We start from the raw sequence: 71,840 nt of genomic DNA, 5'->3' as shown, positions 1-71,840 counted from the left end.
CACTGCCTGATCATCTAGACCACACTTCCCCAGTTTAGCTGTGAGGATGCTGTGGGAGACTGTCGATGCTTTACTGAAATCAAGATAAACCACATCCACTGCACTACCATCATCTATCCACCTGGTTATATCTTCATAAAAGGCTATCAGTCTGGTCAAACATGACTTCCCCTTGGTGAAGCCGTGTTGACTGCTCTTAATGACCTTCTTATTCTTGATAGGCCTAGAGACAGCACCAAGATAGGTTGGTCCATCACCTTTCCGGGGATGAAGGTGAGTCTGACAATGGCTTTCCAGGGATAGAGGTGATGTAGCTCCTTGAGGATTCCATGCAGTAACCAATGAACAAGACAGTTTTGTACACTACCCAAGTGTATTGCTATTTGTGGAGAGTGTGTGAAGAGCACAAGGCTCATAGTTATCAATCTGCATCCTTCACACCTTTCCCTACAATTACAGTTCATGCATATTCATACCACCAGTACTGTGCAGCAAAGACTAAGACCTGATCAAGCGCAGTGATGTTAGTTCATATATTTAAATAGTCATGCAAATGCAGAAGCTACTGACAGATAAGGCTGAACGCTGCTGAAAACCAGCTGTTTAAACCGTCCCAGAGACTTTACTGTCTGTGTTAGTGGTCTCTCCACAGCATACACACATTCTTCTTACCCAGTACACGATTTCTCCTGAGCCAAATGGATCACAGACCCGGCATGGCTGAGGCTTGCCATACCATGCAACCTACAACACAAAGGAAAATCTTGTGCCAGCAGCCCACTGACAATTTAGGGTTGCTAGCTGGTGGCCATGAGGGTTTGGCCTTCACAAGGAGCCTAGAAAAGCATCCTTATCTGTCCCTGGTTTTCCATGTAAAAATGCTTTTATCACTTTGCCATTATACCCCTCCGACATCTCCTCATTAAAAAAAAACAAGCAGAAGTAATTAAATTATTTCTTTGTCCCTCAGACATACACATACCAAATCAAATGCACTTATAACCTGTTACAATTACAAGACATCTGAGCCTGAGGCTATTATGTACAGTTGTGAATTCTGCATATGCCCAGGTGCTAGACTCTTAGCAGTATCGTTTTCCTTAGAAGACAGATATAAGCTGACAGTGGCTATATACACAAGTGCTCACAAAGGAAGGGGAACAAAGTATCCTACCATTCTAAAGTAGTCATATCATTTGTACTTTTACTTGATAAGCAGTACAGGAATTTTTAAAGTGTCAATGATTCCTGCCAGCATCTAACACAAGTCAACAACGATTTCGTTGTGGCATTTTTTTTTTTAAAGGTAGAAGTTACAGTACATTCATTGGTGCATACAAGTTTGTTTGTTTTTAAGAACTTTTGAATTAAACCCACAGCAATATATTAATTTCTTCACTGTACACAGTACGGTAGCAAATTCAAGTCATTTATTCACGTTAAATATACAATTCAATTATCATTCATCAAGAAGAAAAGCTTCATGAGTTCATTCATGCTGCTGCTTCTTTCTTTTTCCTAAACCAGCTTTAGGGGGTTTTTTTATAATAGAAGTCCCCTAGACAACTAGGGAAAGTGTAAAGAAGGCTAGATCTTTCTGTGATAAAAGAAACTAGGACCTGGGGAATATCACGAACAGCAGCAGCTATGGCTCTGTCTAGCATGTCATTCTATGACCCAGCGTGTAAAATAAAACCACCTTTCAACCCTCCAGTGGGTATGAATAGAAGCAGCTCTAGCTTGAGAAAAGTGCTAAAAACAAAGCTGGCCTCCCCTCCCCTTCGCTAATAGTTTGGTACCAAAGCTTATTGTTTTGTGCAGTCCATTTGGAAAAGATCAAGACCACTGTGCTTGACTACTCTGAAATTGTTAGAAAATATCATTAAAAAGCCTTTAAAAAGACGTTTTTATTGAGATAATGATATGGATACCACCTGGAAAACTCCAATAAAATGCATTTTCCCATGTGCATACACTTAAATTTCTTTGGTATATGTGAAACACTGGAATCCATTTGTTATTACAGTGCAAAGACCTGTATGATCCTCTTCATTTGTGTCCTACACAGGATGGCAGAAGAGCCAAAATGCAGGAACACAGAACCATACAAAGTCTGACTGCGCTTCGGGAGGCTCTCTGACACTTCACAGCAATCCTGCATCAGCTGAGCAAGGCAGAGCCAGGGGACAGCAGAGGTGCCCAAACAGCTGTTTAATGCAGCATCTTCTCCCTCCCCGGGCAACAGAGGACACAGCAGCAAAAGCATCACGATAATGATTTACTGCCACATCTTCAGGCATTGGTATGTTCTGCCTCCTCTACTCCAACACCAGCCTGCAGCTGATAGGCTGGCAGGCACTAACTAGCTGAGATGAGGCCTGGGGCAAGGTGAAGGGATCTCATTATCTGTAGCATCTCTCTTGTCTAAAACAAAACATATATGTAATCTGTAAATTACGCCCTTTCTTCCACAACCTGTCTGGGGCATTTCATCCTGGGATAGCTGCTTCCACAAACCAACAGCTATAGGCAAGCCCCTGCCTCTTGAGGTAGAGTGAGCACACAGCTCACAATATGGGCACCAGCTGAGTCACTTCTGTCAACACACAGTCACACAAACACCCAAAGACTGACACTTGCACCAAATGCCTCCTTACACAAATCTAAGCACAGGCTTAGTGCTGCTGCACACAGGAATGACAACCTTTTTAAAAAAAAAAATAAAAAGAAAAATACTGCCTGAAAAGCCAGTTCTTTGACAACATGAGCATCTGCTAACATGTGATAAAGCTCATGAGGAGCAAAGATCAAGAACAAAGTAAATGGGAAGTAAACACCGGTGGACAAAAAGCAGTGATCAATCTTCATCACTTCTTTCCAAAGAGGTGAGGCTTGGTAAATCAGGGTTTTCTGACAAAGGCTGGCTGGCCTACATGTTTCATATGTATTATTAATCAGGATTAAAGCTCATTACTCCATGTGTTCCCCACCCTGGTGACTAGGGCAATGTTTGCCAAGAACAATGCCAGCCGGCTCACCCTGCATTTTAACCAGCAGAAAACAGCTTTTTCAGCTATAACTACAGTAGCCAGAGAGAAAGATTAAACTAGAGACGTACAGAAGATAGAGAGACACTGCAGAAGTTCAGTAAGGTGCAGCTGTAGATCAATGAACTCAATATTTTCTCCATGAAATAGCAGGGCACATTGCGAGATGTGCAATGGTACAGTAGCACAGAGATAATTAAGCATTGGTGGCATCGGCGTGGAAGAGAAAGAGTGCTGCTTTGCTGTGGTCTCAAAGATAATTTGTAAGAGTAAGTAGTTCAAATACGTATTACAGGAAGTCAAATCAAACTATTTTATATGAATGTATACAAGTCACTTAAGGACCAAAAATACCAAATAACTCAATGTGTAATTTTGCCATTATAACTCAAAAGGACCACAGCATGAGGCTAAGAAAAAACACCCCATCCAGTACTCCTGCAATTCTAACAGATCAGCTTAAAATACCCCATATGTCTGCAATCTTATCACTGTTCTTGATATTGATCCATATTTGAAATAAATCAGAAACTGCTCTATCCTCTCAGTGCTTAGAACAAGTTTTAAAACTGCCCTCCCAGCTAAGTAAATGCACCATTCTAGATATTCTTTCTATCAGACTGGAGCACAACTTACATTTACAGTCAATACTATCAGCTCCTTACGCTATAGCATTTTGCACCACTAAGTACCTAGGCAAATAGAGGGAAGGCTGCAGTTTTTGTGTATAATGAAAAAAGATCAACTTTCTGAAGTGCTGATCCAAAGCCTCATTAAGCCAGTGTTCTCTCCATTCAGTTAAAAGCTGCTTATTGTTTTATTCATCGTTATTATAACTACCAAACCAAAGTCACACCAGGTGCAGACTTACACCCTCAGGCATGGTCCAGGTGCTGCTGGGGCTCCCCAGCACAGACAGGGCATGGCCTGTCCCACCCAAGCCACACAGGGAATAGGGCAGATCCAGCCCCAAGCATCTGCGTGGAAATGGGCACAGACTGGTGGCAGCAAGGTACAGGCTTAGACATGGCAACAGCTGTGACTGCACTATTCAGCCCCCTTAAACGGCTTTAAGGCCAGCCAAGGCTTTCAAAATGGTGCTCCCTTACCTGAGAGCTGACCTTGCTACACCTGAGTAAAAGCCTCTCAAGTCTAAGCCCAAGGAAAATCAAGTTACTTCCCTAATGGAGAATCCAACCAGTTGTTCAGGCCCAACATTAGAAGTGCAAGAATCTTAATTTCATGGCAGTTAATTTTATAGTTCTCTCTACATAGAGTAAAATCTTGGGAAGTCCTCGTCAAGGGAATATTTCAGTCCAGGTTATGGAGAAAAAATATGATTCATTCAAATACAAAGTGACAACAGCAAGAGTAAATTATTTTATAAAATCCACAGTATTCACAATTACACTTGGACACTTGCAATTTCATTCCGTTTTTATTCCAAAAACGTGAGGATCCTTTCTGGATACTCAGTATAAAAAAAAACCTATAAAAGTACTAAGTTTGAGTAACAAAAAAAAAAAAAAAGAGAACAAAGAAATTATTGAGAACTATGAGAACAATGGCAAGTATTAGTGCTTATGATGGGGACCTTTATGGAACACAACTTTTACCAGGCTCCCCCTCAGAAAATAATGCCATGGAACAAGACTATACTAATCAAATCTCCATCTCCTGAATGCCACTGTTTGAACAGAGACAGACATCTGAAAAGCTAGAATAAAAAGAAAAAAAAAAATCACTGTTTTTCCCCACATTCACATATCAATTAGAGGGATTTTAAATGCCTTTTATGAATCTCTACTGAGTTCTGTTAGTCTCTGTAGGGATATAGTAGTAATACCTCAGAAGATAATTAGAAAACACTGCACACACAACCAGAATATATGCAAGTTTCAATAACTGGAGAGAGAAGGTGGAACAATTAGTGTTAGCAATCTAGAAATAATACAGTATGAAACAAGGTATCATTCCCCCATGAATTAGTTTAGAATGTACCACATAGTTCTTTATTTTGGTTTCTTCAGAGTACATAACTATGTTTGATATAAAATACCATCTAAAAAAAAATATCAAATACACACTTGAATTTGATTAAGACAGAAGTTATCTGTCAGATATGAAACCTGAAAAGTAATTTCTACCCCTAACAGCAGATTCTTTAGTATGACTTCTCAAGCTAAATTTGTGGGTTTTTTTTTTTCCCTCTGCCAAAGCATCTGTGTTATATATGACTATTTCCATAATTTTTAAAAGTTTTTGGAGTTGGACAGCCTTAATAAGGGTCTTTTAGTTTAATTGCATATGTGAGTGCACTCTGGCACGATTTTCAGTTAAAAACCCCTTTAAATCCTGTGCCTTTATTCTGGGTTCTGTTCCAGTTCTGGTCCTATAAAGAGGTTGTTTATAGGACCAGTTGTTGGTCCTATAAGCCAGCCAGTTTTTCCATACTTTCTTGAAATGCATAGCCTAGCATAATGTGCAGCTGGCAATCAGACTCATAAGTCCGATAACCATACCATGATTTCTGCCTGGTTTTCACTGCCGCATAGCAGCCTGCAGGGTCACAACCGACTTTGGGATTAAAGTTGTCCAGGGGACAGAGTTCCCTGAGGATGTTATGTTTGGGGGCTGGGAAGAAGAGATTGGAAAGATATACAGCCTAGGAGACAGGGCAGGGCTCAGCAAGGAGGAAAACTTGTGTTCTGCCTCCAGCTGACATGGAATTATCTGCAGAAAGCAATTTTCCTTTTTTTTAAAAAAAAAAAAACACTCATGTTTCTGCTCCACATCGATTGACAAACACAGGAATTAGAACTAGGAGGTTGGACAGGGATAATTCACATGTCATCTAGATAAAGGCAATTCAGCAGGTTTTGGCCTTTCAGTACCATCCCTGTCAGAGGGAATATGATAGATAAATCCAATCATGTAAGATAACAACTGGGATGCTGGCTTTCCAACCCACAGCCAGGGCTGAATACCAGGCTTAGCCTCTTTTAGGAAAGGAATTCTTACTGCAGCTCTTCATCCCAAAACCTCAGTGCTCCCAAGACACAAGTTTCTACAGAATATTTATTTATTCATTTGCTTGCCCTGACTGGGTCTTTCCAGGCTCCCTTGACACCTGGGTTTGTTTTTTTTTCCCCCAGCTTTATTTACTTAGTCTTTTTTTTTTTTTTTTTGAAAACACATGTGGATTCTACTGGGTTCACCACAGCTCATGGTTAATAACTTAGGAGAAGGAAGAAGTTGATGAAAGGAAGCACATCTTGAAGCAGAGAGGAAAGGATCTAAATTAAAACATTGAATCAGGCACCAGGTTTTCTCTTTCTGTCCCTGTTTCTATCAGCAAGATCATTAGCTGAATAAATGATAGTTAAAAGCCCATTAACAAAAGTCAGATTTACTAGGCTTGATCAATTAGATTTTCCAAGTGTAAAAAGATCCTTACTCAAGGCCTTAAGGAAGAAGCTCCTTCTGTCAAATGTATTAAGTAATTTACTATCACTGCCTCCCTTTTCCAGTCCATTCTCAACTGCTTCTTCAAATGGAGAGGTTTGGGGGAGATAGAAGAAATAAGTTATACTTTCTGATATTCACAGCAAGGGTCGTCTTTGTTTTCAATTTTAATTAATTTTATTTATTTTGCTTTTTCTTTCCTGATCTTGAACTCAGAGCAGGGAATGAAAAGCAAGATGGATCCTGCTCGATAAACACAACTGGATTTCATATTGCTGATTTGGTCCTTTTTCCAAGGGCTCATACCAAGGCTGCAGTGGTACTGCTGGCTGTAACCATTCAAGCTCAACAGCCCAGTGGGACCAATTACTGCATTTACAGTAAAACATGCACGGAAATGTATTTCCCTATCTCCATATAGCCAAGTTTACTGAAGGATAACCTACTACATTATACAGATTAATACTCCAGTGAGTAAATTAATCCTTAGAATTTCACTCACTACTTGTGGCTTATAAATTTTAATTGGCTCTAAACTGCCACATGAATTTGTGTGAATGTATATTGATGAAGTAGAAGGATCAGAAATTACTGTATTAACACTCAGAGCCCAGAGATAAGGTAACAGGATATGTTGGGACCAATTTATACACATATCTAAATGTTTGCAAATCAGGATTCAAACTTATTTTAGAGGTGCATGATCATAGCTTACATAAAACTCCACTGAGGAGGAAAGCAGCAGCGTTAGACAGATGTGAAAGGCAATTTCAGAAAGTGAAATATTCTCATTTTGCAAAAAGCCAGATCCAAAGCTGAAGAGTAAGCAGTGCTTGTGCTATTTTTGATTGTACCATTATCAATCACAGTCAATCAATACTACCAGCACAGTAATCAGAACAGCTTTCTGATATGCTGACACCTTGGGGCACCATACAAGTGGATATTTCTACAACAATGAATTATGGCACCAGACTTTTAAAGGAGTGCTTAACAATATAGACTGGCACCTTCGGAAATCATGCACCTTCGGAAATCATGCACCTTCGGAAATCATGCACCTTCGGAAATCATGCACCTTCGGAAATCATGCACCTTCGGAAAGTTTTACCATCGGGACAAAACTTTCCCTCAGATGTGTAATTGTTTACAAACATTCAGTTCACTGGTTGAACCTTTCAACAGTGAAACAGGATAGAGTTAGCTCCCAAAATGCTACAAGGACAGTCTAAAAATTTCTTTTTTAAAAAAACATTTAATGGTTTGTTAATCCTGAAACATGGCAATGATTATTCAAATGTCAGTAACAGTAAGTGTTCTACTACTGCCCGTGACATCAGGGGCATCCATTACATATTATCCATCTTTGTGAAATATAGCAGCAGTTATCAAGGTAGAGAATCAGAGAACTGACTTTCACCTAAAGAATTCTAGGACCTGGTCATATGAAAGACCAAGGCTACCTCCTTTCTCCTGCCCAAATGTAAATAGCTTCCTGAAAGCCAGGAAGCAAAACTGCTACCCCAGGACCACCTCCCATCTTTGTGCTGCAGTTACGCATTTGTCAGTTAACACATGTGGCACACAACAGCAATTTTGACATCACACTAATCAATTTCATACACTATGAATGGAAATAATATATGAACTAGTGAGAGGCCGTGTTTTTCACATTTATTTCCACATCTATCCAAGGCTTCCACAAACATTTCTAAGATGCTTCACAAATTGCTTTAGCTTACAGTAGTTAGCTATTGGGGATGTCCCTTCAGCATCATCAGCAGTGATGTTGCTGTTCAGAAGAAAAAGGCCCTAAAATAGGCCCTAGAATAGCTCATTGTGTCCTTTTCATCTTAAGGGTGGATCACTGAATTGCCCCAGCAAATATTTCAAGAGGAAAATATCTGGTGCATCTCATACTCAGACTGCCTTTCAGACCACACTTTCAAGCTCTGTGAACAGACTCCAGTATTCATTATAGCTCCTAACCATAACTTTGGCCCCTATGACAATGATATTACATTAAAGAGATGATCCAATGTCCATCTTTGGAAACCTTTGATATCTGTTATCATTTGAGTAAACAGGGACTACAAGAGACTACAAGCATAAGTTTCCTTTGGGGCAAACTCCTTATAACCAGAAGTACAGCTATCTTGTAGTAAACCTTGGGAATGCCTTGTAACACTGATGAATACAACTGAAAAGGGGATGCAAACTCTACCTTTACAGTCACGTATGCACCAAGCTATATATGTCCACCAAGCCCTATATGTCTTCATTTTATGCCCTACAGCTGTTTGTGGTATCAAAAAGTTAAAACACAATTTAAAAAAAAACAAAGATGCACATCCTCCAAATTGTGAGATATACCATGGAGAATAAAAAGAAACCGAGTAAATAGGAAAAGATTTTGCTTGCATGCTCTAATTTTATTTTCTAGGATAGTTGGAAATACTGATCGAACTAGAGAACTTTTTATAAAACCAAATTTGAGTCAAAATCTAAGGGGCTAATCAATGAAAGCCATTTCAAAAAGAGACCTTATTTCTAGATATTTCTTCCTAATGTATTTTCTTTATCCATTTAACAGCATGCTCTTCTTACCTTCCTGTATTCTCTTTTGTTTGTTTGTGACACAGGAAAAGACAACTTCAAATTTAGAGGCAAGTCAAACTGTCTTTTTTTTTTCTTTTACATAAAAAAGACAATTAGACACTATTTCATTCACACACTTAACTTTTTGCCTTTTTTTTTTTTTAAGCATTTTACAACTGCTGATTAAAAGTAACGCAGCTTTAACAGTCTTAAACAGAGATCCCAGAGTTTTCCTACCTTTACCTAAGCTCAAGATTTCTTAAGGCTTCTCTTCTTGAATTTCAGGTTAAGCTGATGGTCCCCAGAGCATTCACACACACCTCAGTTAAGCAGTTACTCTTCTACCTTCTTAACCAGAGGAAAGGAGCTTGCGAATGTTCAGCCATCCACTCCTGATCCTCCTTTCTCTAGGCTTTCAGATTCTAAGTAGCTATTGGGATAGGAAACCCAGACCCCAAGGCTGGAAGTAGAAAAAGCCCCTTGCCTCACCTGGCTCTGAATAAAAGCAGCTGTGTTACACCATTGACCTGCTAACACTGCTACACAGAACATGAGCATCAGCTGTGCCTGTTACAGACTCAGCACCTGTAGCTGGGTTTAGAAACAACCTTCTGTGTTAGGGCTAGTGTTGATCAACCTGGAAGGCTGTTCAACCTCCTAGAAGTAGTCTTTTGATAAACTATCTTTTTTTCATAGATTAAATAGGAAGGGAAAAAAGGTATGATTTAATTTATTGTTCTACTTTTTAAAAAATAGTCTGAGCTACTTCAGTTATATACAATAGTGTTTCTTCTAATTGTTCCCATTCATGGTGTATCTGTGTGTTTTGATACAAGCTCTTCTTGGTAAGAACTCGGTACTTTCAAGTAGCTTAAAAAGTAATACAACTAACATCTGTTATGTGTTTGTTCTTTCACTCCCTTTGGCAACAGAAGAGCATATAATAGAGTATTTTATGGTTCTTGGTATATACTCCACTGTGTTGTACTCCATTTCTGTTTTGCATGCTATGTGTCAGCTGGAATTCAAAAGATGGCCCTTTATTTTATTTTCTCTCTCAAGTGCTATCTAATCTATCCAGACTGCCCTAGATAGAAGGAATTCAGAGTTCTCCATCTGGGACATTAGTAGGGCAAGAGTATCTAGGATGCTTTATTGCTTTGACAATCTTCAGGAAAAAAGATACAGAAATTAGCTTGTTCTTTCTCTTCCAAAAAAGCACTGGGCCAAAACATTGAAGAAATAGACCACAAAGTTCTTCAGGACAATCTTGGCTAGACACATTGCACAGTTAGACATAACACGTTACATCTAGGCCAATAAACTAATTAGATAGTAAATATTAGAAGACCTACTCATTCATCAGACTAATTGAGCTAATGCTGTCCAGACATTAAAATACAAGGCAAGAGAGCTATATGCAAACAAAACAGCTGTAATGACTTTCTGTACTTTCAGGTTGAATAAGGCTGGAGGATATTACTCAAGGGTAGCAGAAAGATTTCCTTTGTACAGCAGCAATAATCCATATATCCACAGAGAATTTAAATACATGATTGAGATTTGCAGCATACTTTGTTCACTGCAGATGTAGAGGTAATGCTGCAGCTAAGTTTCTATTAGAAACCAGCATCCCTGAATTCATGTCTGGTCTTCAGGAAGACATTTTGCACTAAATTTTGGAGAAATGGACAAAAGATGCTTGAACTAAAGGGTTGGCAAGAATGATAGAAAGAAGCAGTCATTAGAATACAGAGTCTAACTTATTTCCTCCTTTCTCAACAAAATACAATCCAAAGAAAAGAGAGAAAACTGAGCTTCTAGGTCTTCTATACCTAGAAGATTAATGTAATCTTGTTTTTTAATGTTGAGTTTTTAAATAGATATCAGTTCAGCTCATTAGCTTTGTGCTAAAATTGTTTGTTCAAGACCAAATCTTGTTAATTTGGAATTCTTTTTTTTTTTCCTCTGAAAAATGAAGCACGAAATCTTCATTCGCCCTGTCACAAAGTCCTGTTGCTGACAGTAGGTCCCTACTGTAGCTGTGAATGAACAGTGTCTGAGTAGAGTCTTTTTCTCTAAACTGATTCTGTTCTCTAATTTGTAGGAGCAGTTAAGCAGAGCACCGAAGAGAACAGAAGGGGAATGCTCACTTTATATCCCTTTTTTCTGATATATCGATGGGATCTTGGGAATTGTCTGACCTGTTCACCATTCAAACAGTAGGAACACAGGTGTGTGTTTGCACATATGTCTTTACATGTTATCTGCCTATTACTAGACAATAAGCATACAAATCATAGCAAGGTATCAAAATAATCAAGGTCCACAAACATTTTTTCTCACACTGCATCCTTGTTTGATAAAGCAAGGTGGAAGATGACCACAGTTACCTTGCTTGGGTGCATGTACTTCTCACATGCAGGCTTGCGAGAAGTAAACACCTTCCTAGTTAGTTGCTTCCACAGACTCCTGCTAGTGATACTCCTTTTCTTCAGTACTTCCTACATGGCATGAACTGGAGGGATAGCCTGACAAAAGCCTTAGGGAAGAATGAAAGAACTAGGAGAAGGGAATATTATGCATAGAAATGGGAAAGAGTAAAGAGTACAAAAAATAAGGTGAAAGGGGAGAGGAAATTCTGAGGACAGTGCAGTGATGGGTGTATATTTTGGAGATGGTTTGGAGAGAGGAAGGTTCTCCAAAACTAAAGCTCTTTGTTTCACTGCCCCTCTCTAGCCTAATCAAAGGAATGCAGTTTCCAAGTTTAAAGAGTCTTGCTGGTATCCTGGTCCTGTATGTCGAGGTTGTGTGATTGCCATATTAAAATTTTGTTCATCTCCCCCAAATCAATATTAAGAATCCATGTTCTGCCTCGAATAGCTCAAATGGAATATATGTATCACAGTGCTTCTTCCTCTGGATACTTAGAGAAAACAATATTTATATCAATGTCTTCAAACATCTCAATGACTATTGACAACTTTGGGCTGAAATGAAACAATTCTGAGAATTATTTTCAAGGAGACTGTCCTGAAGCTGTGGCTTTCTTATGGCGCTTGTTGTTTGTACTCCTCCACATGCATCCAAGTGATAGAAAGCCCATCACTTACCCTTATCTACGAGATATCCTCTAATTTGATATGAAAGTGTAAAAGTGTTTTGAGAAACAGATCTCGGCAGAATTTACTGCAGATGTCCTACAAGCCTCTTCTAGTGGAATCATTTATCAAATATGTGAGAACATGTCAGAGTGAGGATTTCTGAGCCTTCTCTTAAATTGCATTTTATATATGGATTAATGAATGAAGTAATAAATCAAGAAAGACTGCTTTGCTCCGATTACTCTCAGTTCTTCATATACAACTTATTTTAATGTCCTACCTGCAAGGCAATGGGAGGGAAGCAAGGGGGGGGGATAGCACAGAAAAAGACAGGACTGGAGGGAATCAGCTTTCCTCTTTATAGTGATTCTAGCTAGTGCTGCTTGTCTTTTTTTGATTGTATTTGCACCATGTTGACTAAAAGCTGGGCGGAAAACAGAATTCTTCTCTTCCTAAAACACCCATGTGAGCTCTGGGAATGGTTTTCTTCATACATAGCATAATTACTGGCTGTCTTCTAGAAAAAAAGTATAGGTTTTACAGCATATTGGTTCTTTGTCTACAGTAAAATGTGGAAATACATCCCACAAACTTAGGCATTATTATATCTTATTCCCCCAAAGTAGCCAACTGCAGCCTCACTACTAATGTCCTAAATGTTTCAGTTATACCAGAAAACAGCATTGATTTGTCTAATCAAGCTAAGGCAACTTGCTAGAAGATGAACAGAAACCAAGTGAGAACTTCTATGTGAGGGGGTTGACTCATAACCAATTTATCATTTTTTTTAATGATGTGAATTTGCCATATATACAAACCCAAAATGACATGGAAATGCATTTGCTTTCATAGTCTACACCCAGATACTTCCTGGCAGGTAGCACGAAAGTAGAGTCCAAGAGTCTTTTCTAAGACTTTAATAAAACAAATCTTCCTTCTATAGCTTGTGGAATCTGTCTAGATTTATTCTCTTTCAGGCATTATAATGTCTTTGGGAAGGAGTGTAAATGAAGCAGAGACATTTCTGGCTCCCAACAGTGGAGGGCTATATGACTTGTAATCACAAGTGCTCTTACAATATTCGCTATTCTATTGCTGGAAAATCTCCCTTGCCCATCCTGAAGCCTTTATTTTCTCCTTATCCTTCATTTGCATTCTCTTTTTCATCCAAACAACAACACAAGTTCAGCATTTCGACAGGTTGTCATCAGTATGACTCCTATCCTGAGGGCTAGATCCATGATGTACAATTGTTCTCCACGGCCTATATAGCATAAAGGAGGATGCAAAACTATTTTAATCTTTTAACATGCACACTACCGTAGAAAGGTGGGGATAATATATTTTAGCATTCAAAAGGGTGGATGCCAGATTAATATAACAAACCTGGAAGAAGCTGGATAGATAGCCAGGAAGAGATGACATAAGGTGCAGCAGAACGGGTTTTAAATTGGTGCTGGAACAGGCCATGTTAGCACTGATGTCATGAATTCACAGAGTGTTTGCATACCACAGCAAGTGTTTGTTTTTTCCTTAGGGACAGTTTGTGTTTGTTATAGCTGACAAGAAGAAAGGTGAGAAAGAAAGAGTTGGTGTGTTTTAAAGGATGATAGGAAGACAAAAAAAAAAAAAAGTCTTTTTATTTTTTTTATTTTCCCAGTGTTTGGAGAACAGTTTGTTCTCCGCAATTTAAACAGATTGTAACTGGTGAAGGGTGGGAGTCCTTCAAAAGCAGAGATGTAGGGAAACAAAATGGGAATTGTGGGCTACATTCTGAATGCTGAACTGACCGGGACACTGTATGATAGGGGGCTCTAGAAACTTGAAGTCAAACAGACACTGGCGACTTGGGAAGCCATTTGCTAGTGATTTCAAGCCACCTATACTTTAGTCATCTGTCATGGGTTGAGGTGGGCTGGCCACTAATGAACGACGGACACTCTCTATTAACCCCTCTCCTCTCCAAAAAGAGAAAAAGAGTGCAAGAACAAGGGAGAGAGACTGTACAGTTTGGAAAATTAAACCAGCTTTAATGAAACAATAACAACAAAAGAAAAGATAATAATAAGGAAATAATGAAATATATACAATATGTCCAAATATATACAAACAGATACAACACCAATACCAAACCCAACTCCCCCCCCCCGATGATGATACGTCACCACCGGCACTGCAGGGCTGGCACTGGGGCAGTCCCAGGCTGGACTCAGCAGCAGATGGGAACGGCATGCAGGAGCTGGACTGAGGCACTGGATTCAGGGATGTACGGGTCGGGATTGAGGACAGAAGAACAGAGAGAGTCCTCCTCAGATGTTGGCCATCAAAGAAGAGAGAGAGAGACCCTCGTGATCTCTCAGCTTTATACTGAATATGACGTCTATGGGATGGAATACTTTGTTGGTCAGGTTTTGGTCACCTGTCCGGTTCACTCCTCCCTGCAGGTGTGACCTTTTTTGTGCTTGTGACCCTTTTCATTCCCAGCACCCCAACATGGAGGACAAGATTTAGCAGTGACCTTGGTCACTACAAGAACAAGTATAAGCAAGGGCCTCTCTGCACACCATTCCTTGGTACAAACTATAAACATCAGGCCTTATCACTGCGAGAAGCAGTCACTGTCTGGAAAAACATGCTGCTGTTTCAGAAAGTGCCGTTAGTTAGAGGAGAGTTAACTGAAAAGTTAAAGCACTGAAACAGAATTAGTTCTGGTTTAGCCCAAACCAGGACATCATTCTACCAACGTAACATAAAGTTGCTCAGACTGTATTTATCCTACAGCTAAAAAGCGGATTATCTTCAAATTCAGGACACACACATATACTCACTTGTACTGCTGTTTGACTCCAAAAATACCCCAGAATTTTGGGTATTTTTTTCTTACGCCTGTGCACACGGAAGGTTTAGAAAACAGTAGCTGATAGCAACCACTGACAGTCCCACTGATGATGAACAAGGGACAGTTGGCTCCATAGAAATAATGAATGCTAAAATCAGAAAGAATTATTTCACTACAGTGAGTACATATACTCACTGAATATACACAGAGGATTGCATAAGAAATAAGTTTAACACAGAGCTACATTTTAAAATAAAATAATTATCCTAATAAGTCTTTCTCAATCATAATTTTTTTAAAAAGAAAACATTATTTTCCTATGTATTACAAGTTTTAGGAGCTCAGAATTGAGATGTAAAATGAAATCAGTATTTCAGGATAGGATTGTCTTTCACTGCTTGTTGTACAGTAGTCAGAACAGTGTAATTGCCTGTTGAAGTACAAGAAGAAATTAAAGTGTGGTTCGTCCCAGAAGTTCGCATTGCAGACAGGTGATCGTATTTCAACTTCATTAAATTTTTCATCTATGTAGATTTCTTTTTCTAATTAGAGATCCCTAACAAATATTCTGAAAGACACAGATAAATGGTGAATTTTTATGTCTACAGATATGCCCAGAACAGGTTAACTATCTTCAGGTGACACTTTGTTGGGCAAGCAATTTCTGGTTCTGTTCTTGCACTAATAGATGCTTAACAATGCAGCTCAGTAGACATTGGAATTAGTTAGGCAAGAGAAGCTCTAGCAAATAACAGAATTTTAAAGAATTTGAGGGTTTGTATATTTGTTTTTCTCATGTAATAGTCTTGGGCTTCATTTAGATTTACAGCATTAGGGGATGTTTTTAAGTATTTTATCCATGTATCAATTATTCTCTGAAGAGGGCTTCACTGTGAATCTACAATATTGCACTTGTGCAGTAAAAACAAGTATCTGAAGAACCCTCATGAAAATACGTAAAAGCCAATTATTGTGATTTGTGTTTACATTCCAGCTGTCTTCTAATGAGATTTTTTCCATGCCATTAAAAAAAAAGGATAGTGCTGTCAGTTTCTGGACTCAGAGATAAAGTTCATGAAAACATGTAAGTACATATTTCAGGTTTTGTCTTTGAGAGATTTTCTTGAAAAGATGTGGATTTAAACATACACAGGAGTGCCTTCATTAATTAAAAACTTGATTTAATAGATGCAAGTAAATGCACAATAAGACTGAATTCAACCACCTATTTGTAGCCACGGGTTCCTTCCCAACTCAAAGTAACCTCTCACAATGCAGTTACTGACCTTTGATGATGAATGCCAGATGTATTTCAGGTCTGAAAGGTCTAGACCATTCAATAGGGCAGTCAATAGGACAGATCTGGCTTCCAGAGGATTTCTTTCAGCCTACTAATATTTCTATTTGACTTTGAGCTGGGGACAGATGCTACCGACAGTATGCAAATTCCAGCTTTTACAGAGTCCCTCTAGTCAACCTGCCCATACCCAGGCACGAAGATCTAGAAGGTGCCTATAGCCCCACACAGATGCATATGTCTCTAGAAAGCAGCCTGCTGAGGCATCCCAGCACAGGCATGTAGCCCACATACACTGAAGAAGCTGAACTAACTCCTATAGGAAGCGGACAGTGGAGTGACTATGCCACTATAACACACCCAAACTGCAGCTGCTGTAATAGCACAGTGAATGTTTCTGTTTTTTAAAGGGCATCATCCATATCAAACCTTCCTCAGTCTTAATTACAAAACAAAAAATAATATGATTCTCTTACTGTATGTCTATATTTACCCTCTCATCTGCTCTGGCATTTTAATATCCAAGTTTTAGTTAGAAACAGATGCCTCAGCTTTAGCACCCTCTTGTAGTGGCTTAATACTCTAGGTAAGACTGGATACAGAGGAAAAAGATGCTATACTCAGTGCAACTTTTGAGCAAATGGGCTTGAATATTCATTAAACAACATTTAATTTAAACACCCAAACTCTAAAAGCAGCAACATATGGGCCTGTTTTATTTTACATAAACTGAATATGAGGTTGTGCCATTAGTTTGTGCAGACATAATGTTCACTACAAATGAAGTATGTTTTCCTTTAGGGAATGCGCCACCATTTTTGTAGTGTTGTCATTCCCCCAAAAGGTTCAGTATACTTGCCATATGAAGTACTGTTCTTGGCAATGTGCTTCAAAATGTAAACAAAATTCTCATAGATCTTCATCGACAAGGGGAACCTGAGACAAATTAAATTCTTTAATGAGAAACAAACAAAGAAAAGAGCCCTCCCTTTTCTGTATTTTACCATGTTTAAGAGACTGGACTACACAGTTTGCTACATGGGTTTTCCCCTTACTCGTTGTGATTGAACATTTTTGCATGAATAACTGTGTGATATGTGGTTCTACAGTCCTCTGCTGGCTAAAGGATTACTTTGCACAATCTCTTTGAGAATCTAAGCTGTTTTTTGTATGCATCTTCACTGAAAAGCAACATATTTGCTCTTGAAGTTTGTAAATTGAAAATAGCTAGATAAAACCATTTTGATTATTCAGCAAGCTCCAGGAAAAGTATTTTACACATGCTTCTGCAATTCATACCCCAAGACAGCTATTCAGGTGGTAAAAAAAAAAACAAAAACAAAAACCCAATAATAATAAAAAAGAGACTGGGGGTGATAAGTGCTGTAATAGCACAGTGAATGTTTCTGTTTTTTAAAGGGCATCATCCATATCAAACCTTCCTCAGTCTTAATTACAAAACAAAAAATAATATGATTCTCTTACTGTATGTCTATATTTACCCTCTCATCTGCTCTGGCATTTTAATATCCAATTATTAATCCAACTGGGGGAACTAAACTGAAAACCAAGAGAAGTATCACCGCACCTGAGAATGGAAGAACTGTTCTCTCTGTAGTGTTGCTGTAACTGTCACTAAAGTTTTTGAGAAGTATTAATTGAAGAATGGATCTCCAAGGTATCTTGTGCATAGTGTTTACTTGGTAGGTGTCCACTGTAGTATTCTTCTACTTCCACTTACTAATTCTAATAAAAGTGAGGCATTGTGATTTTTTGTTTTTTATGGGTTTTGTTTTTTCAATCTAGAAACCCTCCAGAAATTATTTTGTATATTTACTAAAGAAAGAGGTTGATGTAGGACTGCAGTGTGGCACCTTGATATACCTGGGAAGTGTATCTCCTTTCATCCACAGAACAGCAGCAACACAAAATGCACTACAACCTTCCCTCAACTTTGGAGACAGCAACTTCAGGTTCCTCTCGTACTTTTGGTGCTTGTACCTGCAAAGGTGCCAGAGGAGCATTGATTAACCACTAGGAAAGAAACTGATAAATAAATTTCTTTATATAAGCTATGTGATTATTGTTCATTCCTACGCAGTCTATAGGAAAGCAAAGCTAGAAAAAGCCTTTGCAAGCAGAACAAATCTAAGAAAAAAAGGGATGGAAAGGAAGGGGATGCCAAGTAAAAACACTAGGAACATGGAGATACATCACTGAGGATATACACCTTGTGTATCCCTGAAACAGCCATACAGACGCAGCATTTCCTGAAAGTGAGTGAAAGGACCGACACAAGTTTCAGAAAGAAGCATGGTCCATATGCAACAAGCAGCTTGAATGAAGACAAGACATTCTCTTGGTTAATCAGACTTGTGTGTTAAATTCTTTAAGGAGACAGCAGAAGATGGAAGATTGAAGAACTACCTTTCCCCACCTCTTAAAATAACAAAACCAGTAGTGATCATACAAAGTATTTCTTTTAAAGTATAAGTTGTTTATGTTATGGAGTAATGAACTTTGCTAATGAATAGGGACATACATTCTGAATGAGTTGTAAACCACCGAGTACCCCTAGTTAAGCAGCTGTGCCCACAGCTGAGTTGCTCCACTAAAAGTGTGTAGAACTAGTCTACCATCACTGACAAAAGTAAAAGTTAATTCCCACACAAGCCATTGGAAATGTATTTCTGACACATGGAAATCTTTTTTTCAAGAAGTCTGATACACAGGAGTTGTTCTGTAACAGCAATGGTTAAAATACTGCCAACTAGCTTCATTGCTTCTGAAGAGAGCTTTTCATGGAAGAGAAGAAAGTCATCTCACAAGCTATCTGAACCCAGCAGAAAAAATTACCTGCTCCTAGGCAGAGGCATTGCATCAGGCTGACAGTACTGGCCGTAACATTAGGCATGGACTAGTTGCTGGGTTGAAGTTTAAGGGCCGCACAGTCATTGACCCAAAGACTGCATTGTAGAAAACCACTAAGAGTGGAGCTGGTTGAGGCTTGGTTGCATTCAGTGCTTTGTGTGCACTGAGCCTCTCACTGAGACTATTTCCACAAAATCAAGTCCCATCTCTGGTTTGCTGAGAAGAAAGCTGGTCCAGCAGTTAGCCTTACCTCAACACTGAGGTTCAACGTCCCAGCACAACATTTACTTGCTTTCTGACCTGGGAAGAATCCACTACTACAGGAGGTATTTATACTCCTACACTAATAGGAGGTTCAAAGATGCACCAGAGGAGGTTTAGACTGAACACTAGGAATCATTTCTTTACTGAGAGCAGTCAAACACTGGAACAGGCTTCCTAGAGAGGCGGCCGATGCCCCAAATTTTTCAGTATTTAAAAAGCATTTGGACAATGCCCTTAAAACACTTTAACTTGGTCAGTACTGAATTGGTCAGGCAGTTTGACTAGATGACTGTTGTACACCCCTTCCAACTGAAATAGTCTATTCTATTTAGTTGTACACAAGAACATTTGTACTTACGCTTTTAAGGCACTCATGTAGTTAAAAATCTTTGTACTTTATCCTTCTGTGCTTCATCTGTGAAGTGGGAATACTGGAATGTTCCAGCCTCATAGGGATTTGTAAGGTTGTCTGATAACATCCTGCCAGGACCATGAGTGCCTCCACTTGTCTTCAATACCAGCATAGGTTTTTCTAAGGAGACTCTCCAAGATTTGGTCTCTGCAGCACCAAATTAGAGCTTCTGTAAAAGTATCTTAGTCCTACACTGAGACTTTTGCTTAGGTCATCAGACATGCTATACCAATGAAGTATTGCCAGGAGGCAGAGTAATACTGTTACATTAAAGAGAGTATTTTAAAGCATTTACCACACTGAGATATTTTTTGTTTTTCAAAAGCACAAGTCACAGTCACAAAAGACAACTAACCAACATTTATGCACATTTAATAAAGAAAAAAATTTTATGCATATTTACTACATGTTTAATGCCAGATGTTTACTTTTCAGCATTTCTTTTAGTCTGGACAATTGGATTTCACCATGTTTTCTTTGCTTTATGCATTAGTACAGTGCTTCAGTGTTTGTTTAAACAAACACTATGGATTTCAACGCTAGGCAAAACACACTCTCATTGTAATTAGCTTCTCAAAACCATAGAAGTTTAATATTTGTGTGTAAATATGAAGCAATTTCTCCCAGTCCTAGGTCCTCACACTAGTCTTTACTTTTGTAAAGCCCCAAAATAGGGCCTAGATCAACCTGACTTCCTACATTAACCAGAACTGAGTAATTAAATAAAGTACTTAAAACATGAATTCTGACAGCTCTTAAGTTTTATAATATCCCTCTACCTGCCTTTAAAAAAAAAAATAAAAAGGCTTAATTTCACTTCTCATCTGTAGCAGGATCCATTGAAGTATAAAGGAAGCAATGAAACTGCAAAAAGTATTGACCAACATTTTGAAAATCTACATTTTTCCCCTTTAAATTAAAAGATGTTAAGCCATTTCCATTGTGATTTTTACATTGGCTATTAAATCAGACAGAAAACATTCAAAGAGGAAAGCATCGGTCCCAATTTTCTGCTTACAGCAAACACTGGGCAGGAGATACGGATCTGAGGTCCTTTGTCACAGAAAAGTTTTATTATCAGTGATTGAAACCTGTTATCAAATCAACACAAACAATGCCTGGCTTAAACAGGCTAGCAAAAATTGACAGAAAATGATAGCAGGGTAGCAGCTCCAGTAAAATCAAATCAGATCATCATGAAAAGCAGTGAAGCGTGTTTCTCCTAATGCGGGTCAGTTTGCAGTCTGGCCATCTTCATTAGATAACAAGCTGTATTTTAACCGAATGAACACAAGTACAAACAGTTATCTACCTCGGTGAAGCATGGCACTCACACAGTTTTTGCTGGTTGTAAAACATCTATTGTGTTAAGAGAAGCCACAGATGCTCCGAATATTCTTCTGCCTCAGAACACTACTTGACCTTATTTAGGATCTCTGTGTATGAACAGCAGTAACTGGAAAGGAAGATGGAGATTTTTTTTTTTTTTATTAGTAACACTGGTTGCCCATCTTGCAGCTCTTGGAAAAAATGCAATTATCTTCTAGCACACAGGGTGTCTTTTAGCCACTTTTGCAGCTGTTTCATTAGCCACAGCCTTTACAGAGAGCAAAGACTAAAACGCACAGGAAACTTACTGAATCCCAGATAAGGATAAAATTCCATAGGCGATTTTTTGAAAACCTAACTAAAATTCACAAATGTTCACAACAAACATAAGACTAAGTTTCTATTTAATCCCTTTAAAGCAAAGGAGTCCAAAAGCATTAATGTACTAGGATGTGTCTACTCCTGACACTGACTTGTCAAAGCTTACCGAAAGCCTTTAATTTTCTGTCTCAGAGGCACTGTAACAAATATGTTCACAGAAATAACACTTGCTATAATGTTAGGAACGTGATTAACAAAAGAAACATTTGGCACCTATATTGGAAATGTCTCCTGTTCAGGTGACTTTGCCAGGACTCAGAACAGAAAAAAAAAAAAAAAATTAACTACTCTCATCTGGTCTTTTAGCACCAGCAAAATATAGGTAAAAAAAAAAGACTCAATACATCTAGTTTCACTCAAATAGCAGCACATGAGCAGGGAGCACTCAACTAGAATTTCAAAGTCACTTTACAAATCTAGTATCAACAGCTGCTACAGGACAATGTTCTTTTTCCTCCATATAGGAAACTAATGACATGAAAATTAATTTCGTACAGGAACATACCAGAATAATACGGACAAGTTAATTTCTTCTGATTGCAACAGATTCTGATTGCAAATAGATTTGATAGTGACCTGCATACTTTCTTCCTTAAGAGACACATTTTCTATAAACAGAAAGAACCCACATCACCCTTTCATCCCTCTGCCTATTGCAGTCTTCTCACAGCATGCTATGCCTCATTCAAGTCACTGACAATATCAGCTCCATTTTTTCCCCTCAACATTTGTTCTCAAGCCTGTTACAAGCTGCTTCCTAGACAAAATCACCTCATCGCCCAGGTGATGCCAAATTTTACCATCTTTCATCTGGATCACAGTTGTTAACTTTTCCTGTGGTGCCAAGACACTAGTCTCTGCTCCTCCAAACAGACTGCTTCCTTGGTAACCTTTCTTTGATCCACTGTAGCTCGTCTTTTGCCTTCTAGACAACAATCTCCTTCAGAGAGGAGTCACCATTCTCTGGCTGTGCTTTATATATCTCACTGAATAGAAGGAGAACCTCAGCAAGAAGTTGGACTATTTGATACAGTTTCAATTAAGTCAAGCCCTGAGGCTTCTGCACAGCTTTTGAACTATTTCACAGGAAGACTTCATTTACTAGTCCAGCTATACAATTTTGAGTCCCTCCTACAAAAAAATCCAAGTGTTTTCCATGGTAATTATATCCCTTGTAAAAAACAGACAATTCAAACAAGTCCTAGCCATTCAAAATCGTAAAGAGTTAATCAAAGTCTTTCCATGTATATCAATTTGAGATCACTCATCAACAGTTTAACTTAGATGGTCCTTCTCCAAAAATCCTTCACATTCTGTTTGGGCTTCAGACTGGTCAAAGAGATAAAATACTAGAGATATTGAAATACAAGGACCAGGCCAAAGTCTAAAAGCAGGCAACAGTGACAAGAACTACTACCTATAGATGATGGGATGTGCCAAGATCAGCAGGTAATAAAAGGGTACCTTTAGCGCACAGTAGGGAAAGAAGTGGATTCCTGTTTATTGATGCTTTCCACTTAATTGTTTTACCTCCCACAGGAAAGGGGATTAACCTAGAGTCTTCACAGCACAACATGTGCATTAAACTTCTGAATTACAGAACATCTGCTACGCACTGCTTAGATGGTAGTGTATTGAAGGCAAAATGTTGGCAGAACAGTAACTCCCATGAAGAGCTGCTTATGCCTCCAGACTGTTGAAGCACCAAGATTTCAGATGACAGCTATTCAATTGCTTGCCATTTTTCAGGTGGAATGACAGGAGAAAAGGACAGCCACATCAACACAGGATGTTGCAAAACAGTGGGAAAACTCAAATAGGGTGATCTGATCAGTTAATTCTGGATCACTTAAATGTCGTTGTCCCCTTGCCCAATTTTGTGCTTAATGCCTCATACTGCAAGACAGGAGTACAGCTTATGAATATGTGGTTATAATCTAACCATGCAACAAGAAGAGTCAACTGTTCTATGGATTCACTAGCTATTTTTCGCCATCAATCTTAATTCATCAAAACGGGGCATCAAATAACAAATTATGGCACCAAGCAGTAAGATAGCCTATATCAATCCATCCACTTCGAAAAGTTTCTGTACCTCATAAATGAACCTCTAATGAACAGCATGGAAGACATTACAACATTGAAGAACGGAACCTTTAACATTGCAACTCCAGGACAGAGGTACATGCCCCCTGGAACAGTGCTGTTTATTATGTAAACTCAAAAAACATCGAGACTATGGAAGACATACATACCTTCATCCCAGCCCTTACAGATCCCTTGTCAATCAACAATCACTTAAAAATAAGGTAAGGAGGCTTCTGAAAAGAGCAACTAGAATTTGTGCCAGCACTCTAGAGCTTTAAAGTAGTAAACATTTAAAAAACACTAACTGTATGGTCTTCACTGCAACAGATGGTTTCCATTCAATTCCAAAAAGAACGAGTGAACAAAAATATCACTTCCAGGCTCATATCCTAACCACAATTATTTTTAACGCATATTTTCAGAGCTGACCTCTTTGGCAGAGGACAATTCAGTTTCCTTTCAGCCTATTTTATGAGAAATTGCTATACAAGCCTTTGTCTCTGTGCTGCTGCGCTCACACCACCCCGTAGTGATTGTTCAATGATATTTAATGCTTAATATTTAAGCATGACTCATCTTTCCTTTGACATTAAACATTATATATGGGTTTACTGCAGGTATTACCTCTAAAAGAGGTAACTCTAAGGTAACCTAACTCTAAGCCTTGCATGCATAACATTTACTCCATACCCCTTATAATCTTTTCAGTTGTCAGAAATTTACTGTCACCTACTCAAAACCTATCTAGAGACTCAAAAGTTCAGTGCAAGTGCTGCATCAAAGTAGACAAATCCCACTTTTAATAGCCCTCTAGCAATTCTTCAGAATTTAATACACTTACAACCTTTGAGGAGAACATTCAATAGGTACCCCTTTTTGAAGGTCTGTCTGCCAAGTAGAAAAGACTTAACTTCCACAGGACTTCAGAATCAAAATTATTTTAAGAGCAATTATTGCGTTTCACCATCCCCTTAGACTAACATCACTAGTCCACCCATGTTTAAAAGAAACTGGAATACTGATCCTTTCACTAAGCCACTGCCTTCTAATCCCAGTTAGTAACCTCAATAAAGGCAGAAACACTATAGCATGAGGTACAGAAAATTTACTGTACAGGTAGAGGTGCGATGCTGCTGAATGCAGACAACAGCAACCCCACTAGTTCAAGCCTGAGACTGAAAGTACTAGAAGAGGCATTAAGTGCTTTATCTATACCTACTAGATCTTGTACAAAGTTATTGTGACAACAGCATCCCCTTCCAATCACTTCAACAACTCTACTTGTAGGCTTGTTACTTTTCCGCCCAAAATGCCTTACCTACGTTACAATATGCTGCCTCAGTACTAAGGCAGTACAACTTAAAAATACCGTACCTAGATAATAATCAAGTCCCAGCCTTCAACACAGCTGCTACAGCTGCCCAGGCTGTTCCAGTCCTATTTAAAGAATAAAACTTCTATTTTGCTTGCTACTTGAAACACCTGCACCAGAATGCCCACACTTTCTAACATAGAGCCTGCCTCATCCAGCCACTAACCCATCCTAAATGATTCCTTTAACACTATCAGACGAAAAATTAGAGGTGTACTGCGCAGTTTGCAGACCAGAGACAGACCCCGGAGCCTGCCCTGACAACTCAGGAACAAAAGACAAGTCATGCCTGACTCCATCGGCAAAAATCTTAACTGTGTAAGTATGCAGCTCTGAGCATCTCTGTTTGCATGGTTTTTTCTCCCTTCAGTTATGTCCTACGGGTCTATATAATATAGGCAAACAAGCACATTCTTAAAAAGGACTTTCCAAACCACAGTTTGAACACCAGATGACAAAAGCACACCTACCTCCATGAATTAACACTGCCTGCTTGCAATGAGGTTATACTACTACCTGTAGAAAGCTCTGATTTACTTCAAATTGATACTCAAAACAGGAGTTTAATTATGAAAAGATTTTAATACAGTGCAAACAGTGCACCAATCTTGATTTTCCCAAACTTTACAAAATGGTAGATTTCAAATCAAAACTAAAGGTCAAACCAGCATTTTATTAACATAGTTTATTTGATGTTAAAGTCAGCTTCTTTCCAGAATAATTCTGTGTTTCTTCATAGAATGATGCAGTCTGTAAAAGAAGAGATAGATCAGTGCTACATGATTAAAACATTTGTTTTACACTCATACTTTTAGAAAGCCTGAAAAACTTGTTCCCCAACAAGCCAGTGAACCACACTGCCATTCTTAGAAGAACATAAGGTTCAAACTTCCACAGTACTGCCATGGGAATAAGTGAGAGCCTAGAACACAGCATTTCTGTAGAAGAGCTCCGCAAACTACAACTGCTTTGCCAGCTTTCTGTTGAAGACATTATACTCACTACATCAGCTCCCAGACAGACTGTTTAAGTTGCTCTAAACTGAGTCATTCAGACCATTTGTAATAAAACCAGAGTTTTGTCTGTAATGGTTACTGCCCATGGCACATCCAACTCAGTTATGTTTCTGCAGCAAAGATATAAAAATATAGTCTAGGATTCATCTAGAAGAGTATCAGGTTCGTTTATAAGGAATTTACTTGACATAACAAAATAACAGAAATTTGTCCCTAAAATAGAAATTGTACTACTTCAATCTAAGACAGTAAAAACCAAGGTCTCGTATCCTCTCTTAGAATACCTACAAAAGGAAAATGCAACTCTTCTTCACAATAAGACTAAATAAGCAACAGTTCTAGCAACAGTAAAGCTGAACTTTCTGATTTATTATTTCAATCTTTAAACTAATCAAGTATTTCATGTAAATGGAAGTCACATAAATTATCAACTCAACAGTAAGCACAACAGTGATTTGTAAATATTTAAGTCTTTCTTAGTCTTAAAACTCTTGCACTGGGTTCTATATTTGCACAAGTACCACAGCCTTCACCAAAATCAACATTAGACCTACGCCATTGTCATTACTACAGGCTACTGAACGTCTACCCTTACAAAGCATTCTGAAGTCATACCTGTTGTCCATTTTCCATCCAAAGTATGTTCATTTACTGAAAAAGAAAAGCATTAATAAGAATAGTTGTATCAAAGTTCTACTACCATAGCAGATGGAGCTTTGAGGTTTTTTACTGACACTCACAATACGCTTTTTTCAATTACCACAGTGAAATGCAATAGGAAAACCTCAAAGTTTTGACTACCGTGGAGGTTGAAGAATTAAGACTTCACACATTCCCTCAAACTCAAAATTGGACCTAACAATAGCAGTTTAGAGCTTAAGTAATATTTAGAATGCAAATGCATGTTCAGTTATACCTACAGGCTACACTGGCTTAAAGTGCCTACCCATCCACACCTCCGATCAGTTATTTTTTTAAAAAACATTTCTATTTGGAAGGCTCACAGGTCAAAGGCTGTCACGAAACTACAGCTGTGACATTAAAAGGTAGGGTGGGAGGTTTTTTTGTATTTCAATATCCCAAGGTATATGGGTCACTGCTCTGAGTGGAAACACCAGGTGAGGGACATCTACATCTACTTGTTGCAAACTTTGATGCAAACTCCAACTGTAGAGCTATAGAATATACTAAATAACAAAAACTACTTTAAAATATTTCTCTTTCAACTGTGGGGAAAAGATAACGGGAATTCTGAGGAAGTGAGAAGTGAAAGGAAGCACCAAAAAAGTTCTAACAGTCAGACATCAACACAGTTGATGCCTGACTGAAAAGTTCAAGAAAACCTATTCAAGTGCGATTCACCATCTCAATAGTTTTCATGACTACGTAGTACATAACTCTTACAACAATATAGACTTGCCCGAAGAGGTCTCAGGATCAAAAGCCTACACATTTCCGAGAGACAGTTTTCACAGATTGTATAGGCAGAGTACAACACATATCCCACGACTCCCATTAAAAATTCTTCCACATGGCTGCAACAACGGGTGATGAACCATGCCACACCATTATGTCTAAACATGCATTTTTCAAGACAAAGCTTTAAGACACAAGTGAATTCCACAAGCTTTTTTCTGTGGTGCAGCAGAGAACTATTCTCAACCAAGTTTTCCAGAAAGTACGTAAATTAATTTGTCTTTAAGTTTAATGCGAAGACACAAAGATTACAAAACTGGTAAACAAATAAGATCTAAGCCATGCATAGTTATCAACTAAAAGATAATTTTAGAAGACATTAAAAGTCCTTAATCAAAACCACAGTTCACCTACTACTGAGATTACATACTAGTTTGATAAGCACTTGATACAGAAGTCACATCTGCTACGTAATTATCACAGCACATGATCCTGGTCTTAAATTTCTGAAGTGTTTATATACTTTAATTTCTAGGAAGTGGACAGCTTTAGTAGTTCAAGTGAGAGTCATTTAACCATTTTGCATTAATACTCAACAACAGCTACCTTCAAGTGCAAAATTCTTGAAGAAGTTCATCCATAGCACTGATATCAGTGCAACACTAAGTGACTCTCCTGACATTGACAAGAGGGCATGTGTTAGTGTTACTACTATACCAAATGCTAATTTGTGCTGTTATACTGTCAAAAATTCTTGGACTTCAGTATTAAAACAGCATTAATGCAGAAAGCAAAAAGGTTCCAAATCTTACCTAGTAGAATAGTTCTCTCATCTAGCAGTTTACTGGTTTATATGCCTCCAGTGATAACAATATTTCACTTAAACACTAAGTAAAGAATCTAATTTCAGAGATTTCCAATTTCACTGTAATTTGTGTCTTAACTTGGAATACTGCAGGCCAATAGTTAAACAGTTTAATGCTGACAACTCTGTCATTTCCAGCCACCATCTCAAATGCAGTAAGCTGTGATATGACTTAGTTTTCATAAATACACACAACGGTCAAGTAATACATGCAACTGCACTGTACTACTTTGAATCAGAACCTGGGGTGTTCTGAACGAAAGCCTCAAATCCCAATTGCATTAAGATTCTTGGATGTCTTCTCATTGGAAACTCCTTGTTTTAATGTTGTTTCACTAGTTTCAAAAACAGTCATGTTTGCTAATAGCCACATTTTATTTCCAAGTCGCACAGAAAGAAGTTCATTGTCGTTATCTGAACCCTTACAGGACAGAAGCAAGTTTAAAGCAAACATGTATGTATGCAAGGCAGTACAGTGCTTCATTAAAAAGACACATTCAGTGATGTATAATTCAGTCGCCACAACCATGCTCATTTTCAGTACCTGCTAGATACTTCATTTCTGATGGAGAATTCCAAGAAAGTAGGAAAAAAAGCAAAAGTGAAAATTACTACAGTTCAAGATGTCAAGGCACTTTAGCAGCTACAGCACTAAGCACCATAACCCATCACCCTCTCTTTCCCCTTGTCAAAACACTTGAAAAAACCCACTTAGCTGCACAGCTCGCTCAGTATTTTTAGAGGACAAAAAGCTGCCAAGGAACATGACTGTCTTCACACCCAGGCTATTCCCCAGTTTTGGTGGCTTTTTTGTTTAACAACAGAGTAACTCTGCCTCCCTCCAAGCTGCTCCCATCAAGTTCCAGCCACAGCCCAGTCAGCTCCCACCAGGGTAACACTCCACTATCTTGGGCACCAGTCACTTAGACCCAGGACGAAGTAGGCATTCTACCTTACTTCTGTTTACACAGTCCTCATTGCCTACAACACCACACACATCCTTAACAAAACCTTCTCTATAAATAACACCATAAATAATAGTAACATGGTGGAGAAGCATTAGATATTTAAGTAGTCTGAGTAACGAGTGTTAAGATTATCTAATTTGTATATTACAAGATGGAGTTATGTGATTAGAGCAATATCATTAAATTTATGAAAGTTTAGTTTCAGTTCAAGTGACACCTAGGAAACAGTCATTTAAGAAGCAGTTTCGTGTTGTATCAGCTAAGCTTGCAGCAGTGAGGAGCAAAACTAAGCTACTGAGCTGATAAGCTATACAACACCACACAGATTACCTTCTGTTATCCAGTAGAATAGGTGAAAAAAATGGAAGAAAAACAATGTTATTCTGTGAAGAATTTCTAATCAACATTTCAAAGGCAACATGCTCACTCCAGCTTTCAGATATTCTCATCCTACCTTCTTGCCAGCACCAACATTTGCCTTGGCTGTGCCCCTGACTTTCTTCATTCTGTTCTTACGCTCTTTTCGCTGCTTCCTAGAAGTCTTCTTCTTTTCATACAAGCCATGCTATTAAAAAAGAGTTGAAGTTGCATTTAACATTGTTTCACTCACAGTAACTCTAAATTTAAGTTCTATTATTTCTGCACTCTTCAAATATAGTTTAAATTCGAGTTATCACCTTAGTGGTGACACAAGTTCACTAATAAATGATTTAACACAGAATATAAGCACTAAACTAGTGTATGGATCAGCCCCAGCTCTTGCACTTGTTCAAGACCTTCAATAGTGGTTAGTTACCTATTACCGCTGAACATCACTGGTAACATCAGTTTTGCCTTCCCAATTCCCCTGTAATACACAATAAAAACTCTACCCTACTTACCAAATGTATAAACTGACCTATGGTATTTTAAGATCTTTTATTTAACTCTGAGTACACCAATAGTACTTCCATAAAACCTCAGTTTTTACAAACATAAATCACTAACGACTAAATACTTCAGATCCATCCCAATTGTTTTGAAGCTACCAAAAAACAACCCACCCTGGCAAGCCTGTGCTTTGGTTCGTTTTTCTTTGCATAGTCCAGGGAATCATAGATCATGCCAAAACCTGTTGTCTTGCCACCACCGAAGTGGGTTCTGAAGCCAAAGACGAAAATTACATCAGGGGTTGTCTTATACATTTTTGCCAGCTTTTCCCTGATTTCTGTTTTGGGGACTGTGGCCTTCCCAGGATGAAGAACATCAATCACCTAAGAAAAAATATTCACAAGTTGCATAAAAGGTCAATATCCAGCATAACAGCGAGGTGGTACAGTCCCACCATGAGCTTAACGCTTAAGCTAACCCACCCCAGCAGCAAAAAGTATTATTAATTTGACACAAAAAGCGTTCATAAATTTCCTGATTCATAGGATGACTTAGGTTGCAAAAGACCTTTAAGATCATCGAGTACAACTACTAACCTGGCACTGCCCTGTCCACCACTAAGCCATGTCCCAAAGCACCGCATCTACATGTCTTTCAAACACCTCCAGGGACAGGACACCACTTCCTGAGGCAGCCCACTCCAGTGCCTCACGACCCTTTTGGTGAAGAAGTTCTTCCTACTATCCAATCTAAACCTCCTGTTCAAACAGCTCACCACTCCACCATCAAGGTTTACCTTCAGCATGCATCAACATTTAAACCTATAAGCTCTTACAACAAGAACTCCAGAGGTTTTAAAGGCCTCTTTCTTAGTAATGGTCACTAAAACCTACTTGCAGCTCAGAACCAACAGACAAATAACTAAAGGCAATTTTCTGTGTTCTTTTACCATCTGCTTGCGCTGAAGAAGCCTGTTTGTCATGAACTTCCTGGTTCTGATGGTCACTGTGTCATTCTGCAAAAGAAAATATACAACAAAACAGAACAATAGCCAGAGACATCATCCAAACATAATAAATACATAAACATAATAAAGCGCATGGTACAGCAACAGTCATTAGCCCCTCAGCTCCTGACAGGGAATTCACAGCTTCACTGGACTAGTGCTGAGCTACAGCAAACACTTCCAGTAATACCCTGAAAAACGGACAGACTCATCCCCAGCTTCCAAACAACACAGCAACATACACATCTTTACCACTCTAAAAAAAGTGAAGCAACTTTTAATGAAACAGGTGGATTACAAGCTTACAAGCCTAAATACTACAATACAGCCAAAGTTTGCTTAAGAAACCTATAAATCAGAATTTCCTTAATACACGTTTCCCTAATGTTTTCAAACAAGAACAGTCACGACACTAACACACGAGTATAACCTACAGCGCCCCTTTAGCGCCTGTTACGCTACTATCAACGCCTCGGGCTGCTCTTACCGACCAGCAGCGCACGGACACAGCAGGCCAAGCACACGCCCCGTCCCACATCCCGGAGCTCACCGCTACCACCCGGCACCGCCGCGCCGCGCTCAGGCCGCAGGAGCGCCAGCTGCAAACGGGAGGACAGGCCCCCGCTCGGTTTCCGCCATACCCCCACGGCCCGCTACGGGCAACCCGGCCCGTCGGGGTACGACAGCTCGGGAGCGCGGCGGGGGCAGGATGGCGGCAGCGCACGGCGGATAACCGCACACCAGTTAGCAACACTCACCATCTTGACGGTAGCCTCCCTGCCAGCGAGCCAGAAAAGGAAGGAGGGCTTCCCTGCAGCCAATCATAAGCGGCGCAGGGGTCCTTCGCGCCGGGGCGGGGCCGCGCGTAGGGGTGTGCTTTCTGGAGCCAGGCCTGGAAGGAGGCTGTAGGAGTGTCCAGTGTGTGCCTGATGCGCGCCGGGGCGGGGGGGGAGGGAGGCAGCAGGCTCGGACCCGCGGCGAAGCAAGCTCCCCTGCTGCGTACCGGTTGGTTCTGCTGCCCCGACTCGCTGCTGCTGACTGGGGCCTGGGCTGGGTCTGTGGTGAGGAAGCCGAACGCAGAGGGATGAAGTGGACTCGGCGGCACAGCTCCGGGCAGCTGGGGGAGCGGCGGTGGCTGTCTTGTAACAGAGCCGTGGGCGGTACCGGAGCGCCCGTGGGCTCCTAGCGTGCTGAGAGCCAGCGCGAGAGACGGCCCTGACGAACGGCCGGGAGGAGGCGGCGCTGCCGGCGGGGGCCCGGCTTCCCCGGTGTCTCTCAGGGGAGGGCGCGGGAGGACCCCAGCTGTGCGCCAGCCGGGGGCGCTGCGGGCGGAGGTCGCTCTGCGCCGGCGGGTGGGCTGGGCTTGTGCAGCCTGGCGGGACGCGAGGGGGCCGCCGCCGGTCCCGTCCCACCCCCGCCGCCGCCATGGTGAAGGAGCAGTTCAGGGAGACGGATGTGGCCAAGAAAATGTGAGTGGGGCGGCCCGTGCGACGTCCTGCGCGGCTGGAGGCTCCTGGGCGGCCGCTCCGCTGCGCGGCGGGGGCTGTGCGGCGCCCCGGCGTTGCCGCGGGGTGGGGCTGGGAGCTGCGGTGGCGAGCGGCAGAGATCTCAGGGTGCGGCCCGACCGCTGTAGAAGGGCTCGGGAAGAAGGTTAGTGTGCAGGGGAGCGGAGGGTGGCTGGTGTTAGGCCTAGTCCACTTCTGAAAGCGCTGGCGTAGGCTGCGCTCTCCCACGCTGTGCGTGGCTTGGCTGAGGCCGCGGGCCAGGCTGGCGGGCGGCTGCGCCTGTGCGCAGCTGTGGGGCTGCCCGCGAACGACGCGTGAATCCGCCAGCCGTAAACCACTAACTCACTGTAAAACAGCCTTGCTTTTTATAGTTACTTAACAAGAACCAGCTCCAGCTATATTGTGAATCAGTTTGGCCACCTTTGTATTGCTTTTAAATACCTGTTTGTGTATATCTGTAGTTATAAGTATTTTTGTGTATGTATGTGCACATACATGCGTGTGAAATTTCCCATCCTAGAAGCCACATCTGTTTTGGCATGAAATCTCCAGAAGAGATGCGTCAGCAAGCTCACATTCAAGTGGTTAGCAAAAACTTGTATAGTCAGGACAACCATCACTCCCCGCTGCAGTATGGAGTACTTGACCATCGTATGGTGAGAACCATTTTTTTTCCCATACCCTTTTTGTGGGATTACTTGGGGCGATTAAGAATAAATTGGGACAACTGAAGTTTGCTGCTCATCCAAAATCCATGCAAATGTGTCTTGAATTTCACAGCCTGTTAGCTGCAGTGACAGCTACTTTCTTCATGCTTTTGGAGGGTTCAGGAAAGCTTACTTTTGAGGCAGGAGGTTGAGTTCTGTCTGTCAGGTTGTTGAGAGACCCAGAGACATCTATCTACAAGATGCCATATTGTAGATTAGTGGCTGCAGATCAGTTGTAAGAGCTGTATGAGTTAACGTCGCTGGTATCAGTAGGGGCTGTGTGTGAAAGACATCTATTTTCTAAAGGATTGGGGTGAATGTAGTGCTGCTGTCATGCTTCTGGTGCTGGGAAAAAGGAGTAAGCACTGTGGGTATGCTGTCAGGATAGCTGATTAGCTTAAGAACTGTTGTATTTTCTATGTATTCAGTTGATTACAGCTAAAATATTTCTGTGTATGTTCCCCTTCTCCCAAAGGGAACCAGTGAAAAAGACCGTCCCTGTGAAACCTGTGGAAAAAATCTAGCAGATTGTTTAGGACATTATGGGTACATTGACTTAGAACTGCCATGTTTTCATGTTGGATACTTCAAAGCTGTGATAGGCATCTTACAGGTAAACATGATTATGATTTGTTGTCAGTTTCTAGTCTGTAAAGAGGAGGTTATCAGGAAAGATGATGCTTGAAATAGTAATTGAGAAGACCAAAATAAGGTTGTATTATAAAGTTTATCTTTACGTATTTTGTGTTTTGTAAAAGGTATTTAAATACCAGTCTTACTAATGCAAATGCATCTGTTTTGTTTTATGTAATCTCAGACTGATTAATTTTATCCATTATTTTTCTGCAGTGGTTTGAATTAAATGTATGCAATATAACTTGCCTTGTAGGACATCCCAGTAAATCAAGGCTCTGCTTCATATGGATTTTTGAGATCCTGCAGAGCTTAGATGAGGATTTGCCTCATTGACTGTATTTTTCTTTTCCCCATGTACTAGACTATATGAATTGATCTTTCAACCAAGGCAATAGCATTTAATTGAAAAAAAAAATGTACTCTGTTGAAGAACTTATGTTATAGTAAAAGAGGTTATATCTCTGTGTCTGTTAAACAATGGTCTTTATATGTGCTTACGTTTAAGATGATCTGCAAAACCTGTTGCCGTATAATGCTGTCAGTGGAAGAAAAAAAACAATTTTTGGATTACCTAAAGCGACCTGGCCTTACATATCTTCAGAAGAGAGGGCTAAAAAAGAAAGTGTCTGAAAAGTGCCGAAAGAAAAACACTTGTCCTTACTGTGGTGCCTTTAATGGTAAGTGTTGACATTAGCAGTTAGTGAAGTTCTCTGTTGTGATGGATTTTACCTTGGCAGCTGTGATAGCATCAAAATCTTGAACATGGTTGTTGGTTCCACAGCTAATGAGTATTCTCTCTGGCCTTCCTTAAAAATCAGGTAATTGCATTCCTAGTGTCAGGCACTGCTGGTTTGCATCTCATTTCTGTGGGATGTAGACATTGTTCTAGTTGCTTGTTTTGTTTCATGTGGTATCTCCTCCAATATTTGGTACTTGAATAGTGGCAAAAAAAACCCAACCCTGTTTAACATGTTTTTCTTTTAAATATTGGGAACTGTTATCAGAGATCAATATCTTAACACAGAAGGATTTATAGACTTTGTAATTTTGATTGAACTTCGGTTTTCTTCATTGTATTAAATTATCTCTCTTAAGACGTGCTTGTCATCGCCTGGGAGGGTATGTTCTTCAGTTTGGCAGTATTTGGGCTGTGATGATCTTGGGGTACACTGGAATTTCTTCTTCATGGCAGAGTACCTTAAGATTTCACATTTGTTTTCCAAAGTACTTTTTTTTTTTTTTTTTCCTTCATGTACGTTGATCAAGTGATACTGCTGTTAAAGGACTTGCAGTGTTACAGATTCATAGTGGGTCATTAATTCAGAACTTAAAACTTCACATTTTTAACTTGTGAAAATTATGGAAGTGTGGGCTAAACCACCTGCTTTCAGCTTCAGAAACTTCATCATAATCAGGCACACCAAGCCAGCCATACAAGGAGACATAACCTGATTGACCTCTTCTTGTCTTGTGAATTTATAAAACTAGTTGTTAAAGCTGATAAAGTTATATTTTATTCTTGTGTTCACTGAAGGTTTAACTAGTTTTGGAACTGTAGCTTGGTTGTTTTAAGTTTTGGGGGATTTTTTTGTTGTTCACTGTTTTTGTTGTTGTTTGGGGGGAAAAAAAAAGGAAACAACCCACAATTATTTGCTTGCAGGAACTGTGAAGAAATGTGGTTTGTTGAAAATAATACATGAAAAGTACAAGACCAATAAGAAAGTCGTAGATCCAATAGTATCTACTTTTCTCCAGTCCTTTGAAACTGCCATAGAACATAACAAAGAAGTAGAACCCTTACTGGGAAGAGCTCAGGTGAATTTTATGATGACTTAAATTTTCTGCTAGTTTTTTTTGTGTGAAATGAAACTCCTCAAAGGTTTTCAGTAGCAGCTTAAGCCTAGTGGTGGTACAAGATTTTCATATACCAAAAGACACTTAAAGAATGTTTGTATTTATTGCAACAATGCTAATGAGAAATTTAGTTTATTGGTATGTTCTGATGTATAGATTTCTGTCTGTAAAGAAAGATGTTCTTGGTGTGTTACGCTTACCTGAGCTAGAAAAGGGAGAAGAAATATAAGCCCATGTAAACTCTGCATGTACATGTAGATTTACTGTAGCTCCAAGATTGTTACAGTACACAGGTTGTTGGGTTTTTTCTTCAGAAGAACTTGAAGTTGAGGAGAGAGGAGACTTAATTAACCTTTTCGTTTCATTCACCGTTGCATTGCGTGCAGTTTTGTTTCCTTTGTTCTTTGCAAGCTGGGAAGATCTCAGGGTACATATTTGGGCAGAGAAAGTAGGGAATGTCTGGAGTTTCTTGTACTACAGCAGTAGCTGTACTAAGAGAGAAATGATTTTTTGAAAAAGTCTAGAAAGTACTGTATTTCATGGGAGTTTGTACTAATAAAATGGATTCGGTGCACTAATTTTGTTGTAAGAGGTTTATTGAGTTGCTTTTCAAATAACTGATATACTCAGTTAACTTGACAAAAGAGAGTAACATAATGAGAAGTAAACACTGATGTATGAGGAAGAGAGGAATGCAATGATACAGCAAGTTAGTATTTGAGACACTAAAAGCGCTGGCTCAGAATAAATCAAAACAGTTTTGTTTACTTGACTAGTTCGTCTTTGTTTTTTAAAAATACTTTATTTTTGAACAATGAGAAAATGAGGGGAGGAGGGAAGCTTTGAAACTGTTACACGATGACATGTTCTCCCCATCCTCCGGTTGGCTTTATAGGAAAACTTGAATCCTTTGGTAGTATTGAACCTCTTCAAAAGAATCCCAGCAGAAGACATTCCTCTGCTTCTAATGAACCCAGAAGCAGGTAAACCTTCAGATCTGATCCTCACGCGACTCTTAGTGCCTCCACTGTGTATCAGACCCTCTGTTGTGAGTGACTTGAAGTCTGGCACCAATGAAGATGACTTGACAATGAAACTAACAGAGATAATTTTCCTCAATGACGTAATAAAAAAGGTGAGTTATCCTTCAAGCTCTTGGAGACTGTTGCCTTTCAAAAGACTTGGTTAGAATTGAATAAAGCAAGTGGTTTTTCTTGTCTTGCTGCTTACAATCTAGCAAGCAGTCTGTGTTGTACTGCTCTGTTGTTTGGCATTTTGTTGAAAGAAACAGAGTTATTTGTTTCAAGTGGAGCTGGCTGACTGGCGGCTTGCAGTATAGGACCTGCTGAAGATCTGCTGGTGGATTATGGGAAACGTTTTTATTCGTTTGAGGTTTTTTTTCTTTTTTTTTTTTATTTTCCCCCTTCCCCTCCCATGCCTATGACCCTTTTTGAGTGGTCACTTACAGTGAAAACATAATACCTATTGGGTTTTTTTTCCATGTAGACCTTCTTCTTTTTAACTGCATCTTTGTCCTTTCTTTATTCTGCCATCTGTACATAAGAAATCAGGTTTCATGGTTATCGAATTAAGACTAGAAAAATATATGACAATTTATCGTTTCTTTAGAAGAACAGCTCCACCAGACGAATATTTTTCAGGCTTTTCAAAACTCTTTTGTCGGGCAAACAAAATCAAGTGAGCACTAACTCTCCTGGGACTGAAAAATTACTGGTGATTTTTCTGTCTGTGAAGTTATATTAGCTTAGCTTCAGTGACTTGGGAAAAATGGAATTTAAACAAACACATAGTTTTGTCAGCATTTGTCCAAAGCCAATGCTGGTCAAAAGAGATTTTTTGCTGGGTGCTCTTGTGAATGGCCGTATGCTATAGCAATATGCATCATGTTACAAAGTTATCTCGCCTGTTTCATTCGTATGTATGAAGATTGTTTTTAACATCTATTTTCAAGAGAAGAGTTGTACATATATCAGACAAATTCTTTGCTAGTTTATTATGTGTTATATTTATTTTCTGAACTGGATGACTATTTTGTTTAGCATAGGATATCGGGAGCAAAAACACAGATGATTATGGAAGACTGGGATTTTCTTCAGCTGCAGTGTGCCCTGTACATTAATAGTGAGCTCTCAGGAATTCCTCTCAACATGGCGCCTAAAAAATGGACCAGAGGTTTTGTTCAGAGGCTTAAGGGAAAGCAAGGTTTGTCTAGAAAGTTGTTTTTAATATTTTTTTTTAATTAAACCACAAATGCTATTCCAAAGCATTTCTCCGCTACTGTTGTGTTGTGCTTCAGTGATGTCCTTTGAAAGATGTTCTAATGTGCTGTCTTAACAAATAACATTTTGAAAACTATTTTTTATAAAAGATTTTTCACTTGCTTATTTTGTTAGGTCGGTTTAGAGGCAATCTGTCTGGAAAGCGAGTAGATTTCTCTGGCAGAACAGTCATTTCACCTGATCCTAACCTAAGAATAGATGAAGTAGCAGTGCCTATTCATGTTGCTAAAATACTAACTTTTCCTGAAAAGGTAAGTAGTGTAGAACTAAAACTTTTTGTATGCCCCCACCCTTTTGTTTTTTACCCCGGACTTCAGTGTTCTCTTTCTTTATAGCCTTGCTATAAAAGGGAGTGAATGTATTGCTTATGTTCAAAATGTCATTCAGCGATGGTTTTCCAGTTCTGTTGCTGATAGTAAATGAAGGTTGTGGTATCAGATATATGCAAGTGCTGTGAAGGCGTCTGGTGTAAGAGAGGAGAGTTTTGCATACTTTTTGAACTTGCAGCTTTATATGATTGTTGGTGTATCTGTCAAAAGAGTGATTGGGTATTTTTATTTCTGAATTTACTTCCCAGATTTTAAATTTAGTTTCACTCTAATATTCTGCTCTAAGTTTGGCTTACATTTTCCTCCTCTATTCCCTCCTGCCTGTTCCCTTCAGAAGTTGGAGGCTGTGAGGGCAATTGTCAATTGAGCCTAAAATTTGAAAACACAAAAAGCCACCACCAAAAACAAGAGGTCCTGAAACTTGTTTCATTTGTTTCTGATTGAAGTCTTTATACGACAGGTGAACAAAGCAAATATTAATTTTATGAGGAAACTTGTCCGTAATGGTCCTGATGTTCATCCTGGAGCCAACTTCATCCAGCAAAGGCACACACAGATGAAAAGGTATCATACTTACCTGTAATGTTTCACTTTTTATTTCTACCCATCAACTTGTTCTTACTGCTGTTTGAAAACTGTTATATCTACAGGGATTAAAACTTATTTTTAGAATCTTTCATAAAGGGCAGTAAGAAAAAAATTGTCATTACCTCCTCAGGTTTAGCATACAATTTCTTTTTAGATAATCTGTTGGATTTAAATGTAAGTGTACATACTAATGATAGTGAACTCTGATTAGATTTTATTTTTTTTATGACCGAGTCTCTTGTATTTGAAATAGAGGGTGTAGTACAAAGATAAATTAAATCAGGCAGTTTTGGGCACATTGTACTGGCTGTTTTCATGACAGTGCTAATCCGGTGTCATTTTATGGGTAATAAGAAGTGATAGTGTATGAGTGAAACTCCCTATACTCCCTGATACAATTGAAACATATTCTTTATTATTATAAACAGAGTTTTTTCTTACTTGCTGTACTAGTAACTGTAGCTTTGTTAACTAATGTCACAAATACATTTGTTATTTAAAATAGCAGCAGGGCTGATGTTTAATGATGCAATCCACACCAGTTTTGTCTTCTAGTTACTGTAATACAAATACTCCAACACTTACTGCCTTTATTTCTTCTGACTCCATTATTATGTGTTACTATAAGATTTTTGAAATACGGAAACCGAGAAAAGATGGCCCAGGAGCTGAAGTTTGGTGATATCGTGGAGCGACACCTTATAGATGGTGACATAGTCCTATTCAACCGACAACCCTCTCTTCATAAGCTGAGCATCATGGCTCACATTGTAAGTGCACACGCAGTCTAACGTACAGGTAGTGCATCCCTGAATACTAGGTGGTTTCCCTTTGCTGGTGTTTATCTCTTACACACACAAAAACAAACAGCTGCTTCTGAAACACTGCATGGGGACAAGCGTGAATACGGTGCAGTTGTGCTTTTGCACGGGAACTGATGTGTGACTGGGCAGTATGCTGTCTGGACAATTCTGTTAATAGCTGTAGTACACCTCAATATCTGTTCTTGCATAAGCATTTCATTTTTGTAGAGTTGATCTGATCTCTAGAAAGCATGTTGTGTTCTGTGCTTTGTATAAATTCTTCATAATGGAAGTTATTAGCTACATTTGTGTAATATAACTTGAGTACAATTTCTATCAGTTACTGGTTGAGTTAAATCCTATAATCAGAAATTTTGACTCGTGTCTGTAAGAAAAAGAAAAGATAAAGTCTACACGGAAACACTCAGGCATGACTTTTCATCTTTTAGCATGCTTGACTGCATGTGCATCTTTTTTGGGTTTTTGTTTCCTCTTCTCCCAGGCTAAAGTAAAACCTCATAGGACATTCAGATTTAATGAATGTGTCTGTACACCGTACAATGCCGACTTTGACGGAGATGAGATGAACCTTCACCTTCCTCAGACAGAAGAAGCAAAAGCAGAAGCACTTGTTTTAATGGGGGTAGGTAGATAATATTGGTCCTGTGATTTTGCTAGTGACAGATGGGCTGAACCCTCTACTTAACTTGCACGTGAAATCTGAAATATTATCAGTATTTGTGGGTATGGATAGTGTGCAACTTTGAATCTGCCTGAAAACTCTGCAAAAGGGAATTCAGAATAAATTAGGACTGTTATGCAGTGGTGGTCTAATAGACTTATATTTAGCATCTAGAAAACTCAGTGGTTTTAAGTAAGTAGATATCATTGGTATGTTTCTGCCTGACTGTCCTTAGTGGTTCCTACCAAAATAGGGTTGCTGTGTTACCAAACATACGTACTTTGCTTTCTGGTCTGATAGCCCAGCATCTGCAGATGTCAGACCAATTGGAAATGAGGCAGCAATAGTGTGCTTGTACTGGAGAAGGCAGTTTATCAGAGAAGGCAGGAGACAGTAGGCAGGGAGGAAAAAAGGGAGAAGAGAGGGTAGATAAGAGGGATCTGATGGTTCCAGACATTGATCTGTGGTGTAAAAGTAGTCAGTAGCATCAATCTGAGACTTTTCCAGTATATGGCTCCTTTAGGGTGACTGAATGCCACTGCTACTTCAGATGTACCACCACATGTCTTGGTTTGAAAGACAGGTGTCTGTGGAGGAAGACAGGAGCCTCCCTTGAAATGGAAAGTGCAACCCCCTTCCCTCCAAATTAATATAATTTTGAAATTAACGGGCCTTCAGGCAAAGATATGGGGAATAGGAATAACAATTCTTTACTAATATATATATGTATATATATAACACAAGGCAGGAAAAAAAAAACCCACACTGGTTTACACTGACATACAACCTGACACCCTGTTAGAGTGGCAGTAGCAGTCTGATAAGATGCTGGCTGCAGTCCTCCTGAAGCGATGGATGCAGTTCTGTTGAAGCAGAGATCTTGTAAAAGGGTCTGGTCTTCCTCCGGAGGTCCAGTGGTAGGTAGGTAGCTCTTGTCCTCTGGAACTCCAGTGGGGGGAAAAACTCCTCTGGGAATCCAGTGGAAGAAGGCTGCTAGGGTGTTCGAGATCTCAGTTTTTATTTGGCATGGACTGCTTGGCTCCTTCCCCCCCCCCCCCTCCTCCGGGCGGAGCATCTCACAATGGGATGGGGAGTCGTGAGGCAGTTCCTTGATGGGCCATTAACAGGAGATAGTCCAGGAGCGAGTTATCGATGTGTCAGGCGACAAGGCATTGTTGTGCCCATTAACAGAAGATAGTCCAGAGGGGGGAGGCAGGGAGCACCGCCCCACCTGGTCTCAACAGCTCCTGAAGATGGTAATAGAATACTTTTTTTTCCTTTTGGCACATTTTGCACTGTAACCTAGGACAACACAGCTGTAGGCTGCAGCGTGTGTTGGCTTGCTGAACTGATTCGTGAGCTTAAAACGAACCCCCACCCTCCCCCCCATACCCCAAGCAGGTGATTCAGGTTTGTGTGGGCCTGCGAACAGTTCAGGCAAAACTGTGCTGCATAGGTGAGAGTGATTAACTGGAGCAGTAGTCTGAGTAAACTGTAAGAAAATGGGGCTAGTGGCAGTGTCTAGCTTGGTGATTGCCTATCAGTAGGGACCACACAACTGGCCATATTTCAGTAGCTCCCTGTAGTGAGTGTAACTTCTTTTGGCCCTTCTCAGACTCTCAAAGCTAGCTTGTCTTCCCTTCCCTATCCTGTTTTAATAGTAACCTACCAAACACATCAAGTTGATTGTAGCTTCTGCTTTGGAACAGAATATGTAATTTCCAGTAACTATTCTCAAATTATTCCTTAATTGTCAATGGGTTAGAATGGACTGCAGTGAAACTTCTTGTCTATTTTTTCTGTCTTTTTGAAGAAAACTGTACTTTGATTTAGAATAAGATTTTACAATTTTTACTAAAATAACTGTCTTAAATAGTAAGTTTCCTTCTGAATAACAAATGGAATATCAGTGTCTTCAAATATTTAACTTTTTTGTGTCTTGTATCGTATAGACTAAAGCAAACTTGGTAACACCACGAAATGGAGAACCTCTTATTGCTGCTATTCAGGATTTCCTCACAGGTGTGTTAGTAAGGTTATTTTAGACCTGTGTGATATAACAGTTGTTCCTTCAGAATCACTTCCTTCTTTTCCAGAATTTTTCTATATTAATTAAAACTTTTCCTTTCACAAGTCAAAGGGACATTATGAAAGTAAGGCCATTGTTAGTCTGAAGTATAATGATGACCTTAGAGTCTATTCTGATACGGTCTACCTTTGCAGCTGCAATTATTACTACCTTTGCATATGTTTTGCAGTGTTTCTCCAACTGAGAAAATGAATGTTTGGGATCTTTGTCTGCGTTAAGTAGACAATGTAAGCTGCTTATAATTATGGTAGGAGAGTTGAATTCATTAGTCAAAAATTAGTTTTAACCTACAGTAGGTAACTTGAAGTTTCCTTAATTCTTTGGGAAATGTCTAATGGATATAAGCAAGAAATTGTACAAAAATTAATGCCGAGGCCTTATTTTTACCTATGGGATAGAGTCTGAGAGAGAGAATAGCTTATAGAAATGCACTGATTCTAATTTTTAGAAATTAAAGTGTGAAACAAAATTCTGGAATGGATTTACAACTGAAGCTGTCTAAACTATTGTCATTTTGCAAAGTAGGTAACTAGTATTAGAATTAAGTCATTGATACTGAGTGTGCAATAGCTTTTAAATTTAATCTCACTTTAGTTTGTGTCATTAATAGTTTTTTACATTCTAGGTGCCTATCTTCTTACATTAAAAGATACATTTTTTGATCGAGCCAAAGCCTGTCAAATTATTGCTTCTATATTGGTTGGCAAGGATGAAAAGATTAAAGTTCGTCTTCCACCTCCAGCAATTCTGAAGGTGTGTTGAACTATTATTTTAATGTTACTAAGCCTTTCTTTGTTGTGTGTTCTTGACCCATGGTAATGTTCTTAGCAGAGACAGTTCTTGTTTTCTCTCACATGAGTTTTGTATGAGATTTTGTATTTGTAAAGCGTGAAGTACAAGGGTCAGAATTCGGGGGCAAAGCTATGCAGAAGTTGTTTGATGGTTCCTGGTGCTGAACGGTGTGGACCTTGCATGGTGCAGTCCAGATGCAGAGTTCCTTCTGGGTTCAAACATAGCTTTACTACTGCCTTGCCACTGTGAGACAGACCAATTGGCTATTAGCAGCAGTAGAAGATACATCATTATTTGTAATCTCACTGTTACTAGCTGTACAGACTAATACGGGGCGAAGTGGAGGAAGTACGTTATTCCTTGGGTGCCCTCAAATAATGTCCTGAAATGCTCAACAGTTCTAGGTTTCAGTATCCCAAATTTAGGAGATATTAGACCTGTGAAATAGTATGCGTTAGTTGTTAACCTGGCAATGTGTTAAAGATTAAAGAGGGTGAGTGCTATGGGATTTTTTGTTGTGGTTGGTTGGTTGTTTTTTGTTTGGTTTGGTTGAATTCTTTTGTTTGTTACGTCCCATATGCAAAATATTTATCATGAAGGGCAGAGTATTTGTGTGTCTATCACAAACTTTGAAGATAGCTGTAGTATCATTTATTAGGTTAGGGTCTGTTAAGCCCTCATTCACATACATTTAAGGGTATCTATATTTCATTAACTGTGTATTTGAGGCGAACAGTATTGTTTGGAGAGTTTCATGTGTTTTCAAATACTAAGTATTGGTGTATACTTTTTTTAATACTCTGTATTTAATTTCAAAATAGTAAGCGTAATATTAGGGAAATTCAGAAAGTGAAATTGAAATACCAGTGAATAATACTAATTTATAAGCAAGGTCAGAGCATTTATGGGCAGTATCTAATATGAATTTTATAACTTTTGCTAATAGCCAAGAGCAGTACTTTTTTGACTGCTTCTGTCATTCCAAATGAATAATTTTAGCGCTAGCTGTGACAGTTACTTTACATTTAACTACAGCTTAGGGGAGTACATAATTATATGAAGGCACTGTTTAAAGAAGGAATTGTAAATGTTGCAACCTGTTTGAGAAATGAAATTACCACAGTATCATGTGAGGGTTTTCCTTTTCTAATCAGAAAGGGAAATATGACAATAAGATAGAGTGATACAGCATGTTTCTTTAAATGCATGCACATACCCCTATGTAAAGGAAAACCATTCAGCAGTCAGTGGTTTTGTGTCTCAAAAGTGCGTAACACTTTCCTATTCAAAGGAATGCTACTATGCACATATAACCATAGAAAGGTTATGTATAGAAAACAATTTTACAATTAAATTCTTGCTTGCTGTTTTACTGTAGTTGTAGCATAAACTCTGTAATTCTAATTCTTGTCCTTTTATTTCTTTAAGCCTGTAACACTCTGGACAGGAAAACAGGTTTTCAGCCTCATTCTCAAACCCAGTGATGACTGTCCTGTAAAAGCTAATCTACGAACCAAGGGCAAACAGTATTGTGGCAAAGGAGAAGACCTGTGTTACAATGATTCTTGTGAGTGACAGTTCTAAAGCTATGTTTTGGAAGTCTTAAAGAAATCGTAGCTATTGTTTTGTTGTGTTTGTTGCTGTGAGCTTACTGGAGGAGTTAAAGCAGTATTTCACATAAGTATGCTTGAAATGAAAAATAAAGCTATGCAGTTTTTCTCAAAAGTTGAGGTCATGCTGAACATGAAAGAAAAGACTTGGGTGTTTTCTTGTAATGAAATTTCTTTTATATGATGCTAGACGTGTTGTGATACTAGCATAGTATTTGAAGGTGAGAGAGATAAAAGCAAAGAAGCTTAGGAAGTGGTTGTGTAGACAGCAAATGGAAAAAATTAGTATCTTAAGTGGGAGTAGTAATACAGGGATTTAGAAGTTAAACAGTGAAAGGAGTTAGGATATGTAGGGAAGATGGGAATCCCTGGGATACTCATCTATCTGTATGTTTCCAGTTAGGGAAGCCAGTGGCGGATGGAGTGTAAAGCATCAGGATTGAAGAGGCTGTAGGAGATGAGCAAGACTTTGCTTATTAATTTAACATTCATGTGGTAACAGCTGGAAAAGAATTTGAGCAGGCAGGATTACCTTGGTTGCTTGCTGCTTGGGAGTGTGTTAAGAAACCTAGGGAGGATCCATTGATTTACAGTAATTCTGTCATGCAATGTTGATCTGAGAAAGAATTACCAGTTAGGACTCAAATCCACTCTACACCAGACTAAGCGATTTCTTGAGAAGATAGGACCACTCTGGTTGTGAAGTTGGTTCTAAACATGGTGGCATAATTTTTTTCAGCCTCTAAGGAACATGGTGAAAGGCAACAAAGCAATCCTGTTCACACTTATGTGAATGTAGGCAGTCTCTTTTGCTCTGCAGTCTTTGCATTTTGGGAAGTATGGGAAGAATTTCCATTTTCTGAGTTTGACAGTAGCAGATGATGTGGAAAGCTTTTGGATTTCATTGGTGGCTTTGTTCAGTACTCTGAAAAAACTTAATTTCTGAATCAACACTAATTCTCTTCAGGAAGTTCTCTGCAAATCCTCCAAAGTCTCAAGAAATCTTGGTATTGTATTTTGATTGTATATAGTAAGTGATAGAGCAGTGACTTCTGGTTCAAGAAGATGATTACCTAAATTCACATTGAAAATACTGAGCATAGAGTGTGGTGCGCAAACATCTACAAGCATTCTGCATAAAAGGATGTAAATTGGATCCATCATCTTGGAAAGATGCATAATGAAGTTGAAGATGAACATATATTGTACTGCTCTCATAGAAAACATGTCTAAAGTTCTGTACAGAAGATATTTTTTAATTGGTTAAAGACTAAAGCTTGTAAGGAAGATTCAGTGCCTGAAATGGGAGGTTCCTGATGAAGCAAAAGGAAATAACCTAAAAGAGGCAGCGTGTACAGGCCTACAGGCAAGATAGATGTCGCTATGATGTGCTTGTAATTAGAGAGACATCTGAGTCCAGCGTGCCTTTTATATTTAAGCTATGCCTCCAGAGGTGACTGAGTTGAGCTGAATATCAGAATCTTTGAGTAAGAGAACTGTAACTTCGCTTCTGAAATTTTGTTGCTCTACTTCATAAATAAATAAGTAGCATTGGTTTATGATGAATGATTGAGGACTTTGTTTCTGGACGGATGAGATTGAAGACTTCATTCTGATTCATAAATAGAAGTTTATTTTTAGATTTTAAACAAAAAGGATTATTCACAATGTTTCTGACAAGTTTTAAATTAGATACAGTTGCCTTTCTAAGAAGGAAGGGAAATAAATTTTAACTTAAATTGGTAAAGTCAGGTTGTAGGCTGTTCTCCTTATACTTCCTCATGCACTTCTAGAGGTACATTAGCTGTCTAGAGGTACATTAGCTGTATGTGTTTGGGCTTTCTTCTTTTCATGCTCAGAGCTTTTATTTAAAACCTGCTCCATAACTGATTACGAGAGTTTGGGTAATGTTTTAGACAACCAATTAATTCTTTTTGCATTATTTTTTCTAGATGTCACAATTCAAAACAGTGAGTTAATGAGTGGCAGTATGGACAAAGGAACCTTAGGTTCAGGATCCAAGAACAACATCTTCTACATCTTGCTGAGAGACTGGGGACAGGTAGAAGCTGCGGATGCCATGTCGCGACTAGCCAGACTTGCTCCCGTCTATCTTTGTAAGTGCATTTCCTTGTAAAATAGTATCTTAAAGCAGAAATACAGAGCAATCAAGCAAGATTTTTCCTTCAAATGTGATGTGCTGTGTTTAAAAACATAAGCTAGTTGTGAAGGTGACAGAAACAGTGAAACAAGTGATTGTGCTCATGAGGGTCACATGATGGGAGGAAAAAAAGTTCCTGGAGAAAATACTTCCTAGTTTTAATTTGTTTTCTCTAGATGAGATTAAGCTATCAATGTAATTTTTTCTTCATTTTTTTATTTTTAATAATAGCTAATCGTGGCTTTTCAATTGGAATTGGTGATGTAACCCCTGGGCAGGGCCTGCTAAAAGCTAAGTACGAGCTTCTGAACGCTGGCTATAAGAAATGTGATGAGTATATTGAAGCTCTGAACACTGGCAAGCTACAGCAGCAGCCTGGTTGTACTGCAGAAGAGACATTAGAGGTAAAATTTTTCATGTAAATCACTGTACATCTAGAATAGAGACTTCATGAATATATTCACATAAATTGTGCAGTTCAAAGCTGTCTTCTGAAACCTAAAAATATGAGCAGATGGGCTCCCTAGGTGCAGTACTGTAGCTGAGTCTGTCTAGGCTTAAATTTAGATGTTTGTATGCATCTAACAGTGTTAGCTAAATACTGAACAACTGAGATCCTCCCTCCTGGCTGGATGTATTCAGGGTGACATACAAGAGAATAAAATTATGTAGGTAATTGGTACGGCATTAATTAAATTTATCAATATTTGCTAAGTTAATAAAGAACAGTGACAGTAAAGAATCTAATCTAAGAAGCAAAATATTCCTTTAGTTATAGGAATATACAAGTGTTTTCTTGCCCTTTACTGGGGTAAAAGTTAAGTGGACTTGGGTTTTGCTGGGTTTTCTGGTTTTTTCTGTAGAAATTTTGATGAAGAGTAGTGAATGTTGCACAAAAGCTTGCAGACAGGGACTTAATGAAGTCAGAGGAAGAACGCTCATTTCATTGTCTTTAATGATTGTATGCATTTGTCTTCTTGACTAGTCAATGTCCAGTTTTTACCTTTAAAAAAAGTAGAAAGAAAAAAAAAAGGGAAAAAAAAAAAAACCAACCACCACTAACAACCAGAAAACCCCACCCCATGATGAAATACTGCCACAGTTCTCCAGCTTAAGTGGCACTCTGGCTGAAAGAAGTGTCTTGCAGTCTTTTTGACTCTTCCTCTTTTCAGACACCTGTGCATGTCCTAGAAAGGTGTTTGGTGGTTTTGTTTTTTTTTTAGTAGAGTTATGTTCTTAACAATTAGAGATATCAGCATTGTATTCTCTGAAAGCAGTCCAAAAATATTTATATTTTTTATGGTAATCTTTCACACAGTGCGGCGAGACTTGGAGCTTAGTTCAATGCTCAGTTTAGCTTAAGCTGGTTCTAGTGACAAAAGAGGTTGTTGTGTCCCTGGCTACCCCTGTGTTATCCTACAAAAGACTTTCTGTGCAGCAAACTGGAAAGTCAGGCAAGCTAAAAGTCAAACTTGTTTTACCCAAAGCAATGTCTAGGTTTGTTTCTCTTCATGGTATTTTGAATTCCCTTTGACTACTGAAGGTATTGCTGGCAAGTGATAGAGTACTGTTTTTAATGAATGCTAAATCTCTGAAATCTCGCATTTCAGGCCTTAATCCTTAAAGAACTCTCAGTTATTAGAGATCACGCTGGCAGTGCTTGTCTCAGAGAACTGGACAAGAGCAACAGTCCCCTTATCATGGCTCTCTGTGGTTCTAAAGGTAGGGATAGCTGAGCTTTGGAAGTAGACTGCTTGTGCCATCATTGCTCTCAAAATTACTTGTTCTGTCTTCATAGCTTATTTTATACAGTCAGTTGTGCAAGTATTAATTTCATGTCGTGTAATTTTGGAGTGACTCCTCTCAGTAACTCCAGGTTTGGTATAGTTAATTAAAATCAAGCTGATGTGCTAGATTTTGTGCCTTTAGTTTTTTTTATACAAGTTGAAAAAACATTCTAATGGAACTTTAGATGTTCTTAAGACTCTAATCAGTAAAAAATTTTTAGTTGTGCTTCTGACTTCAAGTATCTATTTCACATACAAAAAATCAACTCGGAATGATATATTGAGAATTGGAACTAGTATTTCAGCCATCTGAACTGCTTTGTTTCTGAATGACCATCTTTGTAGTAAATATTTGATTTATATTCAAATACTTACTTGAGCTTTCCTTTGTTTCCTGTGAGAACTTGAAGAAAACACTTAACTCTTTACCTTTATATATCTGTCTCTAATACGTTGCAGAAAGCCTTTGGGTGACATATTCTATTTCTAAGAAATACTGAAATCTAAGAAGGAGGATATATTAAGTGTGTAATTTGGGGGGGGAAGAGGCATTGTTTGCAAACATGTTCAGCAAATAAAACTTCTGAATTAGTGACTTAAGTCTCTGAGACTTAATTTGTTCTAGGAGTCTTGGTAGACACTGAACTGCTCATAAAATTATTGTTAAAATATATTTATTGAAGAAATTGTGAAGCAAAATGTCTAGGTTAGGGTCATGGATTATGTAAAACACAATTCATAATACAAAACAGGGTAGTGTAAGGACTGTAGTTGTCAAATAGCAGTGTCAGGAATGTTTATGACCCAAAGAAAAAAAAATTAAAAGTTCTTCTTAGTTATTATCGTAGACTTAGTTGCCAGTCTCTGCATAAATGCTGAAAATTACAGGACTGGTAATAGAAAAGCCTCTTTAACTGTTGCAATTCTAAATGCATTTTTGACAAATTACGAAGCTAAGTAATAGATCTTCATAGAAGTGAAGACAGCTTATCAGAGGAGCACTGATATTCCACGTTTGTGAGTGAGATAAATTTCTTTCTTTCTTTCTGTTCAGGCTCCTTCATTAACATATCTCAGATGATTGCTTGTGTAGGTCAGCAGGCTATCAGTGGGTCCCGAGTTCCTGATGGATTTGAGAACAGGTCCTTGCCTCACTTTGAGAAGCATTCTAAGGTAATTCTGTATGTTTACAATACACTGTAAAGAAAAGTAAAACAAGTTGTCCTAAACCATTTTAAGAAGGGCACGATAGGATGTGTTGTCATGACACAGTGAAGGAAAAGGATCACATTTGTCACTAGATGTCCAAATTCAGCTTTTGAGTTCTGTAATGTAAATTTTTTTTTCTTTCCTGAATAAATTAAAGAAGAAAAAAATATTTCATGGATTAGATAAGGAAGAAGCTAAAATTTAACTATACCTTTTTACTGATTTAGAAGGCACTACCTGTTAAACAACAGCAAAAAGTGATCTTCTAAGATGAACCTCTTTGTAGGCTATATGTTGTTCTATGTGATTCTATGTGATTCCATGTTCTGTGGAGGCAGTTTGGTGTTACTTGACTTAAAGGGCTGCCTGCATAAAGTTCATTCGCAAAAACTCTTCTCAGACGTTGAGAACAAACCATTCAAAAGAATTAGTTATGTACATACATCCAGTCGTATTTTTTCTGTATTCCTTAGTCTTCAGCATTGCAAATACCTTTGTTATACTATTGCAAAATGAACGTTCTTACCACCCTTTCAATTTTTGCAACTTTAAAGGAGGCCAAAATGTTAGAAGTTGGTGTAGTGTTTGCAAGGAATGGCTAGAAGCATGGCAAGGCTTGCAGGAGGAGAAAGAAAGTCTATTAGATTAATTTTAAAGAACTAGGCAAGGGTTTTGAAGCCAATCACAGAATGGTAGTGGTTGTAAGGGACCTCTGGAGATCACCTAGTCCAACCTGCCCTGCAGGGTCACCCAGAGCAGGTTGCACAAGACTGCATCCATGCGGGTTTTGAGTATCTCCAGAGAAGGAGACTCCACAACCTCTCGGGGCAGCCTGTTCCAGTGCTCTGCCACCTCACAGTGAAAAAGTTTTTCCTCATGTTGAGGCAGAACTTCCTGTGCTCCAGTTTGTGCCCGTTCACCCTTGTCCTGTCACTGGGCACCACTGAAATGAGCCTGGCCCCATCCTCTTGACACCTGCCCTTTAGATATTTGTGTTGATAAGGTCCCCTCTCAGTCTTCTCCAGGCTAAAGAACCCCAGGTTTCTCAGCCTTTCAGATCTAAAATACAAACATTGAACTTCAAAGCTAAATGCAGTTGAGACGGTTGCTCTGTGTTTGTATATGTATTGGCTAACTATCTGAAAGAATTTAGATGACATACAACATGTTTTTCCATAACATGCATATAGAATGTGTATTGAATTTTTTAATGTTTTTTCACTGTTCTTCTCTGTAGCTGCCAGCAGCAAAAGGCTTTGTTGCTAATAGCTTCTATTCTGGGTTGACGCCCACTGAATTTTTTTTTCATACAATGGCTGGTCGAGAAGGTCTGGTTGACACAGCTGTAAAAACAGCCGAAACTGGATATATGCAGGTAACTGTCAGTGGGTGGGGGGTTTTCTCAGTGTTGCAAAAGGAGGATATTTCTTATACGCGTGTTGAGCTGAGGGGTGGGGGAGAAGTGCATACATTTTGTGTGTGTTTGTTTTTAATGTAGCAGAGAGTAATTTACACTGAAACGCATGACTGCTCCTGTAGATGTAAGGTTTGGAAACTACACCTCAAGCAATGGTACAGTAACATGCTTCTGTTAAGCTGTTTCCTCTTGAATAGGGGTGATGATAACTCTTGTTCTATGGAATTATTGAGGACTACTTTATACATAGCATGCGTTCTGAAAACCCACGTGAATTATGGAAATTTCGTACATATGTTATACATACATTTGGGTTGTGAGTGCTTTTTTTCAGATACAGTATTTCAACAATGAGAAACAGCAAACCCAAATCCTTGGTTTGGGTTACTTAAAAAAAGATTGTCTGGATGACAGAAATCTGGCTAGAGCTCCCTTTCAGTATCTGTCCTCTTTAGGTAACAGGCCCCTTGGCCATTTAGACTTGGACTTGAAGTTCTGTAAGGTATTAGTATCTTTGGCTGTATCTTCTGTGAAAACAAATGTTCCTCCAATAATGCTTCTAGCTATTATGAGCAGTCTTAAGACTTCAGTGAAATTGTTTAGGTAGTATTTTAAGTATAGTCCTCTTCCCAGCATAACAGGCAGGAGAAAAGCTAAGATAATTTGGGGCTGGGGACATGTTCAGAGATATGCAAGTAATTCTACAAAGACTGAAATCAGTTCCTGGTGGCGTGGATGACTGATTAGGTCATTTGTCTCCCAAACTAACAGAATAATGTTTGCATGTGTGCAAGTATATACAAATATATGTAAATATAATAAGCAACCTGCAGAATATTTTTTCCTCATTAACTTTCAGCCTATGTGAATAGACTGTAGCACTTGGACTTTAGAATTTAAAAAAAATATAAATTTAACATTTATTTCATTTTGCCATTTTCCTCCTCAGTGAAAAAAATTACCAATTTATATGCTTTAGTGAGCTAATTTCCTTTCATAGAACAATGAAGTCCATCTTTCAAGTAAAAATGTTTTTAAGCACTAATGGTTCATAGCATGCCTTCTTTTTGGGAAACAGAGGAAGGAAGGTTGGTAGTAAAGGGATTTTGCAATACAATGAATTAATGTAAGAGAAGTAGCTAACACCGATAGAAAAACAGCACCTACCGGCTTTGACGGATGAGCTTTTTGGTTTTTGTCAGCAAAAATGATCGTTAACTGGATTTTCTTCCATACACAGGAAGTGTTGTATCCCTTGAGAGATAAACCTGACTGGAAGACTATGAATATTCTGTCAAAAAAAGATTAAAAAAAAAATTCCTCGGACTATAATAGATTCTTGCAGCTTTGCATTAGATTTCCCATATGATTGAATTTCTATATGTGGAGAATAGTGTTGTTGCTTTAAGTTTTATTATTGTTGCATTTCATGTTTTGGGTAATGTACAGTAAAGCCCTAGAGATAATGTATGACTTGAAATAGGTTTTTATGCCTGCTAATCACTGTATTATATGTATTTCCTGAGTCCAGTTTCTATACTTTTTGTAATCCCGATCAATAGCTATTTTTAAAAAGATCATGTTTACTTTCCTTGTACTTTTTTTTTTTCCCCCTTCAGAGGCGGCTGGTAAAATCACTTGAAGATCTTTGCTCACAGTATGATTTGACAGTCAGAAGTTCTACTGGTGACATTATACAGTTTATTTATGGAGGAGATGGCTTGGATCCTGCAGCCATGGAAGGGAAGGATGAACCGCTGGAATTCAAGCGAGTTCTAGACAATATCAGAGTAAGGATTACTGAAGTCTTTGTTGCAAGTCTGAAAACACTATTAAGCATGTAGGAGGAAGTAAAAAATTATGGAGAGAATTGTTTGAGTTGAAGAATTTGGTCTTAAATTACCTTTTTGAATGGTCCTGGTCAGTCTTTCAGCATGTGTATGCTAAGAGTTATAAATTATTTTTTTTTATGTTAGAACAGAGCAACTAGGACCAAACTGTTTAAGCTGCAAAAAATAGAAGTGTGTAGACATAGTTCTAGGGCATAATACCCAACTTGCTAGATAAATTACTACTGGCTTAGCTGGCTACTAGATGGACTTGTATTACACAAAGCAATTCTTTACTAAATCAAGACATGCACGTTCTTCATGTTTAACTGCTTCTTAGGTCAGAGGCCTGATGTGTTCTTGAATAACTCTGGACATACTGTGATGTTTGAAGCATGATATTGTTTGATTTTTGGTTTGTTTGTTGGTTGCTCTCCACCCCCAGAGACAAAAGCCTTTTGCTGAAATGACTGTTCAGATTTCTGTAATGTGAGTGTAATGAATCGATAGAATTAGAAATGTGTGTGTGTGTGTGTACCTTCGGATTTGCATAAGTAAGTAGAAGTGTACGTGGACCTTTTCTTCACAATAGTCTGGTATTTCATAGTTCAAAAAAAAAAAAAAACTAAATGCTCTTAATCAGTTGTACGTATCTATATTCTGTGTCTTTACAATGAAGTTTTTGTGCACATGTTTTACGTGAAGAAGTAATTTTTTTCCTCTTAAGGCTGTGTATCCATGCCGAAGTGAACCAGCTCTTAGTAAAAATGAATTGGTCTTAACGTCGGAGTCTATCATGAAGAAGAATGAATTTATTTGCTGCCAAGACAGTTTTCTGCAGGTGATTATCTCACTTCCTTATCACACTGTAATTAACTCTTCCTTACGAATCAAGGAAATTAAATGAAATGGTTTTATCAATCTGTAGGAGCAATGGCTGAATTTTACACATCACTAGCAGGAGTAGCAGTTTGTTCTAGAGAAAAAAATCTAGTGATTTTTAAGTAGAAGGTGCCACTGATCTGAGATCTTTTGCTGGAATTTCTCCCCATAGCAAGATGGTACAATAATTCTGTGCTTCCCCTGGGACGTGAGAAATTAAATAATCCTTGCTGACTCTATGTAAGAAACCACTAGGACTGAGTCTCATACTCCAATATTAGGCATATGTTTTGATATTACCAGCTTTCTGAATAACTGGTTTTACTCATTTGTTTTCCTGTAACAGAAACACCAGCTATACACTTAACACCTATTTACCTTGCTTTCTTATGATGCTAATCTAGCAAAAAACCTCTGTCATATGAAGTGTTTTGCTGGGCAGGGCTTATCTTTTGGGGAGTACTTGCGTGTCTTTTAAGCATGAGCGAATGTTCACATGGCTGCTTGCACTTTGAATTCTAAAAGTCAATCTGTTTGAAAGAATATTAAGGAATTTTAATATTTATGAGAGCAGCCACACTTAAGACTACTTTGGGAGATGGTGATCACAACTAGAACTAACCTGCCTGTGGACACGTAAAGCTGTTACCTTGATGAACCTTCTGATTACTGGCAGTGATGAGAGCGTTCATTTAGTGACCTGGTTTTTGAGGGGTTTCTTTTCAATAGATCAGAGTGCTTCAGAGCAGAAGGTGACAAAACTAGTAAGCAGTTATTTATAAATCTGATTTGCGATTCCATTGCTAGAGTAGAGTTGAAGAAATAATTATATCTATACTTCAAATATGTTCTAAATCATAACTGCATCTCTGAAGGAAAAAAGTAGGCAATATACTAATATCAGAGTTTGGAGATGAAGCTGTTCTTTGAGCTATACATCTTCTTAATCATATCAGGAAAATCTAAATAATGGCTATTAATTTCAGAAGTACCAAGAATGGCTACATCACCTTAATAGTAATTAGTTTAACTTGACATTTTAAAGTTTTAGATACCATTACATTTTCCTCTTTCCTTTTTTTTTTTTTTTCTATTCATCCTTGAAGACGTTAACTGAGACAGGTTATGAAAAATATAATGAGGTAATTGTAGCATGTGTGTGCACTGTGTGAGCATTAATGTTAGTGCTTCTTAGGTCAAGATGTGTGTATAGTGCTGATTAGCATATATACATTACTGCTTGTTAAATTACAGTGTAGGTGTTCATCATAATAATTTACACAATTCCTTTTTTGATGGTGAAAACCGTCACATATTAATTAATGCCCATAGTTAAATTTGAGGATTTTGAGGATTTGAGGAAGCTTTCCTTTAGTACATGATTTTCCTTTCTGAAACTCATTCATTCAACCTTTAGGAGAATTACATGTTTTCATTGTGTTTCCCTATCCCTTTTTCTGCTTTTCCCTTACGGAACAGAGATATTACTTACTGCTGTTATTTTACCAGGAAGTTCCTGTAACAGGCTTATTCACTGTTGTCCAGAAAACATTATGTTTAAATAGCGTTTTGCTAACAGACTAGCTTTCATTCTGGCTGCACTCTGCCCTCGCTGGAGGGAATTCAGCTGATGAAAAAGCAGATTGTTGGCTGGCACAGTTTTAGTTGTTTAACATATTTGAGTGGATTAAGATACAGGTGAAGGGAAACTTTTGTTTTCTTCTTATTGAAATTGGGAGAATCTTTAGAAACTCCCACAATTTAAACCCCCAAAAATTAAATTGTTTTTCTTTGGTGGTTTTTTGAGATGATTGGAATGAGCGTGCTGGGGAGTGTGGTACAAATATGGAAAAGGCTCAGCATACAGCTGGTCAGTGCTGGCATACGTAGAGCTGACCGAATGGATCTGCCTGGACTTGAAGGGATTATTGCTGAATCTTGTTACCACTCTGTTTCAGTGGGTTTCTTAACTGTGAGGATTCTTCTATTAGCAGTGCTAAATGTACGTAAATGATTCCACTAGCTTAAGTGCTGGGAAGCGTGATGCAAGCACTCAAGTTACCAGGCTTTATACCCTGGACTGCTATTTCAACTAAACATTGGCTGTGTAGGAGCTGACAAAGCCCATGTTGAACCAGGGCTTACTGAGTCAGCTTGGTGCCTTTTTGTTAAACAAGTCCAGGCTAAAAGATGTTACAGGTTTAGACTATGCGAAAGAACCAGTTGTTTCTTGAGCTCTGTCTGGAAGTTACATAGCTGTGCTTATAGGGACAGTGTTGCACTGAAGATGATAGCTCCACAGAGACAGACAGGCTCAGCAGAGTGAACTATGTTTTCTATTTGTAGCACAAATTAATCTACAGTTTGGATAAACTGCTAGCAGATAATTGAAAGTTGAGAGGAATACGTCATTTCCTATTTTAGTTTTTGTGCATGAATAAAACTTTTAACAATGGAAGGGAAATCTCTTCAGAGATTTATCTTTTCTCACCTTTCTTTTTTTTGTTCTAGTGTATGGAAATGTATCATTTGAGTACCGTACTTTTACAATTCAGAATTGTATGTAACAATTGATTTCATATGCTAGAGATTTATTTTTTGATTTTAAAGTATTTTGGTACTCAAGGACTGTCAAAGAAGACAAGTTGACAATAAATAGTTTGCCATAATGCTATTTGCAGTCCTGTGCTTTATGGTCTTAAGTTTGCTCTTTCTCCATATGACCACATAACTAAATCATCAGCCAGTACAACAGCTTCTTGTGAGGAGATGGTGGTGTGGTTTATTATTATAGTCACCTGGTTTTATGGAAGTAGGTGAACATTTAGAAGAACTCGGCCTTCAGTGTTCTCGAGGGAGAAGTTAGTGTTATACCTTCTGCCTTCTTCCCCTTCCACTCCTCCCTTCCTGCCCCTCCACAAAGAAGCATCTTTCAAGATGGAATTAGTTTGAAATATCTCCTTAATGTTTTCTGGGTTTTTTGTTTGTTTGTTTGTTTTCCCCTCTAGATCAAATGTTCTGGGTGATCCTGCAATACTCTTTTTTTTTTTTTTTTTTTTTTTTTTAAATGCACCTGTAGTCAAAAAATTAACTTTTATAATACTACATTGCTGCTTAACACTTATTTTAGGAAATAAACCAAATTACCAATTTTATGCTAAGATTTCAGGGTCAAAAACCTTTAAAATGGCAAAATATTTCATTTGGGCATTAATATGACTTACTGCAGGGCAAAAGGGGCAGAAATGGATGCATGCATCCTGTTGTCATCCAAGTGGGGAAATAACACAAAGCATCCGTTCCAGCAGCACACTTCTGTTGTTGATTCTTTCATTTGAACTGTGTTCTAGTATTCACAGAAAATAATGTGCTGTCTGAAAATACCTTGAGTACCAGTAAAAATGTTATTTTGAGAATCTGAGGATTCTGTTACTATGTAATAGTATTGTTTTGATAACGATTTGGGAATTAGTTGTACAAAAAAAAAGTAATTTTCAGTGCCCAGCTACTGCAGTGGTTGGAAGGAGTCCAGTGCTGAGTGAAGAAGAGGTAACATTATATAATCGTCAAGGAAGGACTAATGGGGTGGGAATGGTTTAAGAGTACTCTAAAAATTAAACTCTTCATTCCTCCATCGAGGCTTTCTTAAGTCATTGTTGAAGTAGATGGCAAGGATTTCATCTTGCTTTTATATATTCTGGGTTTGATAAGACTGTATTACAGTAATGACTTGCACTGAGTCTGCTTTTATGGAGGAGTTTAATCGTGGACCTCATACTTCATGACTTCTGATGTACACATCTATATCCAAAGCATAATGTCCAAATGATGTTTCATAGACATGTTGGATATTTTCTGACAGTATTGTTTCATTTTATGTTCCACTAAAGACTGCTAGAACTACTTTTGGGTAAACCCAGTAAGAGAGTGAAAGGCTTGGGTACTACTGCATGTTAAATGCAATTATCTGCAAGACTTTTCCACAGCTTAGAGAAGTTATTTGAACTATGTTAAGTAAAGACTGTCGTGTATGAAATTTGAGGGGCTTTTCCCCCCCAGATAAAGCCCCTCTTAGATCTCTGAAATCTATCCAGCAGGTGTCCTGTCATCCCACAGTCTTTCTGCTTTGACTTATTTTGAATACTGAGAAATGAGTGAGAATGTGTTTGTGTCAGTATACAGAGAAAATAAGAAAAATATTAAATTTTTTTTTTGATGGTAGAATCCGTTTCAGTAAGTGATGGGTAGGAAGGAAGGATCAACCAAAGCCAAATCTCTGAAGTTTGTAGAGTGTGCTTAGGAAGGATGCTTTTATTCAGCATCAGCCATATTCCTCATGTACCACTATTAATTTGTGGTTACACAAGAGTGAATCTGGTTTGCTAAATTCTAGTGTATGCATGTGTCCTAAGTTTTGATGTTCCTCTGTTCATATTGTGCATTGTTAACTTATTATTGTACGCATTCCATTTGGAGCTCTAAGCAAATAACTTACTGCTGAAGACTTCAATATGAAGACCATGTCTTTGCTTACTGTTGTTTTAATATAATTTCAGGAAATTAAAAAATTCATCAGAGGTGTTTCTGAGAAGATAAAAAAAACTAGGGACAAGTATGGCATTAATGACAATGGCACAACAGAGGTAAATAGTTTCAAGGGGGTAATTGTGTAGTTATTTTAAATCTTCGTAAGCTATTGTTTTTCCAACTGTTCTAGTCTTTTTTCAGCCACGAGTTTTGTATCAGTTGGATAGGATTACTCCAACACAACTAGAGAAGTTTCTAGAGACTTGTAGGGACAAATACATGAGGTAAGTGTGTAGCCTGTTATTTTCCCTCCATTTATCCCCTCACCCCACCAGCCCACCCCCAGTTCAGTATTTATTGCTTTGTTTGCAAGCTAGGAGTGCATTTTGCTATTTTTACTGGATGAATGTTGATTCTGTTGTGAATGCAGTAGAAATGAAGAGTAAGAAACGGTTGGCCCCAATGATACGAACAGTGCAAGACAGAGGTAGAATGCCAAAAAAAAAAAAGCATTGCCATCTACAGGTACACTTAAGGCAGACATATTCTGTTCCTCCCCCTCTTGCAGGAGATTGTTCCAGACCTCCAAAGAGTCCACACAGAATAATGTCTGAATAGATCAGTTTCAAATCCATATGAATCTTGATGGTTACTCTTGATCTACACAGTCTGAAGAGTTACGTCACACTTTGTGCTACCATGTTCTTGAATCTGTTAGGCGCTTGTAGGAGCCTTTTGTAATTCTTGGTCTCTAACAGGATAGTGGTAGTGTGGATGTTCATCTCTTACTATCCATTAAGAGTTGTTTCGTTTACTTAGACTGCTTGTATTTGTTCATTGGCATGCAGCCGTTGGTGACATCTGCTTTGTGTCCTCACACTCACCTGCATCAATTGTTTACTAATATTTTTTTGTTTTGCTAGAAAATTCATGTATATGTTTAAATTCTTAACTATTTTAAAGCAATTACTACATTTCTGCTTTCAGTTATATGAGGGTTACTTACTTACGTTTGTCTTAAGTGTTCTTAAACATGAATTGCCTATTTTACTATAGTAGGTTGTTTTAGCATACTTTATTATGCTGGTCTGATAACTGAAAGATAGTACCCTTGGAAAGGGTCTAATTGATGATGAGTTTTGTTTTATAGACTTTTGTTACTTTACAATAGGTAAGATTTCAGCAATTGTTGAGTAGATACGACATGAATGTAAAGAGACCTCCAAATAACAGTGAAAAAAATAATGTCTATTTAAATAATTTTGTTTTACAGTCAGCCAGAAATAATTCCCATAGATGTTACAAGCTAAATCGCTGTTAGACAGCATTTTTACTTGGTAAGAGCTCGTCAAGGAAAACGCAAGAAGCTGCTACAAGTTAGATTGATTTAGGAAGCGGTGTTGTGCTTCAAGTTCAAAGGTTGTGTTTGCTCTAGAAAAGCAGATCACATTGCAGTCTGTGCAAGCTGAAGAATGCTAACTGCAGGATCTGAACAAAATTCTAGGAGAGAGTGTAAACCACCCCTCACACCTAATTTTAGATCGCATAGTGTAGTGGTCTTCATTTTTTGTCCTGTAAGGACAACCGGTTCTCAAGGCACGTACATCTTAGAAAGGGGCAGATGTGGGAATGAGCCCATTACACACATAACATGAAGGGGGGAATGGGTTATCAGTATAGGGCTTTTGAATAAGATGAAAACAAGAAGGCATTAATGTCTATTTTCTTTTTCTGGTTAAAAAGTAATCTGCATAACAATTTCTTAAAGACTTAATAAAGGTCTCCGTGCTTAAAAATATAAAGGGGCGTTTTGGAAATGTTAGTGTATGGGATTTCCCTGAATGGGAATCTACTGCTTGATGCTTAGGAGGAAGAGGACAAGCAGTTTCTGTTATAGATACTATACTGGATCTGTGGAATGCCAGTATAACAAGGCATCCTCTTGCCTTGCGTGAGATCAATGTCTTGAGTATTGGTGAGTTTTTACCCTCTCTCCTGTTCGTTTACTAAAAAAAAACCCCAAACAAATAAAAAACCAAAACAAAACCAAACAACTTCTCATATATTTACCAGTTCTTTCTGTGTATATATATATATATTTTTATTTTTATTTTTTTTTTTAATGAGAGCATTTCTTTATCAGGGCACAGATGGAACCTGGTTCTGCAGTAGGAGCTCTTTGTGCACAGAGTATTGGTGAGCCTGGCACACAGATGACTCTGAAGACTTTCCATTTTGCTGGTGTTGCTTCAATGAACATTACTTTGGGTGTACCAAGAATCAAAGAAATCATTAATGCTTCAAAGGCTATTAGGTACTAATGTTTTGGTTTGGTTTTTCCCTTTGCTTAATGAAATCTGATGGTTAAATTTGCAATATGCGATAACATTTCCCTGTTCTCAGTAATACACTGACAGCATTGAATCCATGGAATACTGAAACACAAAAAATCTAATACCTGGCCAACTAAGGGATACGTAGGGCCACGAAAGAGATAAGTTTTATTTTTCTGAAAATGAAATGAGGTAAAGTGATTACTTACTAAGTTTAATATTCTGTCAGGTGTCTCATATATTGTGAAATTTCCTCGTGTTTAGTGGTAGTTGAAGCATACCTTTTCCTAGGTATCCATGAAGCCATACTTAAATAATACTAGAATAGTGTACGCCACGAAAATAGTCACTAGTTTGTTGTGTTATAATCTTGTGTGTGTGTGTACTTGTTTTTACTAGCCTGAAGTACATGAACAATAATTTTCTTAAATGTACCTGGGGAAGCTGAGGAGTCTTTATCTTGCTAAATAGTACTCTAGATTATGAGATTGGTTCCATAAGGCAAGCTGTAATTCAGATTGCCATCTGTAGTCTAGCTGAGCAATTTCCTAACTATTTATTTTTTCCTGTGTTTATTCTTTGTAGCACCCCTATTATAACAGCACAGTTGGACAAAGATGATGATCCTGATTTTGCCCGTCTGGTTAAAGGAAGAATTGAGAAAACTTTATTAGGAGAGGTAGGAAAAACTATAATGGCCACTGCTTTAAATGTAAACATTAGCCAGCCAATTGCTATGGGGCATTTTAACCATTTTCAGATGCTCAGTATTTTATCCTTATCTCTTAAGATTTCAGAATATATTGAGGAAGTGTTTCTTCCAGATGACTGTTTCATCCTAGTGAAGCTGTCTTTAGAGCGCATTAGACTACTGAGATTAGAGGTGAGTTGTTCAGTTCTTATGCAGAATATGTCTTGGATAAGTTCCAAACGGTCTCTTAATCCTGTCTCAGAAACAGAAATCAGACCAGTGGAAGTTCAAAAAAGAAAGTGAACAAAAGATGTCCTGTGGCTACATTACGTTTGGATTTTTTTCCCCTTTTTTTTTTCCTTGTAAAGTGAGTAATTTTCCCTTTGTTGGAAGTAAGAGGACATACATTCCATTCTTGGTGTCTTGTTAAATATAAGGATGCCATTTCTGTCCATTAGATAGTATACAGGCTGGTACCCTCAGCACAGGATGGTATTTCATGCAACTTACAAGAGTAACAATTTTTGTTTATTTTTCTACGCTACACTTTTTTTATATTCTGTTGAAAGATTGCTGCATGTATTTTAGCAGATTTATATATGCTAAGAGGGATACCCTGATGTTTGCTGGCTGACTTTTGCCACAGGTAAATGCAGAGACGGTGCGCTACTCTATTTGCATATCTAAACTCAGAGTAAAGCCTGGGGATGTTGCTGTCCATGGAGAAGCAGTTGTATGTGTGACCCCTCGTGAAAACAGCAAGAGTTCAATGTATTATGTATTGCAGTCCCTGAAGGAGGAACTACCAAAAGTAAGAACAAAGACTGTCTCGTGCTTTTGTGACAAGTAATCAGTAATAATAATTTGGGGTACTATTATGGGAAGACAAAATAATTCTTGTCAGTGTTGACATGGTCTGAATCCATAACTTTTAAATTGCAATGCTGCTGCTTTACAGCTGAAACTCAGCCTCCATTACTGAACTTTATAAATGAAATTGAAGCCTTAATACTTTCTCTACAACATTTACTGAAGCATTCTGAGTGCAGCAGTTGTATGAAATAATTATATCTTCTTCCAGCTGCACGTAGAATTGAACCATGTGACAGTTATCTGGCATTTTTGCAGCTTTCTGCGAGGACACTGTCTAGTTGGGATTTTAAAAACCCTTATTATTGGCAGGATGCCCTTTCAGTTGTGTGGATCTACTACCATTCAGAGACCCAGGTCTGAGTGTGATGATATCTCGCATAAAACATAAAATATAGGTAGTGAGTAAGGTTTATAGTACAATGTGAATGTCACATTAGCACTAGTGTATTTAAGAGCAGGAGATCTTATTTCATATGTATTTGAATTGAGCATTTACTCCAAAGACTGGAGCTTCTAAATAGTTTTGAATGCTGATAAGGGTTACTCTTTTATACTGCATTACTGTACGCATCAAAGTTACTAGTCTTTTTTTGTTCTGTCAAGGTTGTAGTGCAAGGTATACCAGAGGTTTCACGAGCTGTCATTCATATTGATGATCAAAGTGGAAAGGAAAAATATAAACTTCTTGTTGAAGGTGATAACCTGCGAGCTGTTATGGCTACTCATGGAGTGAAAGGAACAAAGACATCCTCTAACAACACTTACGAGGTAATGTTCAAATGGGTATTGTGCGTTTTTTCCTTGTAGCATCTCTATTACAAGTGCTTGTTTGTCTTCAGATGCAGCAGTTGATCTCATCAAGCCTGATTTCACTAATACTTGTCAGAATGAATTAACACAACAGAATAATTTGACTGGCAGCACCATTCACTTCAAAGAAGCTTTTTCTATAAATATCTTCAAAATGGAGGAATACAAAAGGGTAGTAATGGAAATGGAGTATTATCTGACATCAGATGCTATTTGTGCCAGGGATATACTTGCTCCAAGCGTTTCATTCTTCATTAATCTAACATAATCTCTTGTGTAGGTAGAGAAGACACTAGGAATTGAAGCTGCTCGGACGACCATTATCAATGAGATTCAGTATACAATGGTGAACCATGGTATGAGCATTGATAGAAGACATGTTATGTTGCTGTCTGATCTAATGACTTACAAGGTTTGTACTATGCTTTTTTTAAAAGTTGTATTGGCCTGTTTATACAAATTAGTTTTACCATGTTTGAGAAGGATGGGTGAGCTAGGGAGGTGGGAATCAGTTGTAGGTTGAAAGAATTGTAAGTTGTACTGACCAAATACTGTTGTTTGTGTATCAAACTGTGCTTAATCTATCTTGCGGGTAGGGAGGACAAGGTCTATTTTGACTGAGAACAAGTTGATATAATGAGTAGGGAATCATAATTTCATATTGGAAATAGGAATCCTAAAAATTGTGGTATGGAAATCAACTGTTTGGGTAACCATGCATGCAATTTAAGGCTTGCTGTGCAGAAAACCACATGGGGTGTGGTTCGTAGCAGCTGCAATATTTGTAAGAGTCAAAGGATATAGACATTGCAAGTAGAGTCAGATTACGTTTAGAGTATGAACAGTCTTCCAGAACTTGCTGGTAGAAAATCATATCTGTTCTTTATTGATTGACTGTCTCTCCTTCACCTCTGATATTTTTTTTTTAGATTTGAGTACACTTAGTGAATTAATATTTTCCACTTTGCCTGCCAGAGTGCAAGGGTTTAATTTTGGGTAGAATAGATGAAGGAGTTCTGACTTCTCCTAAAACTGTAGGGCTTTGTTGTACTGAGCTGCAGCAGTCCCCAGGGCTGGCTGCGTGGAGCTGCAACACAATAATGGAACAGGGTATCAGAGTGCAGTGTTTTGCACTTGTTGGGCTCCTAGCGTGCATTCTTTTGTCTGTACTTTTGACTTGTGCTTCTGTGCAGTCTGTTATAATCAGGAAGTTTGTTAGAAGCAGAGGCAGAAATAAACCAAGTTAGTTTAAAAAGCTATCAACTTTTTTTCTGGAGAGTGAAAAAAACAGAGATTTAGTATCTTCTGTAATCTCCTGGCAGCTGAAATCAGACTTATAAGTAGACAATAGGCAGTAGGTTCAGCATAGTGCTCTCAGACCCCACTGCTGAGTTTGTAGCTCAGCAACTAGTTTATAATTGTGTGTGTTTTCTCATGGCCATGTTTCTTTCAGTCTTTTCAGAATTCTTTTAAAAAAAAAAAATTAAAAAAAAACTATTAGCCATTTATAACAGCTGCTGTTGTGTATGAATAATCACTTCTGATTCATTTAAATAATGATTAACTATTATTCAGGATGTTTAATTGTGAAGCAGCATATTATGACAATGCCATGTTGTTGATAGTAAGGCTTTTACTTGTTTCATGTGTTTGTTAGAATAAAAACTATGTTTCTGTTTTTCACTTGATTTGCTTCTTAAGCAAACATAACTGACCTCCAGCCACTATTGTGATAGTCTTTCTTTGGGTTTTTCCATCACAAGGGTGAAGTGCTGGGCATTACTAGATTTGGACTGGCAAAAATGAAGGAAAGTGTGTTGATGCTGGCTTCTTTTGAAAAGACTGCAGACCATCTCTTTGATGCTGCCTACTTTGGACAGAAGGATTCTGTTTGTGGTAGGTATTGCAAATTCTGTTGCAGTTTGTGATCCTTACCCAGCATCTGTAAACCTCTTCAAAGCATTGGATTTTTGCCTTTGTTAAGCTTTCTGTTTAGCTTATATTTCAAAAACTTCAGGTCTGAGGCTGATCCATACTTGATCCTAGAAGTTTGGTGGATGTTTCTCTAGTTCTAATCTCAATCGAAGATCTTGAAGTTAGTTGGACATTTGTTGTTATGTTTCTTAAAGTAGACTTCTAGTAATTTGGGTTTACTTCTCATCACATAGCTCAGTGCAATACCAGGAAACTTTTCCCGCTGTCGGTTCTGTTTTTTCGCTTTGGAAAATTTGTGTATCTTCAATGCCCTAAAGCTGATTAAGGAATCTAGTACCCCATTCAGTATTTAGGTTTCATTTTCATTGCTACCAAGTAGGAAGACATGTAAGTCTCAGGTAGCATAGGTGAATATCATACTGTGCATAATGATTGCTTATGTCATTTGTCAATTGTAACTAAAATAAACAGAAAGGCAAAGTTCTTGACCTCTTTGGTTAGTTCTAATGTAAATAGATAAAAATTGTGTTTGTTTTTTTTCTAATTAGAAGCCTTGATTATCAGTACTCCATTCATTAACTGAAGAGAGATCACTGTCCTGAGAAATTTCTTTTTAAATGTATCTGTTCTTCAGTTTTAAAGTTCAGTTTGTTAACATCCACCAACTCATCTTCTCACTGAATTCATGCAAGAATCTGATAAAAGTTTAGATGTATACATGCACATAAGTCCATGCGTGCAGACCTACATACAGCCAAACTGAAAATTCAAGTAGATGAGTTTTGTCATTCTGTTTGTCTCTTAATTTTGCAATTCTGCCATGTACTCTAATATGTGGAATTGAAATTCTTAATTTTTTTTAAACTCTTTTGCTCTGATTCCTCCCAGATTTTTTTCTCCTTTAAGCTACATACCTTTTGGAATGATTTGTGAATAAGTCTATGTAGTAGGTTAAGCAGAGAAAAGGAGAAGTCAAAACAGGTTTCACCCTCTTCCATCACCTGTTTATGTAAGGCCGACCATCCTGGAGCTTTAGCCGCTCATTTGGAGTTTCTGAGTGCTAATGAAGTATGAAAATATGAATGTATTATGTTAAGGTTTACTAGTTCTTATGTGTTTGTAGCTGGTCTTAAAAAGTGTAGTCAATTTTAAACAGTGCTTTGTGGACAGTATATTTTCTGAATTGCTGGAATCTGTTAGAAACCTTTAGAAACTAGTGTCCAGCATTCCAAGTGAGTGGGATTTTCTTTTTTTAAATTATTATTTGCCTCTGATTAAAGTGAGGATCCTATGACAGACGAATTCCATTCTGGACAGTAAGGAAAATAAAATGTTCTCTCAGAAGTCCCCTCTAAGCTGGTAAAATCTTGGTTTGAGTGATGTGGAAACCAAAGATCTTTTCATGTTGCCTTCTATATAAATGTTTTAGTTCAAATAAGGAAATGGAATGGACAAAACAGAAAATTGTTGTCTGTCTTCCAAGACAGAAGAGATGATACTGGCTTGCTTGTATGAAAGTGCTGTGCAGCTGCCTGACCTGGCCATCACTAGTTACCTCTGAATTGCTATGAGAACACACTCTTACACACTCAGGGTTTTGCATCTCCAGAGCAGGAAAAAATTGTAAACGTTGTCGAGAAAAATGAGTATGTACCCAAAATGAACTGTAGGTGCTGAACTGAATGGCCTCTCAAATCAGTGCTGCTGCTGAACGTGTGGGTGTAATTCTAGACCATGTGGCATTTGAATCCCTTTTTGTCTTGTAAGAAGCTTCACCCCCCAAGAAAATGGGGAACAGCTGATTCCTGCTTTACCTCATAAAGACAAGCAGTTTCTTCTGAGAATTGCTGGTGCCACCTTTCAGTGGGCAGAGTGGGTTGAAACTCGAGCAGAGGAGTACATCCAGTTCCAGCAGCATCCACTATAGAAGCAGGATCAGCAAGTGCAAGCCACTGCTTAAGAGATATAGTTGATCTACTTTTCTGTCCCCTTCCCAAAGAGTAGCCAACAGCACTCACCTCTAACTTAAGAGTGGGAACTGAAAGCTATGGATCAGTACTGAGACATTCATTTAGGAGGAGATGGTCTGGAAGGGAAGCGTCAAAAATAAACTTTGCAGTAAGAGCAGTACAACTGGCTTCATCTCTGCCTAACTCTTCCAGCTGAAAGTGAGAGCAGCCATTTATAGCTGTCTGCCAGATGCTTAGATCTGCACTGATTATAACTGGTAGTGTTGAAAGACATTGCACTGGAGGAGTCTTGGACGGTCATTAGAGCAGGGCATGCTGCCCTGACAGTTCTGCTGCCACCACCACCATCATCATCTTCACCTGTCCAATATGATGGTCATTGGCCTCTAGTAACATTAGTTCGAGCAGATATACAATTGGTCGTTGTAGTGGCATGTTCTGTCCAAACATTACCTGCTATACATGACTACTGTGACGTGCTGCAAACTACCACTTTGTCCATGAGGCAAAAGGGAGTTGGGGAGGAAGGGCTTCTGGTCATATATGTGGACGTATTGAAGAGAAGAAGGATTCCCAAAATCGAAATGCAGTTTCTGTGGTTCAGAGCTTGTCTTAGCTTGAAAAGTTACTGTGCAAAACCAGGTAAGTTTTATTCTGCTAGGTGTTAGAAAGGTATTTTCTTTATCCATTGTAACCTGCATGCTGTAGGAGCCTAAATAAACAGAGACTCCTAAGAATTTATTTTACACAAGATTTTTAAGTACTTAATGTTGGAAAATACATAGTTAGAAATGCAGCAATGGTCTAAGAACAAAAATACAGAATCTTCATTCATATACATTTAAATTGCCAATCAAGTTTTTCCAGAACTTTAAGCAAATTTATTTTCATCCTTTGGGCAGTCAAAGGTACAGCTATTTATTTTTATTTTCTTAAACATCTATCTGAAAGACAATATGCTTACACTCCTGAGAATGTCTGAAAGTGTCATTTGGATCATAACAGTACGCTGAGGGAAAAAAACCCACTGGTATCTGATGGATTCCTCTTCATGTGGAACGTTCTTTGGAAAAGTTGTATACATCAGTGGATCTGGAATATAAATGTGTCAGCACATCGCTGTGAAAATGTTATAGCTATCACAAATTATTGGGGCAGACTAAATCTTTAAATTCAAAACAATTACTTTTTGTATCATGAAAATGCTAAAAATGGTATAGCTGAAGTAGTGGTATGCCTCTTTGACTGGGAAGTTGCAGGGTTGTCAAGGGAACTTGGCCAGATTTGACTGAAGTCTTAGCACTGAGTCAGAGAATTAACATAAATTAACGTTGCCTTGCATCTCCTGCTGTTGGCACTGAGTGGAATGTGTCTTCTCCAAAACCAAATCTTCTGAAGCTCTTTCATTGCTAGAGAAGGTGTTTAGGTTAGGTTGAATTTCTCCTGTCTGGGATTTAAATAACGCAGAATAAATAACATACTGATCTGATGACAAAGAAATTTAACTTTATCTAGTGAAGAGGTCTTGGTCTTCACATGTGGGGTTCAAGGAGATTTTGTAGACAATGCATACAGAATAGGCAAATGACAATAGTTTTGTAAACTTTTACTCTTCAGATGTTCAACATGTTTGGTTTTTTCCCTAGGTGTGTCTGAGTGCATCATCATGGGAATTCCAATGAATATTGGCACGGGACTTTTTAAACTGTTGCACAAAGCAGACAAAGAATCAACCCCTCCCAGAAGACCTCTCATATTTGATAATAATGAATTTCATATTCCCATTGTTACATAGCACTTGGATGTAATAGAAGATACCAAAAAAGAAATAGCAAGAAAAGGTCATTTAAATTAAGTAATGTATTGTCAGTTCTGTGTCACAATAATTGTGAATTGGTAAGTGAAGTACTGTCAAAAGAATTCCCCAATTGTTTACCACCTGTTGTTGCTGCAGACCCCGAAAGGAGATGCTTCTCTGCACTAGAGAGTGGAAATAAAATTAAAGTGGATTTCAGCCGATAAAATTTTCTTTTTTATGTGCTAGAACTAGATCTTTGTGTTAATGTTAGCAGGTGGAAGTTGCTATTAACTCAGTATTAGACACGTGTATTCAGATGTGATTAATAAAAGCAAAACTGCAGGATAGTCCTGTGAGCTTGTGCAGGGTGCAGTTGGAAGTGGCCTTTCAGCAGGAGCTGCGGAGGTCAGTCTGTAACTGTTAAGAACAAAGACTTCAGAAAGCTTACAACTGAGTCTGATTCATTCATACTGAGTTAAACTTCACGAGTGCTGTTGAAAGTTCTTGGAATATTTGCTCTTGGCTTGTGGATTCCTTTTAATTGTGTTTCTTTTATCCCAAGTTATTATCCAGTAAATGGTTTTCCTTCTCAAGATTCTGCTTTGGGATGTACCTGCAAGAAGCTGCAGATTGTAAAGCTGTTACTAAATTCTGAGAAGACTGTTACAAGAACATTACAAATTAAATAGCTTTTCATATTATAGCAGTCCTTATACTGCTGGAATCTATGATTTAGAGCGGTCTTAGTTTTGGGGAAGTTTCATAATTGAGCAGGATCATCTGAACAACCTAGTTCCATTTTAATATATAAAGTAGAAATAGAAAGGGAAGCTGTTTTCATGCATTGCCGTGAAATAATTTGAAAGTATTTTAATCTTCAGCCCAATAGAGCAGTTTTCTGACTGAATATAGATTTTAAATTATTTCAGTGTAGTATGTTTAAATGTGCTCTGGTGCTATGGAGGGAATGTATCTCAGCATTTTCTTCTCAGCGTTGTTTGGATATTCAGTGTGCTCAGTCCATGGGTCAGGGTTGGAGAGAAACAAAACAGAGAAAAAAGCTACAGTTGTGCACTGATGAAGTAAAAGCAGGCTGGTGAATGATCTTCCATTTGAAAATGATTGAGTTTGTGCTAAAGTTTGTTTTCGTGTAGCAACTGATAGAAAAGCGTAAGTCTGCATTCAGAGAATGTAAATTTGTTGTTTTAAGTCTTAAGGTGTAACTGTGTGTATTTTTTAAATCATCCTCCATGCAGAAAAGACCTGATGTGAAAGTGAACAAAGCTATTCTCAAATTATTTTGTTTTTTCAATGTGATACTAAGATACACTTCTGCCTAGATTTTGGCAGGGTAAAGATAAAGACTGAGAATGTAATGCGTTTATTATCTGTTCTAAAAGCCATATGTATTTTGCAATCTCCCTTTTAACAATAGAAATTTCAGAATAAATTTTAATTTTCTTTTTGATCTCAGTGAGATTGCCACTTACTGATTTGTCTGTGTAGAAGTCTAACTCCATTTCTTTTTAAAGATGTAAGTATAAGATGGGTAGGGGCCAAATGGAGAGAAAGCCCATATGCCTTTCCTGTGGATAAGTACTTTATTTGATCATGTTCAAAAGGCCATGGGAAATTCTAATGCAAATGCTTGATAGTTTTGTGAATAAAGGTTCTTCTGAAGATGTAGATGAGTGGAGGTGGTATTGAAATGAGTAACGACCTCTATTTTGTAAATATAGTGAAATGCAGCTATTTAAATGGTGGTTTTACTCTCTTGTATGTCTTAAAAATATTCAGTACATTACATCTGTTATCATTGTCTTTAATATGACAATAAAAAGAGGCAGACGTAAAGAAAATGTAAACCTTGTGTTTGTTTATTGATGCATTATATTTGTGCATAATTAGTTTATGAATATCCTGACCTCCATCTCCCTCATTTGCTTAGGTAAGACAGTTGAGAATTACGGAGCTCGAATCGCAGGTATTTGCAACACAAATGAATATGTAATATAAAGCTAGTCTTGCTTAAATTGCAAGCAGGCTACGCATTTCATAATTGTTTTGTCCAAAAATAGATTGTTTACAAGAACTCTGAATTAGTAATTATTGTTTGGGCTTTCTGTACAGTCAGTAAAGTAATTAGCTGTTGGATTTCACTCATAAGCAGCTTTTTTTTAACGGTCCGTTTTAATAGTCAAAGAAATAGAACATTGGGATATTTCCTAAAATTTACATTTTAATTTAAATTTTAAACATATTTCTGTAAAATTACTAGGTAACAGTAGAAGCCTTAGAACAGAACACCCTGGACAGCCAACATGTTTTTTGCGTGGAAAAACATCACTGATTCATTTATGATGTCTCTGAGTTACTACATGTGTAAAAACATTTGTAAAGTTTATGCTAAAATCTCTGGTAATTGGGTTATGGGAACAATTAGGTACTATCATTCAAGTTTGATCACCAGATGCCCTTGAAATTTAAAATGTCATCTGGTTCCTGTAGAACATAG

At 38.3% G+C, this 71,840-nt stretch overlaps 2 protein-coding genes across 3 annotated transcripts; one reads left to right on the top strand and one right to left on the bottom strand.

Moving 5' to 3' along the window:
* Positions 1-25,629: 25,629 nt before the first annotated feature.
* Positions 25,630-31,785, bottom strand: RPS24 (ribosomal protein S24). The gene is made up of 6 exons (XM_086466377.1): positions 31,696-31,785; positions 31,152-31,217; positions 30,376-30,585; positions 29,787-29,897; positions 26,699-26,734; positions 25,630-25,817 (listed from the first exon to the last, which is right to left on the bottom strand). The coding sequence occupies exons 1-5, from the start codon at positions 31,744-31,746 to the stop codon at positions 26,732-26,734; spliced, it is 441 nt and encodes a 146-aa protein (XP_086322503.1). The 5' UTR covers positions 31,747-31,785; the 3' UTR covers positions 25,630-25,817; positions 26,699-26,731.
* An 848-nt stretch (positions 31,786-32,633) lies between these two features.
* POLR3A (RNA polymerase III subunit A) lies at positions 32,634-71,184 on the top strand. 2 transcript variants are annotated; one of them, XM_086466428.1, is made up of 32 exons: positions 32,634-32,677; positions 33,234-33,369; positions 33,896-34,033; positions 34,562-34,733; positions 35,717-35,871; positions 36,806-37,045; positions 37,971-38,133; positions 38,325-38,461; positions 39,000-39,103; positions 39,756-39,897; positions 40,433-40,573; positions 42,565-42,634; positions 43,327-43,454; positions 44,922-45,060; positions 47,056-47,220; positions 47,496-47,668; positions 48,875-48,986; positions 50,106-50,224; positions 51,498-51,635; positions 53,297-53,467; positions 54,234-54,347; positions 55,495-55,530; positions 58,945-59,031; positions 59,117-59,199; positions 61,059-61,229; positions 61,834-61,927; positions 62,039-62,131; positions 62,586-62,750; positions 63,416-63,580; positions 63,903-64,034; positions 65,386-65,518; positions 69,174-71,184. In XM_086466428.1, exons 1-32 carry the CDS (start codon positions 32,634-32,636, stop codon positions 69,320-69,322), a joined length of 4,209 nt encoding a protein of 1,402 aa, XP_086322554.1. In that variant the 3' UTR covers positions 69,323-71,184. The 2 variants fall into 2 exon arrangements, with proteins under 2 accessions (XP_086322554.1, XP_086322553.1); XM_086466427.1 differs by lacking the exon at positions 55,495-55,530.
* Positions 71,185-71,840: the final 656 nt, after the last annotated feature.

The sequence above is a fragment of the Leptosomus discolor genome, chromosome 6, assembly GCF_034619465.1.
Source record: "Leptosomus discolor isolate bLepDis1 chromosome 6, bLepDis1.hap2, whole genome shotgun sequence".
NCBI classification, from domain to species: Eukaryota; Metazoa; Chordata; class Aves; order Leptosomiformes; family Leptosomidae; genus Leptosomus; species Leptosomus discolor.
The sequence above is the reverse complement of the archived record's forward strand: the minus strand, read 5'-3'. Positions and strand labels throughout refer to the sequence as shown.

What these genes read in the sequence shown, in the direction of transcription:
- RPS24 (XM_086466377.1), bottom strand. Translation starts at nt 31,746, where the DNA reads ATGTGGGACGGGGCGTGTGCTTGGCCTGCTGTGTCCGTGCGCTGCTGG. An exon ending in TGTCCGTGCGCTGCTGGTCG is followed by an intron (nt 31,218 to 31,695) that starts GTAAGAGCAGCC and finishes TTTCTTTTGCAG; the next exon opens with AATGACACAGTGACCATCAG. An exon ending in CAAAGCACAGGCTTGCCAGG is followed by an intron (nt 29,898 to 30,375) that starts GTGGGTTGTTTT and finishes CTTTTTTAATAG; the next exon opens with CATGGCTTGTATGAAAAGAA.
- POLR3A (XM_086466428.1), top strand. Translation starts at nt 32,634, where the DNA reads ATGGTGAAGGAGCAGTTCAGGGAGACGGATGTGGCCAAGAAAAT. An exon ending in TACTAACTTTTCCTGAAAAG is followed by an intron (nt 38,462 to 38,999) that starts GTAAGTAGTGTA and finishes TTTATACGACAG; the next exon opens with GTGAACAAAGCAAATATTAA. An exon ending in TTAGACTACTGAGATTAGAG is followed by an intron (nt 62,132 to 62,585) that starts GTGAGTTGTTCA and finishes CTTTTGCCACAG; the next exon opens with GTAAATGCAGAGACGGTGCG.